Source organism: Musca vetustissima, unplaced genomic scaffold (assembly GCF_032173495.1).
Source record: "Musca vetustissima isolate MV318-11 ecotype Yass unplaced genomic scaffold, APGP_CSIRO_Mvet_v1 utg29198, whole genome shotgun sequence".
In the NCBI taxonomy this organism is placed as follows: Eukaryota; Metazoa; Arthropoda; class Insecta; order Diptera; family Muscidae; genus Musca; species Musca vetustissima.
In genome coordinates, this window is record NW_026885470.1 from 3,997 (window position 1) to 68,753 (window position 64,757).

Consider the following 64,757-nt stretch of genomic DNA (forward strand, 5'->3'; position numbering starts at 1 on the left):
CAAAGGAGATTACAAAATGTTCATAATAATAAAACTTGATTTTGCAATGGAAATTATTCGAATTAAAAATTTAATATTTTAAATTTCACTTGATTAAAGTACTCTTTATAAATATGGAATTATAACCGTTAATAATATAAATAAAAAATTTCGTTATCATATATTTAAATCAATACTCTCCGACATCGTATTCCTCTCTGATCTATGACGATTCTTAAGCGATTGTTGACATAACATTCAAAAATAATTTTGTTTTCAAATCACAACATTGTAATTTATTGTTCACAAATAGTTGATTTATTTCTCTTTAGATTTGTCGTCATTAATTATATTCGAGCATTAATTGTTTTTTAAACGGAATGAAATGTTTAAACTTAAAATCACACAAACAAATTGCAATAATTTATATAAAATTCAAATGTTTACTATTGTCAATGCACAAAAATACAAAACACAGTTTAGACATAAGTTAAGTCTAACCTTGTCACTAAAGTTTTCCCAGGGCAATTTCCTGGTCATTAGGCAATTTCAAATCACTTGCAGTTTTTTCTCTGATTACTTCACCAATTAAATAACCATAAAGATGTACATATGACATAAACACACACCTTTGCCCAGAAATCCTGTGCCACCAGTTATGAAGACCACTTTGTTGCGAAAGAAACTTTGAATATTGGAATTGATTTCCATTATGGATGATTTGTTAGATTTTTTTGCACTTTCAATTTTCTTCAATAAAATTCTTTATATTCGCTTTGTTATATAATCGATACACAAAAAACAACAACCGCTTGGAAAATCCAGAAATTAGTTTTCTTTCTTTTCGCTTGTTTTTCTTTTTCACTTTCAATGCACTTTGTGTGTTAGCAGCGCATGCTCGCGCGTTTTATTTACAATGACCAACCAAACGATGGCGAAATATTCCGTTCCGCGTTGTGCGCAGAAATAAAAACTTATTTTCAAACGTCAACGTCTTTTATAGATGGCCAACACACAAAGCAACGATTCGGCCAAATTGCAACTTGCCAATTGAAATTGAAACTAACAGCTCCAGCTCCAGCTAACCATCCGACAGAGCTTAGACGCTCTAAGATGTGACGTGTGTGTACGGATAGTTATTGTTGTTGGTGTGTGGGGGCTAGTTAGTTATTCTCTGTCGCCGATTTTTTGCCATCATCCTAGTGAATATATGTAGTAGTGGGAACTTACTTAGCATTGTTGTTGGAATTTTTACACAATTTTGCATTTAAAATATCCCATTGTGCTATTTTGGAGAAAAGTTGTTTGTCAAAACTTTAAGCTAAATTAATCGCTTTGAAGGTAAAAGTACAGTGGTTACGAAGGAGAAATATTTTAATCAAATTTATAAACTATCAATCCGAGATACAGAAAGGTATACAAAAATGGATATGCAATTTCGACATTTCGATTTCTCAGATGATACTCACAAAATTGTTAATATACACCTCTCTCTTTACACACCTCTCCATAAGGACCACGCCCCATTTTAAGGATTTTAGTGACTGTGGTTAAAATTTTCAGAGAGGCATTTCAGATTCACGGAGAATAGAGAATGTGACTGGAAAATATCAATATGAACTATTATAAGTGACACTGGGATCTTAAGAGGATAAACGATCTTCTGGTAACCAGTAAAAATGTGAATCAATGCAGATTTAAGCATAGATACAATATCATGGGACCGATCGATCTTTTATTTATTTATTTTTTTTATTATTTTGATGGAGGTTGTAAACTATCGAAATTTTGAATCGATTTATGGACATGCATTTACTTTTTTTCCATCATGAAAAATATAGAAAATTTAGCACCGAATTTCACTTTGGATTTCAATCGGATTAAAATAAAAAATCGCACACTCGATATTACATTTATTTGAATTTTCATTGGTTAGGAATACCTCCTGTATATACCCAAAATTTTGTAGTCAGGATATTCCTCAAATCATTAAAAATATCGATTTTTATGATCCCCTGGGGCTCTTCTTTTGATGCATTATTTGTGTTCTATAGCTACACACAGGTCCAAAATTTACCACATTTGGTGTCATTTAGCACACATTAATATTTATATTCATAAGTACCCACCTCAACAATCCAATTGAAATCATATTTCAAAATCCCATCTCGATCGGTTCACGCAAAATTCAAATTGTACCATATTTAGTGCACATAGGTGCAAATTTCCAAAACTACCTACATCCTCATTTATATAATCTAACAGTAATCTTTATTCCAAATTTCAGGATCGATTTACTTACCATTCAGTACACATTGGTACGAATTTTCAAAACTTCTTGCATACCGAAATTATACACCTCAACAGTGACCTTAATTAGACATTTCAGGATTCCTGCTCGATCGGTTTACCCAAAATTCAAAGTGTACCAAATTTAGTACCATTTATTACACATTAGTACGAATTTCTAAAACATTCTTAATACTTTGAAAAGTATAGGTAAGGCTTTTAAAATATTTCGGTCTGTGTACAAATATAGACACCTCAATTGAAAAATGCGGCTGGTAACCCTAAAAGCTAAAAAATATCGGTACTTAAAAATAGGACTTGGTCAAAACAAGGACCTAAATAAAACAATTTCGGCGAGAACTCGGAACGCCAAAATTCCGACACATTGTTTCGAAATGCAAGTAGTTACTTCAAAAGACCTAAAATATTGTTGTATCTGTTGAAACCTAGACCTCCGCAAACCATATACTGGACGTATAAGGGTTGCCCATATTCGACGGACCCATCTGGCAACGCCATAACTTTTGACAGAGATGTCACATCGCTCAATGACATACCGCGTTTGAAGCGTCAGTTCAATCAGATTTTTACCATGAACCAATACACGCCACGCGAGCGATCTGAAATAGTTGAAATTTACATTCAACAGAAGAAGTCAATTGTGAAAAATCAACGTGCTTTTAAAACATTAAAAAATGTGAGAAGTGCGCCTTCTAAGAACACCATTAAGCGTTTATACGAAAAATGTTCGACTGGTAAGGCTCTTTCTAATCCGAAGAGGCCATATAAAAGTCGACCAAGGCGATCGGCCGAGAATATCGCTGCCATACGAGCCAGTGTTGAGAGGTCCCCAAGAACATCCAAAAAACGACGTTCTCAGCAGTTGGGCATGGCTCGGTCCACTTTACAACGGATTATTCGCATTGATTTGCATTTGTACCCGTATAAAATTCATTTGACGCAAAGAATGTTGCCTGCGGACAAGCCTCGTCGATTGGAATGGGCCCAAAGAGTCATCGAAATGGCCGAAGATGACAAGCAATTTAGGAACAAAATTATCATGTCCGATGAAGCCCTTTTCACATTGAATGGGACCGTAAATAAGCAAAATAGCCCTTTTTACGCCACTGAAAATCCACAGGAGATTCAAAAAGAGCCTCTTCATGACGAAAAAGTCACAGTTTGGTGGTGCGTTAGTGCGAAAACGGTCATTGGGCCGTTTTTCTTCCAAAATGAAAATGGCCATGCTGTTACCATCAATTAGGAGCGTTATCGCAACATGATGACCAATTTTGTGATGCCAATTATTCGTCGAAAGCGTATGAGGCAGTTCTGGTTTCAACAAGACGGCGCTCCACCGCACACAAGTCGCATAACAATCGATTTTCTGAAGAATTTGTTTCCGGACCGTTTGATGTCGAAAAGTGGTGATTTGGACAGGCCACCGCGTTCGCCCGATTTGAAGCCGCCTGACTTCTTCTTGTGGGGATATTTGAAGTCTAAGGTTTACGTTAACAAGCCAAGGACCGTAGAAGAGCTCAAGGACAACATTCGTGAAGAAATAGCCGCTATTCCGGCCGAAATGTTGGCAAAAACGATGGAAAATGCAGCAAAAAGGGCACAATACGTCATCAACGCCAGAGGCGGCCATTTGAGAGATATCATATTCAAAAATTGATGTAAACAAATCTACTTGGAACAAATTAAATGATTAACATTGCCAACCGCCAAAATTTTATTTTTTTCTTTGTTTAAAAAAAACATGGGTCCGTCGAATATGGGCAACCCTGTACATCTGCCAGTATCATCGACTGACACTTTTTTACTTGTATATTTAGTATATTTTACATTATTTCTGATCGAATATTGAAATATACTCTCAAAAATATTCGATTTAATAATCAGATACCACTGTATTTGACGTTACATCTTCAGACATAACAAAGCCAGAAAACCGCACAGTGCTCTCAAAAAGGAAGAACAGTATTACCATATAAGAGTAACTGTATGAGGGCGTATTGGATTTTTTGAAAATTATAATTTTAAAACGACAACAAATTTAAAAAAGATAACAAATTAAAAAAAAAAATAATAAACATGGAAGATGAAAGTATTATATAATTTTTATCATCGAATGATTTGTTATAACAATAATTCTCATATTTGAGGTAAATATGAAAGTTTCAAATGTTGCTTACTTCCATTGTTTTACAATGTTAAATTAGCATTGAAAATATTTTTGTATACTTTAAAATTTAAATTTATTATACTTTAAATATATGAAAAATAATGTCCATTTAAATATATTTGTTTATGTATGCTTTGTTTAATGTGTATTAAAAAAATAAATATGGAAAAACTACTTCTGGCGACCATTGACCCTCTTAACTTACAATTAATTAAGATAGAACATTGACACTTTGCCCCCACACACGAGTGGATATTATTATCGAGAGCGAGACCAACCAAATTTGGTTTATAATGTGAAACAAAATACTTCCTTTAAATAATATTTCAGATTTGGAAAAAGCTATCAATTAATTGTGTAACTAAAAATGATTTTAAGAAATCTTCAGCGTCCATTCAAGCAAATTAAACCAGAGGTCAAGACTTATTTATATTATTTCACATTCTGGTCAATTTGTATAGTTTTTATATGTTATTCACTAAAGCTCCAATATTATTTCGAAAAGAAACAAAGACTTGGACACAGGATGATTTTTTTTACGGAGCTTTTACATTCCTATTCATATTAGTAATATCTATTAATGAAGATCCGAATATTTCTAATCAAAAATTATTTATTTTTGCTGGAGACACTTCCAAAATGTGGTATTTGGTCGCTTCTACAACGTATTCTGGCGACAAAATTCTTTGATTACTTTATGATGTGCGAGAACCAAATTAAGTCATTGGGTACCATGTTGGTCCGTACGGCATATGACCCGTTAATTCCCCGTTTTGATCGGCCAAAATGCCGTTGGTTTGTGTCATTATCAGAGAGCTCGCATTGTCATTATGAAGCGATCGACAAAATCGACAAAATGAATTTCTGTGTAAATCACAGTAATTTTAGAAACATAATTTCAAACTTGTATGCAGATGTGGGTTTAAGGTGTATAGATCACACCTGCCTGACTCTTGTTATCCTCACGAAAATTTTCCGACGGATATATTCCTAAACGGTCAATTTATATTTCTACAGTCATTGGTGCCAAGCAGATTGCAATTTTAATTATAACCTCAGCCTTATGGCTAATGAGGGAATATACACTTTGATACGGTGAAAATGTGCCTAATCGAAATATTGAGTTTAAATCTCATGTTTCTTTCAAATCCGTTTCAGTAAATTTGGAGTTGATTTACACATGTCCATCCGTCCGTCTGGCTGGTGCATACGAAAACTCTCTAAGGGAATAATCGATTTCATCCAAACTTTGTACATCTTAATGTTTCTTCCGAACTTAGTTTTAGTTCGATGATGGGGAATATCGGTCCACTCCTTCTGGTACCTCCTACACAAAATGGTCAAAATTGTGCTAAAAATTAATTTTATAATAACGTTTTTAACGAAACTTAGTGCACCCTATTATCTTTACCAAGTCTAGATTAATTAAGAAGATTGCACCCATGGGTCCATTCTACAGTTACGTCCCCCACAAAGGGTCAACATACTTAATATTTATGAATCCAATATCAGGCGAATGGAATGTCCGATTTGAACTACATTTTGCTCAACCTATTACCTTTACCAAGCCCAGATCAAGTTTGAAGATGGGACCCAATGGTCCACCCCCTCAGGTACCTCCCACACAAATGGTCTAAATTTTTCATATCTATGAATCCAATATCAGGTGAATGGAATGTCCGATTTAAACCAAACTTTGCAGAACCTATTATATTTACCAATTATAGAAGAGGGGTCAACTTCTCCCCACAAATGATCGAAATTTTCAATGTTTATAAATCCAATATCAGGCGATTGGAATGTCAGATTTGAACCAAACTTTGCACAACCTATTGTCTGAACCAAGAATAGATCAAGATTGAAGATGGGATCCAGTGGTCCATTCTTTTTGGTACCTCCCACACAAAGGGTCAAAATTTGACCCAAGCTATGCATAAACTGTTATCTTTACAAGGTCTAGATCAATTCCGAAGATGGGACCCATTTGTCAAATCCTTCTGGTACCTCCCACAAAAATGGTCAATATTTTCAATATTTATAAATTTAATATTAGGCGAATGTAATGCCAGATTTGAACCAAATTTTCCACAACATATTATCTTTACCAAGCCTAGATCAAGTCCGAAGGTGGGACCCGTCTGCCCTTTCCTTGGTACATTCTACAAACATATTATATATTTGATCAACATAAAATCCGAACTTTAATTAAACATATAACTTATATAAACGAATAATAAAACCTGTGTATAACACCGAAGACCTCCTCCGCAAACCTTAGGTGTCGGCAACACCGACTGACACTTTTTTATTTACCTGTTGAATTAGTTATTGGACTATCCTTCGATTTCAGGCGCCCAAACGAACGGAAATGCAGATCCTATGCTTAACCTGCCGCATATTTGAATCGATTTTATACACGCTTCGTATATTATTTAGCTTATTGATTTCAGTACCTTTACTTGCTGTGAAAGACTCCATGTTATGCCTCTTCTCTGAGAACTGACATTATTCATTATTTCTTTCAGTACACTAGTGAGCAGTAAGGGGTGCAGACCGTTTATCTCTCTTATTTTTTTCCATTTTTATACCCTTCACCACACTGTGGTACGGGGTATTATGTCTTTGTGCATATGTTTGTAACAGGCAAAAGGAATCGAGATAGACCCATGGTTCCTTTTGAGAATATGCATAGAATCACTTTCTAAGTCGATTAACGTATGTCCCTCTGTCCGTCCGTCTGTACATGTTAAATTGTGAACAAAGTACAGGTCGCATTTATTATTCGAATTGGATGAAATTTGGCACAGCTCATTCATTTGGCCAAAGGACGAACCTTATTGAAATTGGGAAAAATAGGTTCAGATTTAGATATAGCTCCCATATATAGTTTCGTCCGATTTCATGTAAATGGTGCCCCAAAGTCTCTATATATATTTCGATTTGCACGAAATTTGGCATAACGTACTGAATTGAGCCTAGAATGATGTCTGCCAAGTTTAGAGAAAATCGGTCCAGATTTAGATATAGCTCCCATATATATTTTCGTCCGTAATAATCGGTCAAGATGGTGTACCAAAGTCTCTATATATCCTTCGATTTTCTCGAAATTTGGCATAGCGTACTGAATTTAGTCCAGACTGATGTGTGCCAAGTTTCGTGAAAATCGGTTGAGATTTAGATATAACTCCCTTATATTATAGATTGATTTCAAGTAATTGACGCACCAAGGATCCAATATATGGTTGATAGGAACAAAACGTACTGAAATTAGTATAACCTAACCTGTGACAAGTTCCGTTGAAATCGGTTCATATTCGGATATAACTTCCATATATATTTTCGCCCGATTTTAAGTAAATTGGACATAAAACTCCTCATGTTAGTCAGATTGACATCATATTTTGCACAACGTACAAAATTGAACATAGAATTACGTAGTTGCGTTTTGTAGAAGTACAGACATAGCTCAACGAATGACCTATTGATATTTGTTTGAAGTCGATTCACAGTTAGATAAATATCACATATTTTATTTCATCCAATTTCATGTTAATAGTCCTGTTTAATATACCCATAGTGGTGAAGGGTATCATATAGTCGGCCCCGTCCGACTTTACTACTTTCCTTACTGGTTTTTCTATGCTTCCTGGTCCACATAGCTTCTATTTGGTCTGAAATCAGCTTGTTATTATTATTTTTGTGCTTCCATTGTGAATCTTCATCGCAGAAGATAAACAGCGTTTTTATATAAAATTAAACACAAGTGCACCGATGTAGACTAAATTTGGTAAAAAAAGTACTTCTTGACCAAAGCCGGTATGTTGGACGCAACATGTAGACGAAAGGTTAAACATTACGACTTTAGTGATTAATTTATATGAAATGGGAGGGAAGTATATACAAGAATCGATTACAACAAATTTCAATTCTTGGTGCTACAGTGGTTTTTGAGAAAAACATATATTTGGGTTTCCTGATATCGAATTTTCCCGGTATATCTTGACACAAAGTATTGGTCTTCATATTCATATTATACTCTAGGTTTGAAAATCCTAAGGAGACAATATTAGTGGTTCATCAAAGATCCAAAGTTTTTAGAGTAAGTTGAAATAGTTTCTGAAGATAATTATACCAACTGTCACTTATAATTTACTTTGCAAACTATTACCAATTCAAGCATTAGATATCTTTGTAATTGATACTCTATTTAAATCAAATCTTAATTGGATAAATCAAAACCAATTTTCATTCTTTTCTAATTTTGACAAATAAATTTATTAATTAATTAATAATTGATTTTTTTAAATACCAAAGGTGTTTATTTAATTATTTGGAATTATTTACTTAATTACAACACATATTTACATGTCTGATGGCTGTAAATTTTAAATAGGAAATATATAGGAAAATTTTAATAGGAAATATAAACTTAAAAAAGCTCAAGCTACTGATTCTAACACTTTTTGTTTTCAATTTTTTGTCATTTTATTCCCACCTAAATAAACACTCAATGATCAATAGAATTAGACGAATGACTCAAAACGGAATTCGATAGTTACTTTATTATCTTTTATTGTTTATTTATTAGTCAATAGGTGCTAAGTGATAAATTAGCATAACAAATGAAAACACCAATATGTATAGTGGAGTTCAGTTTAACATATTCAAGCAAAGCGATTGTTTTTGCTATCTGTTCAAATAAAATAAAACATTGTTATACTACAAAACCCAATCACGCCTAAAAATATGCTACACATTTTATCAATATTGGATTTGCATGTTGCTTAAACAACCTAATCGAAATGCGTTGTATTTTTAAGGTGCCATAATGAATAAATTGCAAATATCAAATATGATACGAATAGGGTTTCAAATATATTTAGCATAAATTTTGTTACTTATGATATATTCTGATTAACCAATTCAGGAAAAAATATTTTTTTTGCAAAAATTAATAAATGAAACCCTATTTGGTTTTCAAATAAGACTGGTAATATATCAGATCAATATAGGTCAGGAAATTTTGGAGAATTAGACTTAAAATCAAATAAAAAAATATACCTCTATATAGGGCTCATAAACTAATAATACAACCTAATTTCATACCCTCTCAGAGTAAGCAAAACGATATTCCGACTTATTTTCTTTACTAAGAATACGATAAACTGGCATTCGCAGGACAGGTTTTCCTACAAACTTTGAACCAAACAAGTTAAAACGAACGGCCGAACTTTTTATTTTCTTCACCATGAGGATGACATTCAAATATGTGAAGAAAAACTCATGTCATGATAGGACCTTGAATATGCGAAAAAATTGTTACATAAAAAAGGCTAGCGTTTATTAGTAAAGTCATTTTTAGTAAATAGATGTGGAGGGCTACACTCAAACTTGTTCAGTATTAATTATTAGTACAAGCCTATACTATACAATATGAACACAAAATGCATCCAAGTCGTTTGAAAAACGTGTCCAAAATACCCAATATAAGGCGGTACTGTTATATGGGGTCTGCCCTGAAACTTGGATCAATATTAATACTGTTTAAATCTCAATTAACTGATGTTTTATGGTTGTGATAATGTATGTAGATTTGCTCCTACTAAACTTGTAACTGCAAAATTTTCGAAGGAGACTCCATATTCTTAATAAGAGTAAAATTATATGTCGATATATATTGACGTTTTGCTATAGCCCCTTTTATGCTTTTCGGAAGTTCCTTGTAAAGACCCGTTCCATTTAAGGAGTGTTTATGCTTCTATGCGTATTTATCAACGTAGGTGCTGTATTTTGGCATCACGGGTTCTTGGTTGGTAAACAACTTCTTTGCAAAAAATGTTATTTTGACTTGACGCCTATCATTTTTGGCCACATAAAAGCCAGTCCCAGTATTTTGACTTGACGCCTATCATTTTTGGTCACATGAAATCCAGTCCCACTTTAGCCACATATTTTGCTAGGGCAAAGCTCTTTGGTAAATTTGGTGTTGTTCCGCACTTCTGCACTATGTAGTTTCTGAGACAAAAATTCATTTTTATACCCTAACTGAGTCGATCTAGACATGTGTGTCCGTCCGTCTGTCCATTATAATTTGTAAACACGATACAGGCCACAGTTATGGACCAATCTTCACGAAAATTTGCATGTAGGATGGGTTATGGCCAATAAAGACCCCTATTTTTATGCCCTTCACCACACTGTGGTACAGGGTATTATGTCTTTGTGCATATGTTTGTAACAGGCAAAAATAATCGAGATAGACCCATGGTTCCTTTTGAGAATATGTATAGAATCACTTTTTAAGTCGATTTATGCATGTCCGTCCGTCCGTCTGTCTGTCTGTCCATGTTAAATTGTAAACAAAGTACAGGTCGCATTTATGATCCGAATTGGATGCAATTTGGCATAGGCCACTTATTCGGCCCAAGGACGAACCCTATTGAAATTGGGAAAAATCGGTTCAGATTTAGATATAGCTCCCATATATATATATTTAACCGATTTAATGTAAACGGCCCCTATATATCTTTCGATTTGGACGAAATTTGGTACAGCCTAATCATTTAGGTCTAGAATGATGTCTGCCAAGTTTCGTGAAAATCGGTCCAGATTTAGATATAGCTCCCATATATATTTTCGTCCGTAATAATCGGTCAAGATGGTGTACCAAAGTCCCTATATATCCTTCGATTTTCTCGAAATTTGGCATAGCGTACTGAATTTAGTCCAGACTGATGTGTGCCAAGTTTCGTGAAAATCGGTCCTGATTTAGATATATCTCCCATATATAGTTTCGTCCGATTGAATGTTAATGGTGCACCAAAGTCCCTATATATCTTTCGATTTGCACGAAATATGGCATAACATACTTAATTGAGCCTAGAATGATGTCTGCCAAGTTTCATGAAAATCTGTCCTGATTTAGATATATCTCCCATATATAGTTTCGTCCGATTTTATGTAAATGGTGCCCCAAAGTCCCTATATATCTTCCGGTTTGCACGAAATTTGGTACAGCCTAATCATTTAGGTCTAGAATGATGTGTGTTAAGTTTCCTGAAAATCGGTCCAGATTTAGATATAGCCCCCATATATATTTTCGTCCGATTTTATGTAAATGGTGTACCAATGTCCCTATATATATTTCGATTTGCACGAAATTTGGCATAGCGTAATGAATTAGCTGTAGAATGATGTGTGTTAAGTTTCCTGAAAATCGGTCCAGATATAGCTCCCATATATATTTTCGTCCGATTTAATGTATATGGCGTACCAAAGTCCCTATATATCTTTCGATTTGCACGAAATTTGGCACAGTGTACTAAATTAAGTTTAGAATGATGTGTGTTAAGTTTTCAGAAAATCGGTCCAGATTTAGATATAGCTCCCATATATATTTTCGGCCCGGTAGTACAAAATGAAAACAATTCGCTATTGCAAACGAAAATTTACTGTGAAAAAAATTCATACGTCCCTGGTATATAGCATATATATCTATGGTTATAATTGATTTTCATAATTTTGTCCCTGGTCCTTTATAAATTCAACGTCTTTTAGGTTTCATCTTTTAAATATACCGAAAGTGGTGAAGGGTATCATATAGTCGGCCTCGTCCGACTTTACTACTTTCCTTACTGGTTTTTGGTAAAGGTCGGTTAGTATTTAGGGGATGAAATGGACCAAAAACTTTATTTTTGTCTGATTTTCTGGCCGCTCCAGAGGCCGCAATTATGGTCCAAACATTCACAAAGAGAACGGGATCGGGCCAATGAATAAGCATGCCTGTTTTGATAAAGATCTGTCAATATTTGACGGGTCAAATGGACCTTGACTTTTGTGTGAAAAATTACAAAATTTGTATTCTATAGCGTATATATTTAACCATGAAGGACATAGACCCGAGAAGTTGATAGTATATCCAAGAGGAGCGGTTAACATTTAAATTGATACCAATTATATTGTCGTATGATCTCGGATGTGGGAGTTACACTTAAGGTGTCTACGTATTCAGATATTATGTATTAACCCATTACCACACCAGAGGGTCCGTCCTCTGGCTGATCGCTTTGAAATTTCCATGAGATTCCAGTTATTGTCAAGGACAACGCCTATATGTTCTGTGATGTCAGATAATAATTTTGGAATGAAGTGGACCGAAAACTTAATTTGTTGTGTTTTCGAGTCGATCTATAGGCCAAAATTAAAAGCCGAACATCAAAACACAGCCCACGGGAATGGAATACGGACAAGTACCGAATATTAGAAATATTCGGAAAATATGTCAGTGTAAGGAAGAGGTTATGTTGACCTCTAATCGGGCAAGAGGGTGCAACTATCACGAAATATTGCCCAGGCTCGGAATAAAAATCCGCAGAAAGTTAAAGCCACGTGGTAGTTGTGTAGGGTATCGTATGTTCTGCCCCGTCCGACTATACTGCTTCGCTCACTGGTTTAAATCATATATTTGAATGAAATAATAACGGATATAAATTTACAAAAATTTGGAGCACTCAAAAATAAAACCATTTCAACATGGAAGTAAGCTAAATATGTACATAAATATATCTTCAATTATCGCTAATTATAAAAACCAGGAAATTTCTATTAATTTAGCTCGAGTTAATGATGCACGATTGTTCGCTATAATAGACCTCAGATTGTGTAAAAATTCATATGAATATCTCCTACACACTCTAATTGAGAAGCTGTAGAAGTTCCTTTGTCCCATATAAAGTGTGACTAAATTGAAAACTTAAAAAAAAATTTTCTGTAAAATCGTTTTTTTATGTGTATTTATACGATTAAGCCCAAATTTTCCGAAAGTGATTCTAAATCGAACAGGATCCACCATATCAAATTTTAAATCGATCTGATTCAAAAAGAATCCTTTGTACGGATGAAATACATATACGAAATCTGCATCCATTTCTGAATCGATTCCCCTCAAATTTAGCAGATTTGCGTGTTACAAACATCCGAACGAAATTTGGAAGGTCTAGATGCTTTCCAGAGATGCCTAAAAAATCCACCTTTTGGGTCCATAGTGTTCTTTCTGCGATCAACACGATAACTCTGAAAATTCAAAATTAAAATCATGTTCGAAAATGGAAAATATCGGTTCACTACTTTTGGTACTACCAACATAAAATAGCCGAAATGTTGATGTAATAAAGTTTTATAATAATATACGAACCGAACTTTGCACTAGCTGTATTATGTTGGTATATGGGGCTTATCGATTCACTCCTTATAGTAAGTCTCCCACAAGGGGACAATCATTTTGAAAATTTGCCAATCTTTCTTGTTTGGATTTAGTTCGGCTCAAGGTTAAATAAAATGCTGTATTATGATTTCTGATTTTTTATTTTTATTTTCCAATATTTCGACTGTCTTCGACAGTCATCTTCAGGGAAATACTAACAGATACAATTATTTAATAAGGTTTTCACAGAATAATATAACACAAATATTACGTTTTGAGAGAAGCTACAGGTTTGTTACACCGTCTATGCTAAACTAAACTCTAATTCGTCTGTGCTTATGAACTAAATTTCTATACATATGTGCACGGTGGTCCGTGTCAGTCTTGTAATTCATTCTCTTCTCTTGTGGTACATTTATTATATTAAGCATTTCTAAAGTAAATCGTCGTTTGTAATTGTTTTCTTGTGTCAAAATATCAACGTCTTTGAAATTTGGTGTATGCCCCGTGATTGTGCAATGTGCTGCAAGAGCCGTCTTTTGTTCTAATGGCTTGTCTGTATTTTGATCTGACTTATGACCAGAAAGTCTTGTCTTTAGCTTGGTTTTTGTTGTACCAACATATACCTTTTGGCATAAGTTGGTTTTGTCCCCGTTACATTTTATCTTATATACTACATTGCACTTGTCTTCTTTTTTATTTTCGATTTTGTCTTGCTATTGATATTATTTTTAGATTTTAGGGCTAGTTGATAATTGGTTTTGTCATAGATATTTGAATTGCTCAATCTCTCGGAAAGTCCTGGTACATATGTCATTGGCTTGTACGATTTTTCTTCTTTTTCAATTTTTGCTTTATTTTTCGACTTGCAGGATTGTAGTAGTTCGTCAATTGTTTTTAATGGGAAATCATTTTTCATTAATATGTATCGTATCTTTTCTTCATTTGCTTGGTGAAATTTAGTTCATAAGCACAGACGAATTAGAGTTTAGTTTAGCATAGACGGTGTAACAAACCTGTAGCTTCTCTCAAAACGTAATATTTGTGTTATATTATTCTGTGAAAACCTTATTAAATAATTATATCTTTTAGTATTCCCTGAAGATGACCGTCGAAGACAGTCGAAATATTGGAAAATAAAAATAAAAAATCAGAAATCATAATACAGCATTTTATTTAACCTTGAGCCGAACTAAATCCAAACAAGAAAAATAATACATCACAGGTTAACAAAAACAACAAAACAATTTGCCAATCTCATATGAAGCGAACGGAATATACGACTCATCCAAACTTTGCAAGTCATAATATTTAACCAAACCGAGAGTATTTCCGATGAAGGAACCCATCGATCTAATTTTTCTGGTACCTCCCCACAAAATGGCTAAAATTTGCTGAAAACTAATGTTTCTAATATTATGGGAACAAGTTATTCGGGTTTAATCACACTTTGTGCAAACTAATATTTTAGCCAAGCCTCATTCTTGTACCTCCCCATAAAGGGTCACATTTTTCAAAATTGTAAGTCTCATATGACCTCCCACACAAAATATCAAAAATTTTAAAATTTGAAGCAATCCACTATTTTTAACAAATCAGCATTTCTACGAATTGATGTAAACCTTATTTATCCAACTAGATTTAAGTCTATGAATGAAACCCTTGTTTAAATTTAGAATATTAGAATGTTATCGATCATTTAAGCATATTATCGATAACGTAGATATTCTGTAACCCAGAAAAGGGTATAAAAGAGCGACGAAAACACAATAACTCGCTTATTCCGCAATCTCCATTCAAACACGATACAGTGTTGTATCCATCTGATAAGGTTGCGCAGAATAGTAATAAAGTCGGTATTTTAAAAATAATCGGAGCGTTTATTTATTTATGAATCGCTACAAATTGCGAAGCATGGAATTGCAGTCCAACATAGCCAACGTTCCATCACTCAAAGAAAGGTCTTCTACATTGAAGCCCAACGAGAGGCTTATTTTAGTAACGCCCTACGAGAGGTGTGTTACATTGGCGCACAACGTTGGGCATGCTCCATTGGCAGTCAGACGGTCTTCTTTAAATTTATAAATCCAAAGGGACAAACTTGCGAATTGCAGTATGGAGTATCCGATTTGGCCCATTGATTGCATATCGTAATATAATTATAGGGTCTTTTCATTCTTGTTCTTCATTAATATTTTCTCATTTTATTTCTTTATATAAACTATAAAAACTTGTCATATTTCAAAATATTGAATACTTTACAAAATTATTTTTACATAACATTTTAATACATATTTAATATTAATTAGGATTAATTTATTAACATATTCCATTCGTCGTCATCGGAAAATTAAACATTTCAGTGCCCATAGCAGACCGATGCTGGCGATTGATTTAATTGTCAGATTAAGAAAATAAAATCTAAAAGAAAAATATGTTGATATAATTATTTAAAAAAAAATCAATGACAATATACCATTGTACTCAAAAACAAGTAATGAAGGGAAACAGTTCGATAGGGTCGAGTCAATTATATCCTTCACTACATGTAAAAGACATTTTCTTCTTCAAAATGTTACAGTCCAATGGTATTTTCGTAGAGTATTACATGTTCGATACCATATGTCTATAAATTATTCCAAATATTAACTACTTTACCTTTTTAATGTACCTATAGCTGTGGGTATTGTCTCCGGCCCCTCTTTGGCAATGAAAAGTCTCAAGCCTTCTGCATAGCTACGTAAATAATCATTCCATGACAATGAGACCATATCAAAATTAAACATTTTTCGATCCTCCGCAGACATTGATTGCCACAGCTGTCTGGTATTTGCTGTGGCAAATGTGAAATCCTTGTCAATGAAATAACTTAAGACTTGGGTTAAACGAAAAACTTTTTCGTTAATTTTTAATACACTGAAATTTAATTTTAAGTCATATTTATAAAATCGAATATAATGTAGATTAATATCGCACAAATTTACCTCATCTTTGAACCTTGAAATTTCAATATCATATCCATAATATAACCTGGAATTGTTTGATAAACAACTACTGCTAGACGATAGAGAAATTTATTTGGAATAAATTTTATCATTGGATACCATAACATTTTCGAATAGGGCATCTGGCGATTGTAGTCTAATAAAACTGTTATATATTGACCCCATGTGATCAGATTTGATTCCTCGGGTATGAAATTGTAAATTGTGGGGTCTTTGGTGGGTCTGTAAAAAATATAAAAAAAGATTAATGTTACTGTGGTTTTGATTTTTTTCAATATACCTTGATTTCTCAAAATTAGCTGTGTGCCACGCTGCAGCCAATAAGATATTTGCACAGTAATCCACCGGTACCAGTGGTGCCCTTCTACCATATTTTGTATTTATGACTCTTAGAACGCCCATTAAAGTACTATATGTTGCACCCGCAGCTCCTTGAATATTATCTATCCAACCGCCAAAGGGTTCTGCCATTGTTGCGATAACTGAAAAAAGGAATGGGAGAATTAGGAAATAAAGGAGAGATATATATTCACAGATAATATCATCAGGGGGCTTAAGGTATTCTTATAGAAGATCTCAAGTTATTATTATAGAAGAGCTTAAGACCTTCTTTATAGAAGAGTTCAGAATCTTCTAATTGAAGAGCTCAGAATTTTCTTATAGAAGAGGCCAATGGGTCAAATGAAGGGTGGATCGGTACAAGAGCTGAAGGTCTTCTTTAAAGAAGAGCTGAAGGTCTTCTTTATAGAAGAGCTGAAGGTCTTCTTTATAGAAGAGCTCAAGGTCTTCTTTATAGAAGAGCTCAAGGTCTTCTTTATAGAAGAGCTCAAGGTCTTCTTTATAGAAGAGCTGATGGTCTTCTTTGTAGAAGAGCTGAAGGTCTTCTTTATAGAAGAGCTGAAGGTCTTCTTTATAGAAGAGCTGATGGTCTTCTTTGTAGAAGAGCTGAAGGTCTTCTTTATAGAAGAGCTGAAGGTCTTCTTTATAGAAGAGCTTTTTTATAGAAGAGCTGAAGGTCTTCTTTATAGAAGAGCTGAAGGTCTTCTTTATAGAAGAGCTGAAGGTCTTCCTATAGAAGAGATGAAGGTCTTCCTATAGAAGAGCTGAAGGTCTTCCTATAGAAGAGCTGAAAGTCTTCCTATAGAAGAGCTGAAAGTTTTCCCATAGAAGAGCTGAAAGTTTTCCCATAGAAGAGCTGAAAGTCTTCCCATAGAAGAGCTGAAGGTCTTCCTATAGAAGAGCTGAAGGTCATCTTTGTAAAAGAACTGAAGGTCTTCTTTATAGAAGAGCTGAAGGTCTTCCTTATAGAAGAGCTGAAGGTCTTCCTTATAGAAGACCAGAAGGCATTCTTCTTCTCAAAGAAGGCCAGAAGGTATTCTTTTCATAGAAGACTAGAATGTCTTCTCCTAGAAAATTGGATGGTCTTCTTCTTATTGACCAGAAGGTATTATTCTCCTAGAATATTAGAAGTTCATCTTTTCATAGAAGACAAACAAAATTTGCTTTTTCATAGAAGGCCAGAGGTCTTCTCCTAGAAAATCGGAAGATGTTCTTATTATAAACCAGAACGTCTTCACCTAAAAGATAAGAAGGTCTTCTTCTCATAGAAGACCAGAAGGTCTGCTTCTTCATATAAGGTCTGAGGTATTCTCCTAGAAAATCGGAAGGTCGTCTTTTCATAGAAGACCAGAATGTATTCTTCTCATAGAAGACTGGAAGGTCTTTTTTCCTAGGAGATTAATAGGTTTTCTTCTCATAGAAGTGCAGAAGGTCTGCTTTTTCATAGAAGGCCAGTGGTCTTCTTCTAGAAAATCGGAAGGTCTTCTTCTTACAGACCAGAAGGTCTTCTCCTCATTGTAGACCAGATGGACTTATTTCAGAAGAGGGAGGTATTCTTATAGAAGACCAGAAAGTCATCTGCTTATAGAATATCAGAAGGTATGTTTATAGAAGATCTTTTGGTCGGTTATATAAATCTTCAAGGTCTTCTTCTTACAGACCAGAAGGTCTTCTCCTCATTGTAGACCAGATGGACTTATTTCAGAAGAGGGAGATATTCTTATAGAAGACCAGAAAGTCATCTGCTTATAGAATATCAGAAGGTATGTTTATAGAAGATCTTAAGGTCGGTTATATAAATCTGCAAGGTCTTCTTCTTCTTACAGACCAGAAGGTCTTCTCCTCATTGTAGACCAGATGGACTCATTTCAGAAGAGGGAGATATTCTTATAAAAGACCAGAAAGTCATCTGCTTATAGAATATCAGAAGGTATGTTTATAGAAGATCTTAAGGTCGGTTATATAAATCTGCAAGGTCTTCTAAGAGAAGAGCTGAATGAATTCTTATAGAAGACTCTCTTATAGAAGTCCTGGAGGTAGAATATTTTTTGATCATAGTTTACTTACTTACTCCCGGTCGAACGATACAAATTGGCAATGATTCCGCATGTGTTCTTATAAATTCTTCCGAAACAGCTTTTGTAAAGGTATATGTGTTGGGATATTTGTCGACAAATTTCTCAGACATCGAATCAAATGTTTCACTGCCTAATGATTGCTTTATATTCAAAAGATCTTGACTGCTGACAGTCAACTGCTCGCTAGAAAATCGCTCTTCGGCATGGGTTGTTACACTATTAACAAATGCTGTGGAGACATGGACAAAGGACTAAATAATAAAATTAATAAACGAAGTGATTTTTTTGAAATGAATCTTCAACTCACCACCAACTGCTTCATTTCCTTTGCCATCGCGATTAGATCCATTGTGGCCTGAACATTAATTTGCGTAGCAATGCTAAGCGTCTCATTAAAACGTATTGTCGCCGCACAGTGCAATATGACCTCAACATTTTCGATTAATGTTCGATGATCATCATTGGATATACCCAAGTTCTCCAGCATACAATCACCTTCGATAAGATGAATTTTATGCATAAAATTCGGACGTAATGTATGCAGTTTATCGAATAGCTGTTAGCGGGGTATTAACAATTATCAAATGCATGAATGAGCTGATAGATTAATTGTTGATTGAATTAAATACTTACCGGCGTTTTGCTAATCTCGTTAAAACGTTCAATTATAGCTTGACCAGCTTTGGGTCGTAGCAGAATATAAATGCGGTTGACATCGGTACAGCGTAAAATTTTTTCAAGCAGAACTGCAAAGAAATTTACATTTGTTAGTCAATGAGGATAGAATTGATTATAGAAAAATACAATTAAGCATATCGGTGTAGTCAGGCTGACCCCAAATCAACTATTAACCTATTTAACATTCACTAATTTGTAGTATACCTTCAATTGATATATATGTAGAGATTAGTAACATTTTTTCGATCGTGAATTTTTCAGACCAAGTGCATGTAAAAATGGAAAAGAACAATGAAAATATACAAAAATCGATTTCTTGTCTTTGAGGACCATATCTGAAATCTTTTGAGCGACATTTTTGTAGAACATTTATTTGTAAAAAAATCGAGTCTTGTAGTATTTAGTTAACATAAGGACGAAAAAGACACAAATGGATTCGAGATTGAAATAGGATATGTTTTGTAAAATACACAGCGAACAAAGCTTTTTCTTCAATTTGTCATTCTGAGTTCTTAATATACTTGCCAAAGGCATTCAACCCCAAAAGAAACTTCTCACCCCCAGACCATGAGCTATATTTAGTCGCATTTTTTATTGTGATATTCATTTAGAAATTCGAATGCATCACCATCGATATCGATTGCGAAGAGCTCAAAATATTTCTATAGTAAATGTCTGTGACTTAGGTAGTTTTATGGAAATAAAAATGGCACCTATCAAAATAATAGTTGACATTGTACCCTACTATAAGCTGGAACTTCATTCAAAACTACGGTCAATATCCGGATAAAAATAATCGCTGTTTTAAAACCAAAAGGAAAGAAAAGAATGTGTTCTTTACGGAAGGTCCGAAGGTCTTATTTACGGTATTTCCTTTTAGAAGGCCAGAAGAAAATATTCTTCTCACGGAAGACCAGAAGGTCTTCTCATAGAATACCCGAAGATATTCTTCTCACGGAAGACCAGAAGGTATTCTTCCCATGAAAGACCAGAAGGTATTCTACTCATAGAAGGCCATAAGTTCTTCTTTTTGTAGAAGACCAGAGAGTCTTCTTCTCATAGAAGACCAGAAGATATCTTTTCATGGAAGTCCAGAATTTATTCTTCTCATAGAAGACCTGAAGCTCTTCTTCTCCTAGAGGACCAGAATGTCTTTCTCTCACAGAAGGTTTTCTTCTCATAGAATACTGGAATATTTTCTGAACAGTTGCTGACTTCCACGAGTCGCCCTGATGGTCCCGTGTTGTCTGGGGCTACAAAAATTTGCAGAGGGTTGAAAATTCGAAAACTATAACGAACTTACTATAACTGTTTTCGATAGATTATCAATTAAAAGTGGTCTTTAACATATATTATTTTAATGTATATTTTATGTATTCCTACATCGAGATCAGATCCGTAGAGACTAATTTAAAACAAAAAAAACGAAAGATTTGGATAGATGTTTTAGAGGTCGTTTGAGGTCGATTTACAAATATCTGTCCATCTATCTGACCGACAGGTGCGCACCATAACTCTCGAAGGGAGTAAATGATTTTCTTAATATTTTTTCCAAACTTAGTTCAAGTTCAAAGATGGGGAATATCGGACAACTCCATTGTGGTACCTCTCCCACAAAATGGTCAAAATTGTACAAAAAAACAGTGAGCGGAGCAGTATAGTCGCACGGGGCCGACCTTATTATACCCTACACAACTTCCATGAACATCTAACTTTCTGCGGCACCACATTCTGAGCATGGGCAATATTTCGCGATGTTTGCACCCTCTTGACCCACTAGAGGTCAACAAAATTACTACCATTCAGTACAGTCCTTCTAATTACTTGTCCAGATTCCCTTAAACGTGGGTTGTTTTGTGATGTTCGGCTTTCAATTGTGGACTGTAGATCGACTCGAAAAAAAAACGTTTTCGGTCCACTTCATCCCAATATTATTATCTCATCATCACAAAAAATTATAGGCGTTGTCCTTGACCATACCTGGATACTAGTGAAAAATTTCAAAGTGATGAGCGCCCTTTAGTGTGGTACATACGACAATAAAATTGGTATCAATTTAAAGGTCAACCACTCCTATTGGGTATACTATCAACTTCCCGAGTCTATGTCCTTCAGGGGTAAATCTATATGCTATAGGATACAAATTTTGTAATTTTTCACACAAAAGTCAGGGTTCATTTGACCCGCTAAATATTGAACGATCTTTATCAAAACATGCATGCTCATTTGGTTCATTTCATCCCCTAAATATTAACCGATCTTTTCCAAAAACAATAGGGGTCTTCATTGGCCACAACCCATCCTAAATGCAAAATTTCGTGGAGATTGGTCCATAACTGTGGCCTGTATCGTTTTTACAAATTATAATGGACAGACGGACGGACGGGTTTTCTGGTCGCTCCAGAGGCCGCAAATATAACCCAAACATCGCGAATTTTTACATAGAGAAGGGGATCGGGCCAAAGAATAAGCGTGCCAGTTTTGATAAGGATCGGTTAATATTTAGCGGGTCAAATGGACCCTGACTTTTGTATGAAAAATTACAAAGTTTGTATTCTATAGCGTATAGATTTACCCTTGAAGGACATAGACTTGAAAAGTTGTTTGTATATCCAAGGGCAGTGGTTGACCTTTAAATTGATACCAATTATATGGTCGTATGTACTATGATGTGGGAGTTACACTACAGGTGTAACAGGTGCTTATGTATTCAGATATTATTTAGTAACCCTTTACCAAACTATAGGGTGGAAATATAGCGCTGATCGCTTTAAAATGTTCCATGACGTTCCAGTTATGGTCAAGGACCACACACAAATTTCGATCAGATAATTATATTGCGATGAAGTGGTCCGAAAACTTAATTTTTTGTGATTTTTTTTCGAGTTGATCTATAGGCTCCAATGGGAATAAGAAGTTCACAACACAAGGGAAGGGAATCTGGACACGTAATTAGAAGGGCTGTACTGAACATTAGTTATAATTGTCGGCCTCTAGCTGGTCCAGATGGTTCAAATATCGCGAAATATTGCCCAAGCTCAGAATATAGATGCACAGAAAGTTAGTTTTTCGTGGAAGTTGTGTAGGGTATCATAAGGTCGGCCCCGTCCAACTTACTGCTCCGCTTCTATTTTCTATTTTACAAAAATGGAAAGGTCCAAAGCTACATTTCAATTAAAATATAATCTATAATTTTCAGAATATTTATCGTTTTATACACTAACTTACCTTTGCCAAGAAATCCCGTTCCACCAGTCACAAATATTGTTTTATTTCGAAAAAATTGCTGAATATCGGTAGTCATTCTATTGCTATAGAACAATTATCTGTTTTGATTATTGTTATGTGGTTTGTTAACAGTAGCAGTAACAGTTGTAACAGTAGCTTGTACACCTTTAAATGTTAGACAATAAACTGAAAGACAAATGTGCTACTGTGGTATATTTATCACATTCTAAATACAGTAGAAGTTAGATAAATGCAATATTCGGTACTCAGTACACCACATTTGAACAGGCATCTTGTTCAGTGACTTATAATAAAATTTTATGGCGAATATTTTTGTTTTTGGTTTTGTCGAACTAAACGGCATAAACTTGGAAAGACTGGCATAAAATCGGAAAAAAATCGTGAGGTAGAGTTTTCATATTTTTAAGATTTTTGACATTTAGTCTGATTTGCGAATTTTTGTCTATTCTGAGCTCATTTCCTTCGGTGTTACTCGGAAATTATATTGTACATACATATAGCAACATAAGTTTTATAGGCATAGAATCGGCTAAAGGTATCCTTGATATTTTTCTTTTTTACGTAGCATACTGTAAGGAAATACTTCAATATTCAACATATTCCATTCAACGCTACTAATAATATTCAATACTGGAATTTCTCTGTAATGAAATATCACAAAATTAACCAATTTTTTCTAGAAAAAACTTGATTTATGCATAAAATTCATTTGCATTCAATGTAATATAAAATATTTGTTTTGAAAATTACTGAATTTTACAAAACTGTTTTAAAGAAAATATTTCTATATTTAAATACATTCCACATTCTACATTCTACAAGTTTTAATTAAAAAAAATAAATTGACTTAAACTGTAAATGTCATTGATGAAACCAAATTCAATATATTGGAAAGCAAACAATCATGGATTGGAAGCTACACAATTAATTTTTTGTTTAAGAATAAAAAACATGCATTCGACTGAATTGAATACATACAATTTTATTGACATAAGGCGTTAATGACCTACTCAAAACCCCCGTACACGAATATAATAATCAAATCGATTTTTCGACAAAAAATTTCTAGTATCGCATATCGACAAACTTTTTACCGTAGTGAATTATCTAAGAAAGTACGGATTATATAGGGTTATCCATTTCGTGGTTTCCAAAGTAAGCGTATATAAAATACGTATTTACTTATGTGGCTCTTGACAGTACGGTTATTCCATAACCGAGCATAAAAAAGATTTCCAAGCGCGGCCAATTTGAAAGACCATGTTCCGTAGTGTTGTCTTCTTCTTGATCGTTTCATCGAATGCGTGGCCTTTCCCTTCGGCTTGAACCATAAGCTGGTTCATTAAACAAAGATATTCACCACCGACGAAGATCGGACCATAGATCTTCCGGAGAATTATTCTCTCAAACACTTCAAGAGCTACCTCATCTGCTTGCACAAGTACCCATGCTTCAGATCCATATAACAGCACGGCTAGTATCAGCGTCTTGTAGAGTGTGAGTTTGATCTGGCGAAAGGAGGTCTTGCTTTTGAGTTGCTTATTCAGACCATAGTAGCATCTGTTGGCCAACTCTATTCTTCTCTAGATTACAAAGCTGATGTTATTAGTTTTGTTTACCGAGGTATATAAAATCGTTCAATACCTCGAAACTGTAGTTTTCAAGTTAAACAGTTAGTCCGAATCTACTGGACTCTTGCGCGTTGATACAATCAGCTTGGCCATCTCGCCATTTACTGCCATTCCCAGTTTGGCAGACTCATTCTAAAGTCGTTCAAAGGCGGCTGTTATCCCTCGCAATGTAATGGGTTGAGCATATCGATGTCATCTGTGCAGGTGAGTAACATATGCTGTTTGGTGTACTGAGTTCCATTTCTGCTCACATTTGCATCTCGAATGACCTTTGCCTGCAGGATCTTAAAAAGGTCTGAATCTACATTCGGTATTGAAGGGTTCCGAGAGGTCCTTTCCGACTTTAACTGCTGACCTTGTGTCAATTAAAGTTATCCTTCCTAGCCGTATTAATTTTGCAGGAATGCGGAACGCAGACATGGCTTTAAATACCTCTGAACGGATTGGGCTGTCAAATGCGGCTTTATAGTCGACGAATAGGTGGAATGTGTCAATGTATTTTTCTTGGGTCTTTTCCAGGATTTGGTGCAGTGTGAAAATCTGGTCTATGGTGGATTTGCAAGGTCTAAAGCCGCATTGGTATGGTCCGATGATGTCATTGACTATTGGCTTCAATCGTTCACACAGCAGGCTGCACAGCACTTTATATGCGATGGGAAGGAGACTAATTCCTCTATAGTTTACACATATCGCCTTATCTCCTTTTTTTACACGTGACACGGGATGCTGAGGTTCCAATCATTGGGCATGCATTCTTCTAGCCAAATTGTACTAATCAGCTGATGCATGCTCCTGACCAGCATCTGACCATCAGTCTTGAAAAGTTCGGCTGATAACCCATAGGCTCCTGCTGCTTTATTGTTCTTGAGCCGATTAATTGTTTTTATGACCTCATCATAATCATCATCAGCATCTCTTATTGGTTCCGGGTTATCTTCTTCATCGCCACTATTTGATACCAGAAGCTATTCAAAATGCTTCCTCCAGATCCTCAACACGCTGTCGGTATCTGTCATCAGCTTTCCTTCTTCATCTCTACAGGTGTTTTATTCGTTGGTAAAAATTCCGTAGGAGAGATTTTCCGAGTGTGGGCAACTAACCCGACGCCTCAACCCATTTTTATAGTTCTTATGTGTGAACTCGCGGGATTCCAAAGTAAGCGGGTATAAAATACATAAAATATATATAAACGGTTAAAGTAAGTGTACTAGTTTAATACGTTCAGACTCAACTACCCGAGCTTAATCAATCACGTCTGCTGATGGTACCACGGACATCTCCTCGCCAAGTTCCTTCATCGGAGTACAGATGCCATAGAGCAGTGGTTGTTGTTTTTTAAAATGTTATACTTTCAGTTGAGCTTGATGCTGCTCGTGTCAACACTTATTTGTATACCCTACACAACTATGGTGTCAGGCTTTGTGCAGCCCCAAGAATTTGTGTACCTTCAAGTATACCAATAGTCATATCTCGACTAGCTGAGTCGATCTAGACATGTGTGTCCGTTCGTCTATCCATTATAATTTGTAAACACGATACAAGTAACAGTGGACCAAACTTGACGAAATTTCTCAAGTAGGATGGGTTCTGGCCAATGAAGACCCTATGTTTTTGGTATAGATTGGTTAATATTTAGGGAAATCAGGTCAAATGGACCGGTCAAATGGGCCTTGACTTTTGTGTGAAAAATTACAAAATTTGTATTCTATAGCGTATATATTTACCCCTGAAAAACAAAGACCCGATAAGTTGATAGCATATCCAAGAGGAGTGGTTGGCCTTTAAATTCATACCAATTATACTGTCGGATGTACTCGGATGTGGGAGTTACACTTAAATATTTAAGGTCATATATTATTTAGTAACCCATTACCACACTAGAGGGCGGAAATATAGCGCTGATCGCTTTGACATTTTCCATGAGGATCCAGGTATGGTCAAGGACAACGCCTATGATCAACGGTGATGATAAGATAATAATTTTAGGATGAATTGGACCGAAAACTTATTTTTTGTGTTTTTTTTTTCTTTTTTTCTATAGGCCACAATTAAAAGCCGAATATCACAACACAACCCACGGTGAAAGGAATCTGTACTGAATATTAGTAATATTTGTTAACCTCTAGTCGATCAAGAGGGTGCAAATATCGCGAAATATTGCCCAAGCTCAGAATGTAGAACAATCGATGAATATCTTCCCTATTTTCCAGCTTAATTTGTGGTCGAAAATAGGCGATTTTCCAACAAACCATTTTCTTAGGTACGACATTTTGATCATTTTCGCGCGAAGTCATACCAGAGAAATATATGCCCTCTTTCTAATTTCGTTGAGATTCAGTGATCGGCAATCATGCCCGCCGTCGAAAAGAGGGACGTTTAATATTTATAGTTAATAAAATAAATATTAATGCATATTATTTTCATCTATTTTTTATTTAAAATTCTTATACATATAATTTATATTTCAAAGTATTTAACAAAGTAAGTATTTTGTTCTATCATTTCCCATGACCATTTGAATCTTATGATAATATTATGGATTTCAATGTCCATAACAGACCAATAAAAACGATTAAATGTACCACTATATTAAGTATATTAAACCTAAAATAAAAAAATAAAATAAAAAATGTAATTAATGAAATTTCGATTTGAAAAAATTATATTTTGAAATAGATATTATTAGAATAAATAATTCGATTTTCATATGTGTACGGCGCATATATCATATGGAGAAGGAGTGGACCGATATTCAAACTTGAACAAAATTTGGAAGAAATATTACGATGAGCAAAGTTTGGATGAAAACGGTTACTCCCTTCAAGAGTTATCGTGCGGTGCTGGGGTAGACGGCCACACAGAACAGACATTTGTAAATCGACTCCAAATTGTCTAAATCGGATTTGGGCCAAAGAAACTTGAGGTCTAAAACTAATATTTCGATGAGGCACATTTTTGCCTTAACAAAGTGTATATATCCTCATTAGCCATAAGTCTATAATTACATACCTATTTAATGTCCTTTTAGCTGAAGATATCGATTTCTCATTCTCCTTAGCAATATACAATCGTAATCCATTGGCATATCGCAGCAAATAGTCATTCCATTTCAAAGAGGCCATATCAAAATTGAATATTTTTTGATCTTCCAGAGATAATGATTTCCACAGATGTCTTGTATTCGTGGTCTCATAGGTGAAATCATTGTTTATAAAATGTTTCAATGCTGCTGTCAGGCGGGTTATCTTGCGATTCAAACGTACCATGCTATCAATCGCAAAGTTTTCGAATAAATGTGTATTATATAGAAACTCCATATAATATTTACCTTATTTTTGATCCTTGCAACTTTAAAAATACATCCATAACATAGGCAGCCACGGTGTGATACCAAAAAACCGCAATTTGATATAAAACTTGATTTGGTATTAATATCTCCATCGGGTACCATATCATTTTTGAATAGGGCATTTTTAAATAATAATTATGTATCGACCGGATATAATCTCCCCACTTGATTGTATTTGTTTCGTCGGGTACAAAATTATAAATTGTTGGTTCGCTGGTGCGTCTACAAGGAAATTTAACATTTTTTAGTAATGTTAATTAAAATTTTAAAAATATTTATTAATTACCTTGATTTATGGTTTGAAGCTGTATGCCATGTCGCTGCCATTATCATATTTGCACAATAATCCACCGGTACCAATGGTGCTTTTGTCTTATAGGCAACATTGATTATTCTCAAGACTCCGATTAAAAAGCTATATGTTGCACCGGCAGCTCCTTGAATAGTATCTATCCAACCGGGAATTGGTTCTTCGACAGTTGAAATGACTGCAGAAAACATTAAATATAATAAAAATAAATAATAAATACATTTCAGGGAAAAATGAACCGGTTTTCGGTTTCAATGCCTTATCTACATATCACTTGAAATATACTTAACAAACGTGTCAAATTTATTGAATCATACAAGTAGAAAACCGGATCTTTCTTCCTCGATTTTTTTACGTATTTGACATAACAGCTCTCATTAGCTTTAACATGATGGCAAAGCCCAGGCTTATATTGGTCCCTATTTTCATCATCCGTTGCGATGGAAAGGGACAGACGCAAGTCAGATGATTATGCACTGTATTATATCTGCTCTGAACGAGACATGAATTTGGCTGCGGATTTATGGTTAATAGGAGAATAAAATACCTCGTCTCCATACTCACTCCAGTAAATGAGCGAATTACTATAATCGAAGCGGAGTTTTTCTATATCGGTCTTTTTGCGATCATGCTCCGACGGAAGATAATGATGAGCAGGCCAAAGACATATTTTACGAGCGCCTAGAAACAGCATATGAACGCTGCCCTGGCCATGGCATTAAAATTCTGCTAGGAGATTTTAATGCAAAAATCGGAAGGGAAATATTTTTAGTTCCACCGATGGAAGAAGCAGCCTCCACGAAGAAGCATTCGGCAACGGCATGAGATTGATTGACTTCGCGGCAGCAAAAAGAATAGTAGTTAGCAGCACCTATATTTTTCAAGCATGTTGTGACAAACAAGGCCACCTATATTTTTCTATCATGTTGTGACAGACGGAAGGCATTAATCAAATGTTTTAGCAAATTCGATTAACACATCACGAGGAAAGCCTACTCCGTTCAACTTAATCCGCTCAACTTACCCACTTGCATTAACACCTTGTAGCAACCAAAGTTCGCACTCAAGTCTTTGAATGTAGAGAGAAGGGCAAGGGGAACACAAATGTAAAAAAATTGCTCGTACCGACAATTTTCTGGCAATTCGTTTTGTGTAATTTGTTGACATTTTATATTTATTTAAATGTGAAAAAACTATTGACACATGAAAAAAGAAATATTTTCGAAACCGAATTGCCTTGTATAGACGCATGAAGCAAGTTCAAAAGGGAACGATAATAATTGCCGCAAGTAAACTCGCCTAATATAAATCAGGACAAAGAAGAATATACAAGCACAATGGTAAAGAATTGCCCACCCTCTACAAACTGCAGCAAAAGCAACCATTGAGTACCAAAGACCACCACCAATAAATGATCCGGTACGATCAGCAGTGCCGTAATTCTACTGAGGTGAAAAACGCTGCGTATGGGGCAACCCTGCAAACAGTGGCAACATGCAATGCGAGAGAGAATTATCGGTAGAAAAGGAGAGGAGAAACGTATTTTTTGTAAAAAGAAGAAAGTACGAGAACGTGAGCGGGAGCAAATCGAGATGTACAGGAGTCAGAACGAAGTCCGGAAATTACCAACGAGTAAAACGCCAAACCGAAGGCTTTGGTGCAGGCATCCCTGTCGGGATGAAGGAAACCTGGTGACAGATACAGATATAGTGTTGCGGATCTGCAAGGAGCATTTTGAAAAGCTTCTGGTATAAAAATTGGCGGTGGAGAAAATACCGCAGAACCTAGACAAGATGAGGTCAGAATAGCAATCAATCGTCTGAAGAATAATAAAGCAGCAGGTGCCGATGGGCAACCAGCCGAACTATTCAAGACTTGTGATCAGTAGGACCGGTGGTCAGGAGCATGCACAAACTAAGGAGACGAGACTCTCGCCATACCTGGAAAAGACCCACGAAAAAAAACAGCGACACATTTCACCTATTCGTCGACTATAATACCGCAATCGGCGTTTAAAGCCATGTGTGCGTTTGGCATTCTGCAAAATTAATACGGCTATGCAGGATAACTTTAAATGGCACAAGATTCAATGCCGAACGAGGATTCATACAAGGTGACAGTTTGTCGTGTCACCTGTTTAACATCCTGTTGGAAAAGTTCATGCAGGAGGCAACGCATGATATTCGTCTACGCTAATGCATCGATATAATGTATCGAACATTGTGAGCGGTAACAGCCACCTTTGAACAAATTGAGATAGAGTCTGCCAAAATTGGTCTGGCAGTAAATCGCGAGAATACCAAGCATATGGTATCAACGCGCAAGACGTCCAGTAGGCCCGGACCAACTGTGGAACTTAAGAACTGCAAATTCGATGTAGTCAAAGATTTTGCATGATCTTTCAAATTGGAAGAGCTGTGCAAGAGATCGACGCGCCTGAAATTCTTTTTTAAACTCGACTTAAGGAACAAATGTTTTGTCAAAAGCCAGCTAAGTAAGTAAGACTATTGAAAGTCTCGCTAAATTTAAAATCGTGGGAAGGTGGCTTCTCATTTTATTTCAGAGTTAGGCATAATTCAATTTCAACATTTACTTACTTATTCCGGGGCGAAATATACAAAGCGGCAGTGAACTTTCTTCCTGCTTTATTAATCCTTCCGTGACTGCTTTGGTCTTTGTGCATATGTTTGTAACAGGCAAAAGGAAACGAGATAGACACATGGTTCCTTTTGAGAATATGCATAGAATCACTTTCTAAGTCGATTTATGCATGGTCCGTCCGTCCGTCTGTCCGTCTGTCTGTCTGTCTGTCCATGTTAAATTGTAAACAAAGTACAGGTCGCATTTATGATCCGAATTGAATGAAATTTGGTATAGGTCACTTATTCGGCCCAAGGACGAACCCTATTGAAATTGGGAAAAATCGGTTCAGATTTAGATATAGCTCCCATATATATATTTAACCGATTTAATGTAAACGGCCCCTATATATCTTTCGATTTGCACGAAATTTGGTACAGCTTAATCATTTAGGTCTAGAATGATGTCTGCCAAGTTTCGTGAAAATCGGTCCAGATTTAGATATAGCTCCCATATATAGTTTCGTCCGATTTCATGTATATGGTGCCCCAAAGTTCCTATATATCTTTTGATTTGCACGAAATTTGGTATAACGTACTGAATTAAGCCTAGAGTGATGTCTGCCAAGTTTGGAGAAAATCGGTCCAGATTTAGATATAGCTCCCATATATAGTTTCGTCCGATTTCATGTAAAAGGTGCCCCAAAGTCCCTATATACCTTTCGATTTGCGCGAAATTTGGCATAACGTACTGAATTGAGCTTAGAATGATGTCTAACAAGTTTGGAGAAAATCGGTCCAGATTTAGATTTAGCTCCCATATATAGTTTCGTACGATTTCATGTAAATGGTGCCCCAAAGTCCGTATATATCTTTTGATTTGCACGAAATTTGGCATAACGTACTGAATCAAGCCTAGAGTGATGTCTGCCAAGTTTGGAGAAAATCGGTCCAGATTTAGATATAGCTCCCATATATAGTTTCGTCCGATTTCATGTAAATGGTGCCTCAAAGTCCCTATATAACTTTCGATTTGCACGAAATTTGGCATAACGTACTGAATTAAGCCTAGAGTGATGTCTGCCAAGTTTGGAGAAAATCGGTCCAAATTTAGATATAGCTCCCATATATAGTTTCGTCCGATTTCATGTAAATGGTGCCTCAAAGTCCCTATATAACTTTCGATTTGCACGAAATTTGGCATAACGCACTGAATTGAGCCTAGAATGATGTCTACCAAGTTTCGAGAAAATCGGCCCAGATTTAGATATAGCTCCCACATATAGTTTCGTACGATTTCATGTAAATGGTGCCCCAAAGTCCCTATATAACTTTCGATTTGCACGAAATTTGTCATAACGTACTGAATTGAGCCTAAAATGATGCTAAGTTTCGTGAAAATCGGTCCAGATTTAGATATAGCTCCCTTTTATTATAGATTGATTTTAAGTAATTGACGTACTAAGGAACCAATAGAAACAAAACGTTCTGAAATTAGTATAACCTAACCTGTGACAAGTTTGTTTGAAATCGCTTAATATTTGGATAGAGCTTCCATATATATTTTCGACCGATTTCAAGTAAATTGGGCATCAGACTCCTCATGTTAGTCAGATTGACATCAAATTGTGCACAACGCACAAAATTGAGCATACAATTACGTAGTTGCGTTTTCTAGAAGTACAGACATAGCCCAACGGACTTATTTATATTTGTTTGAAGTCGATTAACATACTTTATGGATAGATCTAGGTAGATTCACATTTAGATAAATATTACTTTTTTTCATCCAATTACATGTTAATAGTCCTGTTTAATATACCCATAGTGGTGAAGGGTATCATATAGTCGGCCCCGTCCGACTTTACTACTTTCCTTACTGGTTTTCCTATAAGATTTGATGTCAAAGAATCAAATGTATCGCTCTTCAACGATTTTTTAATATTCAACAAATCTTCACTGTTGACACACAAATGTTCGGAATTAAAACGTTCCTCAGTATGTATGGTATCGCAATGGACGAAAGCTGTAGAGACATGAACAAAGGACTAAAACGAAAATGATTTATAAATTCTAAGCAATATAACAATTAAAAATTAATTCACAATTTTCATAAAAATTATTATGTAAAACTTTTGGCAATATTAGATTACCTTTAATTTTTGCATCTCCTTAGCCATCCGGATTACATCCATAGTGGCTTGAACATTAATCTGCGTTGCAACACTAAGATTTTCGCTAAAATTTACTGTTGCCGCACAATGCAATATCACTTCGACATTTTCAATTAATTCGCGATAATCATCATTGGAAATACCTAAATTTTCCAAAGAACAATCACCTTCAATAACACGAATCTGATCCAAAATGTTTGAACGCAGTGTATGAAGTTTATCAAATAACTGTAACAGAAAATTGTTAATATTCAGAATGTAAAATTTCAAATTTAGTATCTACCGGGGATTTTAATATGTTATTGAAACGATCGGTTATCTCCTGCCCAGCTTTGCGCCGTAACAACACATAAATACACTTAACCTCGGTGCAGCTTAATATTTTTTCAAGTAGTACTGCAAAATAAGTAAAATTGAATGAAAAATTATAAAACAAATTTTAAATCAAGTATTATAGTAGAAAGGTAATGATTTATGATAGCCTTACCGAAATTCTTGCAATTTTCAACTAGGACGATACCATATGAGAATCCAAAATCACAGAATAGTAGAAAACAGACTGACATAAAGGTTAAAAAGAGCTGATTTCTTCAAAATAACAATTTTCGTAATTTTCCCAAAAATGTACTGGGCTGTTTGTTCCTCAAAATACATTACCGAGAACCAGTTCGATGTTAGAAATATATGTTTATTCGTATCGAGAAAAAAATACAATATTTGTTACATTTCACTGACGTCCTTGGTCGGGACGTTTAAAACGTGTCACATTCAAATATTAGAGTTACAGCCCAAACATCTTGGTGGAGCTTTAAAACTTATGGCTTAGGCGGGTTTTATTTTTATACACTCCACCATAGTATGGAAGGTAGGTGTTTTTTAGCGCATGACCAAATTCGCTGCATTTTAGTATTTCGAGCTCTTATTGGGTAGAAAATCTCCGTTTGCACCGTTTATTGCATAATCGCTTGGTGCCAAGTTCGGATTGTATGGCGGATGCATTAAAATTTCTCAACCAAGCTCCCGACGTTTCTGGCGAGTCACTGTAGATGTGTGTGGCCTAGCGTTCTGGTCGTTTCTGGCTATCTTCAAACGGTCCAGTTATCTTCAAAGTTCAAAGTTGTTGGCAGTAGAGATCAGAATTTTACGTTTGGCTATATGGAAGTAATATATAATCCCCTTCCAGTCCCACCAAATGCATAGCATGTCCTGGTTTGGCCACCGCTTTTTGCCCAAGATCGTTTTCGCACATGGTTATCGCATGTGATCCATTTCTCATCTCCAGTCACCATCCCTTAAGAAATGGGTCTATCTCATTCCGTTTGGCTTCGTAAATGGAAATTCGTTCCATCCTATTTTTTTCTGTTAATTGGTGTGGCACCCAAACATCGAGCTTCTTTCTGAATCCAGCTTTTTGTAAATGATTTAAAACAATTTTATGGGCGTTGTAACGAATGACAATATTCCGGTCGACTTCGATCATTCCTCCCATTTTATCGACTTTTTATACCCTACACAACTATGTTCTCAGGGTATTATAGCTTTGTGCAGCCCCAAGAGTTTGTAACGCCGCGAAATATGGCGCCCCATTAAGTATACCGATCGTCATATCTCGACTAGCTGAGTCGATCTAGACATGTGTGTCCGTCCGTCCGTCTGTCCGCCTGTCCATTATAATTTGTAAACACGATATAGGTCACAGTTATGGACCAATCTTCACGAAATTTTCATGTACAATGGGTTCTCGCCAATGAAGACCCCTATTGTTTTTGGAAAAGATCGGTTAATATTTAGGGGATGAAATGGACCAAAAACTTTATTTTTGTCGGTTTTTCTGGTCGCTCCAGAGGCCGCAATTATGGCCCAAACACCGCGAACATAACATTTCACTTGTAATTCGAGTATGTAATTTGTAATTCACAACGTTGCATTTGTAATTTTAAATTTTTCGTATGAAATTCAAAAAATTCCATTTGAAATTTAAAAAAATTCATTTGTAATTCGAATATTTCCATTTGAATTTCGTAGAGTTTCATTTGAAATTCAAAGAAATGCATTTGAAATTCAAAGAATCCAATTTAAAATTCATAATATTTCACTTGTAATTCATAAAATTTCAGTTGTAATTCATAACAATTCATTTCAACTTCATACATATTCCTTGTGTGCTACCAATAATATTTTTTTAGAATGAAGTGGACCGAAAACTTAATTTTTGTGTTTTTTTTTTTTGAGTCGATCTATAGGCCACATTTGAGAGCCGAACATCACAGCACAACTCACGGTAAAGGTCATCTGGACAAGTAATTAAAGAAGCTGTACTGAATATTAATAATATTTGTTGGTCTCTAGTCGGGCAAAATGGTGCAAATATCGCGAAATATTGCCCAAACTCAAAACATAGAACAACAGAAAGTTAGATTTTCGTGGAAGTTGTGTAGGGTATCATATGGTCGGCCCCGTCCGACTATACTGCTCCGCTCACTGGTTCATAATGGATTTCTTTTTCCCCAACCTAATATTAGCCCAAGTTTCCGGCTCCATTAACCCAGCGAATTTTATCATAGAAGTAGCTATAGTTTGGCATATTGGTTTCCCGGTGAATAAAAAATTCTTTAACAATTATTCAATATAAAATTTATGTTTCGGTCAAGCCGAACTTAACGACGTTTTACTTGTTTTTTGAACTTTAAAACATATTTTTCGTGGGCTCCTATTTCTTTTATTTCATTGGAGGCCATATCGGGTTTGTACGGAGCAAGACCAATGAATTCCTCGTTTTGACTGTGTTGAAAAGGCTATTGTGTCGATGGCTGTGGGCTTGCGTTACTCGTTCTTCGAATTCCTCTGATTACTTCAGATCCAAATATTTGTGGTATACCAATCAGAAATTACCGATCTATATTGCTCAAGCGGAACAGGTCGCCACATAGATCTAGGATCATTTCGAATGTATTCTTGTGGTAGTGATGCACAAGGACAACTCAATCTCACAGTATGTCATATGATGATTTTGTTTTACCAGTTCATCTACGGAGTAAACCAAATTTTCTCTTCTATTACATGCTTCATCACCATAAAACAATTTATTTTCACTCATATCGTATAAAATTTTAATTTTTAACTGTATTGATTGTGTTTATGCTACAATATACGAAATTCGATCTATTGACCCCGATTGGCAATCCATCCAAAACATTCCACATAGTTCTTTTTATCCGGCCAAGTAAAAGTTAAAATTTAAATGCGAATTACCTCTACCAAGGAATCCTGAGCCACCAGTAATAAAAATTGTTTTATTACGAAAAAATCTTTGGATGTCTGTACTCATTGTTTCTATATTGATTATTTTATTTAATTATTTATTTATTATGTTCGCTTTTTTTGCCACACAATTTATTTTTTATATTTTATATATATATATATATATTTCTTCTTATTTATTTAAATATATATTTTTTTTGGTCTGTTATTGGGAGCATTTACACCTTTGAAGATTGAAAACGCAACTGACATACAAAAGCAAGTTTACCGTTTATTTATTATTAAAAAAAAAAAATAAATAAATATTAATCGTTGCTGTTGTTGTTTTTTTCTTGATTCAGCTAAAAAAGTGTCAATGTGGTTAACATGTCAATATATTTAAATATTTCAATAAAAAACTTCATATTATGGTAATTTCGATGCAGACTTTGTAAATATAGTCTGCCAATTTTTTTTTTTTAATTTATATACATAAATTGCAAATAAGAAAAAACAAGAAGCTTTTGTTTATTTAAATCTCTATGGATTACACTATGAAACAAACCAGTAAGGAAAGTTCAAAAGTCGGACAGCGCCGACTATATGATACCCTTTACCACTTTGGATACATACAAGAGATACTCATATGTACAATATCCTTTAGATAGAATAGACATATCATCTTTGGAGGACCATTGAAATGAAATCTAACTAAATTAACTGCCTGAAATTGTAGATATTTGAACTAAAATAAAACCACCCATACCGATACAATCTGAAATCTACGAAAAAATTTAATGTCAATCATCGAGCAAAATATTATAAGATCTATATATAAATGGACGTCTTTGAGACACCCTGGCATCCACCATTTGGTATGCTGCAAAACTATGCGCTATCCAAAATTTACAGGGTTGCCCATATTCGACGGACCCATGTGGCAACGCCATAACTTTTGACAGAGATGTTACATCGCTTAATGGCATACCGCGTTTGAAGCGTCAGTCCATGCAGAGTTTAACCATGAACCAATACACGCCACGCGAGCGCTCTGAAATAGTTGAAATTTACATTCAACAGAAGAAGTCAATTGTGAAAACTGAACGTGCTTTAAAACATTAAAAAATGTGAGAAGTGCGCCTTTTAATTTTCGACTGGTAAGGTTGTTTCTAATCCGAAGAGGCCATATAAAAGTCGACCAAGGCGATCGGCCGAGAATATCGCTGCCGTACGAGCCAGTGTTGAGACGTCCCCAAGAACATCCCAAAAACGCCGTTCTCAGCAATTGGACATGGCTCGATCCACTTTACAACGTATTATTCGCATTGATTTGCATTTGCAAAGAATGTTGCCTGCGCACAAGCCTCGTCGATTGGAATGGGCCCAAAGAGTCATCAAAATGGCCGAAGATGACGAGCAATTTTGGAACAAAATTATCATGCCCGGTGAAGCCCATTTGATATTGGGACCAGGGATGGTCCGTGTGGTGAATTTTTAGGTTTTCGACTGTCAAAAAGGTGTAAATGTCGAAAACGTCATATACCTGTATAAAATTTAATAAATGTAGTAAACATCATTTATTTCAATATTATTACCATATACTGTTATTTTCAAGAATATATATTATTTTTACATATATCTGACTATTCCTTACTAGAACTGATAAAAAATTCTGAACTTTTTGGAGACGAAAATTTTGAAATTCGATATAGATTTTGAGTAAAGCTTACGTAATTTCCAAATTGATTAATGGAAATAGCTATTTTGTCAAAAACCTAATGGTTTTGGGTGGGTTTCCGACGTTTCTGACGTATGTATATACGTCGGAAATGTATGTCATTTACGTCACTATTTCTGACGGACCATCTCTGATTGGGACCGAAAATAAGCAAAATTTCCGTGTTTACGGCACTGAAAATCCTCAGGAGATTCAAGTAGTGCCTCTTCAAGACGAAAAAGTCACAGTTTGGTGCGGCGTTAGTGCGAAAACGGTCATTGGGCCGTTTTTCTTCCAAAATGAAAATGGCCATGCTGTTACCATCAATCAGGAGCGTTATCGCGACATGATGACCAATTTTGTGATGCCAATTATTCGTCGAAAGCGTATGAGGCAGTTTTGGTTTCAACAAGACGGCGCTCCACCGCACACAAGTCGCATAACAATCGATTTTCTGAAGAATTTGTTTCCGGGCCGTTTGCTGTCGAAAAATGGTGATTTGTACTGGCCACCGCATTCGCCCGATTTGACCCCGCCTGATTTCTTCTTGTGGGGATATTTGAAGTCAAAGGTTTAGGTTAACAAGCCAAGGACCGTATAAGAGCTCAAGGACAACATTCGTTAAGAAATAACCGCTATTCCGGCCGAAATGTTGGCAAAAACGATGGAAAGTGCAGCAAAAAGGGCACAATACGTCATCAACGCCAGAGGCGGTCATTTGAGAGATATCACATTCAAAAATTGATGTAAACAACTCTACTTGGAACAAATTAAATGATTAACATTGCCAACCGCCAAATTTTTATTTTTTTCTTTGATTAAAAAAAAAACATGGGTCCGTCGAATATGGGCAAACCTGTATCTCGACACTAAATCCAATACACGTTATTCTAGGTTCGATTTGGTACGTTGTGCACTAATTCGTCCTAAGCGGACAAACTTTAGTTATTTGGTACATCATTTTGATGAAATCGAATGAAGCTAACTAGAACGTCTTCAATCCTCCTCCTTTTGCATAAAATCGGACTATAGTATGTATGTGAGCTATATTTAAATCTGAACCGATTTCAACCAAACTTAGCATACATCAATTTAGACCTAATTCAATACTCTCTGCAAAATGTTGCCTCAATCGTACCAATATTAGGAGTTTGATGCACCAATTCATTCTAGACTAAATTCAATACACGCTGCAAAATTTCGTGAATATAGAACATTGACTCCTCAGTGCGCCATTTACATAAAATCGGACGAAAATATATATGAGAGCTATATCTAAATCTGAACCGATTTCAACAAAACATCGCATACATCAATCTGGACCTAATTCAGCACTCTGTGCAAAATGTGTCTCAATCGGACAAATATTGGGAGTTTGGTGCACCATTTACCTAAAATCGGACGAAACTATATATGGAAGCTATATCTAAATCTGAACCGATTTCAACCAAACTTATCTTACATCAATCTACACCTTTTTCACATGTTATTCAAAACATATCAAATGTAATTCGAGAATTCCATTTGTAATTCACAACAAATAATTTGCAATTCGAGAATTACATTTGCAATTCATAACATATCAGTTGTAATTCGAGAATTTCATTTGTAATTAACAGAATACCTTTCGAAATGCATAGAATTCCATTTGAAATTCCAAGTATTGCATTCGAAATTCATAAAATTCCATTAGAAATTAATAAAATTCCATTTGAAATTTAAATAATTCTATTTTAAATTCTTAACATTTGATTTGAAATACATAACATTTCATTTGTTTTTCATAACATTTAATTTTAAATTCGAAAAATATTATTGGTAACACAAAAGGAATATGTATGAATTTGAAATGAATTGTTACGAATTACAACTGAAACATTTTGAATTATAAGTGAATTGTTATAAATTTCAAGTTGAATTATTTTAATTTTTAAAGGATTTCTTTGAATTTCAAATGAAACTCTACAAATTTCATATGGAAATATACCAATTACAAATGAATTTTTTTTTTAATTTCAAATGGAGTTTTTTGAATTTCATATGAACAGTTTAAAATTACAAATGAAAAGTTGTGAATTACGAGTTAAATACTCGAATTTTCGAATTACAAATGAAATTCTCGAATTGCAATTGAAAGGTTTTGATTAACATTTGAAAAAGATGTAGACCTAATTCAATACTCTGTGCAAAATTTTGTATCAATCGGACCAATATTGGGAGTTTGGTGCACTATTTACCTAAAATCGGACGAAACTACATATGGGAGCTATATCTAAATCTGAACCGATTTTCTCCAATTTCAATAGGGTGCGTCCTTGGGCCAAATAAGTGACATGTACCAATATTCATTCAAGTCGGATCATAAATGCGACCTGCACTTTGTTCACAAAAATACATGGACGGACAGACGACCATCCATAAATCGACTCAGAAAGTGATTCTATGCATATTCTCAAAAGGAACCATGTATATATCTCGTTTCCTTTTGCCTGCTACAAACATATGCACAAAGACATAATACCCTGTACCACAGAGTGATGATGGCTATAAAAGGTGCAGTTCAAAATCTGGGATGAAACCGCTTGGCCTATATATTAGGAATCCAGATCGACAAATTCCTCATATGCCTAGTATTTGATCCAATTTTTGTACCAATTTTAATCAAACGCCTAAAAAGTGTGTTGCCCAATGTTACTACTATGTAAAATAGGAAACTATTAAAGGACCTAGTTATACCCTACACAACTATGTTGTCAGGGTATTAAGTATACCGATCGTCATATCTCGACTAGCTGAGTCGATCTAGACATGTGTGTCCGTCCATTATAATTTTTAAACACGGTACAGGCCACAGTTATGGACCAATCTTCACGAAATTTTGCAAGTAGGATGGTTTCTGGTCAATGAAGATCCTTATTGTTTTTGGTAAAGATCGGTTAATATTTAGGGGATGAAATGGGCCAAATACAACATTTTTTTCAGTTTTTCTGGTCGATCCAGAGGCCGCAATTATGGCGCGAACATCGTGAAATTTTACATGGAGAAGGGGATCGGACCAAAGAATAATCATGCCTGTAATCGGCCAAATTCTAGCGGGTCAAATGGACCCTGACTTTTGTGTGACAAATTACAAAATTTGGATTATATGCCGTATATATTTACTCCTAGTTGACATAGACCCGAGAAGTTGATAGTATATCCAAGAGGAGTGGCTGTCCTTTAAATTAATACCAATTGTATGGATGTATGTACTCTGATGTGGGAGTTATACGTAATTTGGTAAAAGTGACTATGTGCATAGTATTACTATTATTCCATTAGAGGACGGAAATATCGCGCTGATCGCTTTGAAATTGTACATGAATTTTCGATTATGGTCAAGGACGACGCCAATAGTTTTCGGTGAAGTTAAGATTTCATTCAGGGGGCAATGAACCGAAAACTTTAATTTTCTAGTAGCTCTAGAGGCAATTATTATATGCAGAACATCACATATTTTACAAGGTGAAGAGGATCTGACCAAATACTTAGGGCGGCTGTTTAGATGATGATCGGTCAACTTTTCGAGGGTCAAATCAACCAAAACCAAAAGAGGCCAATTTTTTTTATTTTATGGCGTAAAAACTCACTTCAAGAAAAAACATTTTGGAAAATATGCGAGACTTAGAAAGTGGAGTTTTTGATCTATAATCGGTAAAAAGGTGCAAATATCACGAAATATTGCCCAGGCTCAGAATGTAGAACCGCCGAAAATTTGCTTTTCGTGGTAGTTGTGTAGGGTATCATATGGTCGGCCACGTCCGTTTGATATTATTGTTGCAATAATTACATTGTTTGCGGGGTATTTCTCACCACAGTGTGATTTAATATATTACATAAATTACGTATGATAAATATAGGGGTTTTTGCATAAAAGTTATCTCATATGCATTTGGTGATAAATCAAACGATTTACGTAATAATTGATACATTGTATCATTTTGAAAAATAATTGCAACTAATTTTTTATCAGTCGGTTAATATATGACTTAATATCAGTCCTTCCGTATAGAAAATTTATTATAACGATTGTGAATCGAGTAATAATCATTAACCCTGATTTGAGCTTTGTGAAGATATTATCGGCAGGCAAAAAAAAAAAAAAAAAAAAAACAACAACAATTCAGAAGTCCTATATGTAGTTTTCAAAATGCTTTGAACAGTAATTTAGTTTGTCAGCTCTTCTTGCCAGTCGTCAGCATGTTCAAATACTTTGAACAGAATTTTATGTCACCGAAGATTTGATCGTTGGAGTGTTGTAAGACAAGAGTCTAAAATCCCACATGCAACCCTGATGAGACTGTTGGTGTTGAGATTTTATGACCCACACGATGGAAAACTCTCCACAGATCAAATTCTATTATTAGAACAAAAAGTTTATTGATAAGTATTTTGTGTTTGAGAATAGGCTCGACAAGAGTTGTTTAAGTAGAACCTAAGGATAAATATTTTAAAATAAAATCAGTGCTTTACAACCACTCGCAAAGAACGGTCCGGGTCACCGTGTCTACTTATTTGTTAGAGTACATACGAGCTGCGGCTGTCTGCACCGTGTCGTGTCTTAATTTATTATACAGATGAGCTGCGGCTGTCTGTATATTTTTAATATGTAGTATTCAGAGTTTGTAAAATATTTCAGCAAATCTGTGTTTTATTTGAATACTCTCAGAATTTACGCCCTCTAGTATGAATTTGGTGTGTGGTGATCATAATACGTAGAGCCCCTTAGCTATTTAGATATACCACCCATATTTGATTATATATATCAACATAATTGGTACTGTCAAATTCTCCGATCTATGCCCTTCAAAAGTAGGTATATATGTCATATAATGCAAACTTTGTCATTTTTCACATAAAAGTCTGGGTAAAAATATTGACCGATCCTAATGAAAAAATCTTGTAATTTCGCTTTCGAGCAAAGAAGTTCTCTATTATTTTTGGACCACATGGACCAATTTTATTTTGTCTGTTTTCTGGTCATAATTATAACATCTTTGGTAGCTGAGGGTCATTTATATTACACTAGTGACCAAAACTAAAGTAACTAAAAATGCAAGGTTAATAAATACAGCATAACTGTTTCACAAATAAAGATATCGTGTTGGGGTTTTCAGTTTAAATAAAAAAACAAGTATTGATACAACTTCATTATGAAATAAATAATAAATAATGAAATTGTCCCAGTTTTATCTTGGAGAAAACTACAGTAGAAATATGAGCTCTAAAATTGTAGTTAGTTTTATAATTACTATGATTTGGTTTCTATAAACATTGCGATTCTTATTGATAATTTGGATTTTATTGCATTGCAATATCCTGTAGATAGAACAGACATATAATTTTTAGAGGACCATTGGAATGGAGTCGAGTGCAAATAAATGTGTGATCTACGTAGATATTTGAACCATTTTTAAAAAAACCCATACACATACCATACTGAAATCTATGAAAAATTGCAAGTCAATCGGATTCTTTTTTTGTATCATTTGTATAAAATCGAGCAAAATAATCTATGTGGAAATATGTATGAATCTGGAACTAATTGAGCAGCAGTGGCATATACAATTAGGTATGCTGCAGTACAGTATCCACTCCTCGGTGCACCATTTACATAAAATTAGACGAAAATATATATGGAAGCTATATCTAAATCTGATCAGATTTCAACAAAACTTCGCATACGTCTATCTTGACTCAACTCCGTATAGAGCAATATTTCGTCTCAATCGGGCAATTCTTAAGAGTTTGGTGCACCATTTAGATCAAATCGGACGAAACTATATATAATAGCTATATCTATATCTGAACCAATTTCAACAAAACATAACAAACATTTAAACCGGACATAATTTAGTACGGTGTGCCAAATTGCCTCTCAATCGGAAAATATATGGGGTTTGGGAGCTATATTTAAATCTGAACCGATTTCAACAAACTTGGCATACATCATTCTGGACCCAATTCAGTACGCTATGCCAAATTTTGTTTCAATCGGACAAATAATGTGAGTTTGCTGCATTATTCACATAAAATCGGATGAAACTATATATGGAAGCTATATCTAAATCTGAAGCGATTTTAACAAAACTTCGCAAGCATCAGTCTGGACATAATTCAGTACGCAGCAAAATTTTATCTCATTCGGACCAATATTGACAGTATGGTGTTCCATTTAAATAAAATCGTACGAAACTATATATTTGACCTATACCTGAATCTAATATAGCTAATCGAATAATAAATGCGACCTGTACTTTGTTCACAAAAATACAAGAACAGACGGACGGACATGCATAAATCGACACCGAAAGTGATTCTATGCATACTCTCAAAAGGAATATCTATCACTTTTATTTTGCCTGTTACAAACATATGCACAGACATAATACCCTGTACCACTGTGTGGTGAGGTGTATAAAAACTATGAATGAAATTATGAAAATATTTATTAATTTTGTTCTTTGTACTTGGAGTCTCCGCTATTTATGTTTATAAATCCCAAATCCTTCAAAATTTTCTTAAATACGTCGTTAAATTCGTTCGGGCCACAATTTTTATACAGTCCACCTTGTGTTGGACATTCGAAATACCTAAAATCAATCGGAGCCTTCAGAAAAAACTCATGTTGGATTTTATATTCGAACCCAAAAAACATGCTCCAAATCCCTACAAAATATTTAGTAATGGGGAAAGCTACAGCAACATGTAGGCTACCCAGAAACTTGGGACAATATTTATAATTGCAAGCATGTAAAAATAATGTCAATGTCTATGTAAAAGTTCAGAGCTCTAAAATATAGTGATCTATATTGTCACTTCAGACGTATGAACGCCCTTAGCAAGTATAGAAGGACAAATCCGCCATAGGTCAAGTTGTTGAGTTATGCCTTGACACATTTTTGTTCTGGTAACTCTAAACTTCATGAAGAATATGTTTTTATCTCTGTTTGCGGCTATTGCAGTTGATATTTCTTCAGTAAAACGAACTGTGTCTTTTCCAGTCCTTGTGTGCCTTTCGGTCCCTATTTTCTTGAAGTATAAACTAAAAACAGATAGGATATCAATATTCGTATGTTTTAATCTCTTTTTCCACTTTTAAACAATCCTTCCTCTAATAAATATTACTTCAAAAATACATGAAAAAATAGGTCATGATTATTTTAATATTCCACACCTTCGGACCGCCCAACTTTCTTCCTAATCCCCGACTGTCATTTCCATTGTACGAAAACAAAACATTTTATTTATAATCAATAAAAACATTTGATAATAACTTACAACATGTTAAAATAACAAACTAAAATAATTATATAATTTCATATAACATACACGATAATTAAATAACACATTTTTACGAATCGCCCAACCCTCTATTTTGTTCTGCTTATAAATTTAATCCAAAAGCCATCTTTGGGTGCCAATTGGAAACCGGCCGGATTCAATTTCATGGGAATGCAACTCTTTTTGGCTGGTTCAAATTTGAATTCTCTTAACAAATAATAAATCAGAACTTTCGTTTCCAACAAAGCAAAACGGGAGCCTAAAATAAAAAAATGTATTAAAAATCATATTTAACACTTGATAAAAATATGGTCTTACCAATACAATTCCTGGGACCCACACCAAATGGCAAATATGCAAACGGATGGATTTTATCCTTATTCTCTTCACTGAATCTCTCGGGATCGAATTTTTCGGGATTTTCAAAGTACTTCGGATCACGATGGAAACCAACAACGGGTATCCAAATACCATCACCTTTTTTCAATTCCAACTTTGTGCCATCATCCAAATCGTAGGTAATATCCTTATTACAGATACGATCTATGGCAATGGCACCGGGCCATTTGCGTTGACATTCTTGCACCACCATATCCATATAACGCATACCCATAAGAGCCTCATAGCTAAGTTGTTTACCCTCCAGTTGTTGTTCTACCTCTTGAATTTCTTCATAGAGCTTTTCTTGTACATCGGGATTTTCCATTAACTCATGGGATGTTAAACATGTCAAAGCGGCGGATGTTTCAAATCCAGCGAAAAAGAAAAGGAAACATTGTCCCACAATATCAACATCAGTCCATTCACGATTTGTGGGCTTAAAATTATCATGAGATTTCAACATGCCCCGAGATTCCATCAACATATTGATCATATCGGGACGTATAATATTGTGTTCCTGGCGATATTTCATGGCATCCAAGACGAGGCGCATAAAATAGTCGGTGTCTTTTTTGTCGAATAAATCAATGTCCAATAACTAGAAATTCGGAAAAAAGAGGTTAATATTTTTTGTATGTATGTCAAATATCACCCTTACCTTCATAATTTTCTTAAAATTGGGATACATCAAAAATTTTAAATTCTGCACAAATGTAAAGTTTGTGACTTTTTTGCCCATTTTATAAAATTCATTATCCATATCCTTATACGAATCGACTTGTAGTCCAAAGGCCGTCGAGGCAATAATATCATTTGTGAAGCGTGTTATAAAATCTTTGACCTCCAATTCTAACCCCTGTTCGGTAAAAACTGTTGGCTGTTTCTTCACATGAGCCAAGGTATGTTGGGCCACTTCATTCATCAGCTGGAACATTGAACGCATTTTACTACCCGTAAATGCAGGACTCAACGTACTACGCATATCCTTCCACTTCGAATCTTTCATCATGAACAGCGAAGCGGCGAACAAGTTTTTTCCTTCCTCTTCACCAAATATCGAACGATGATTAACGAAATGATCGAAATCCTTAATGGCAATTTGCTTCACCAAATCGGGATCACGTACCAGGAACATGGGCTGGCGTTGATCGAAGATGCCATAAATTCTGTAAATATTAAAAAAAATTAAAGAATATTTTTTCCAAGGACTAAATAAAGGTGTGAATTTAAAAAAAAAATATTTTTTCAAGGACTAAATGAAGGGGTGGATTTCAAGGCGCGGATTTTTTAAAGAATAGTTTTTCAAGGACTAAATGAAGGGTTGGATTTTTAAAGAATACATTTTCAAGGACTATATGAAGGCGTGGATTTTTAAAGAATTCTTTTTCAACGACTATTACAAGGCGGGGATTTTTAAAGAATTCTTTTTCAACGACTATTACAAGGCGGGGATTTTTAAAGAAATATTTGAAAAAGAAATCCATTATGAAAATGTCGATAAAATCGGAAAAATTATCGAAGTTGACCGGCTGCTAGCAGCCGTAATATCGCCCAGGACCTAAAATCTACCAAAAAACGGTTTTTAACCGTTTACACAAAACTGCATTCAAAAAGAAGCTCGATGTTTGGGTGCCACATCATTTAACAAAAAAAAAAAAAAAAACAGTGAGCGGAGCAGTATAGTCGGACGAGGCCGACCATTTGATACCTTACACAACTTCCACGAAAATCTAACTTTCTGTGGTACTACATTCTGACCTTGGGCAATACTTCGCGATATTTGCACCCTCTTGACGACTAGAGGTCAACAAATATAATTATTACCAATATTCAGTACATGCTTTCTAATTACTTGTCCTGATTTCCATCACCGCGGCCTATTGATCGACTCGAAAAAACACAAAAGATTAAGTTTTCTGTCCACTTCATCCCAAAATTATTATCTGATCATCACCGAAAATTATAGGCGTTGTCCTTTACCATACCTGGATCCTCAGAGAAATTTTCAAAGCGATCCGCGCTATATTTTCGCCCTATAATGTGGAAATGGTTTACTAAATAATATATGAATACGTAAGCACCTGTAAATATTGAAGTGTAACTCCTATATCCGAGAACATACGACCTTTAAATTGATACCAATTAAAAGGTCAACCACTCCTCTTGTATATACTATCAACCTCTTGGGTCTACATCCTTCAGGGGAAAATATATACGCTATAGAATAACATTTTTGTCATTTTTTCACACAAAAATCGGGGTCCATTTGACCCGCTTATTCGTTGGCCCAATCCCCTTCTTCATGTAAAAATTCGCAAAGTTTTGGGCCATAATTGCGGCCTCTAGAGCGACCAGAAAAACCGACAAAAATTAAGAATTTGGTCCATTTCATCTCCTAAATATTAACCGATCTTTACCAAAAACAATAGGGGTCTTCATTGAGCCGAACCCATCCTACATGCAAAATTTCTTGAAGATTGGTCCATAACTGTGGCCTGTATCGTGTTTACAAATTATAATGGACAGAGGGACGGACGGACACACATGTCTAGATCGACTCAGCTAGTCGAGATATGACGATTGGTACACTTAAAAGTGGGTCTAGGACCAATATTTCGCGGCGTTACAAACTCTTGGGGCTGCACAAAGCTATAATACCCTGACAACATAGTTGTGTAGGGTATAAAAAGGATAGATCGAATTTCCTGCGAATCTGCGAAGCCTTGGCCAAACAGAATGAGATAGACCAATTTCTTAAACTATAACCCTGTGCGAAAACAATCGTGGTCAAAGAGTAGTGAAACACCTAAGACGGTGGCCAAACCAGAACTAACGGACAGGAAGGTTCTGCTATGCATTTGGTGGGACTGGAATTGGATTATTTATTATGAGTTGCTTCCATATGGTCAAACACTAAATTCCCGATGTTGACAGTAGAGATCAGAATTGGCCAACAGTAGAGGTGTCGTGTTCCACCAGGACGCTAGGCCACACACATCTATAGTGACTTGCCAGAAACTTCGGTAGCTTGGATGGAAAATTTTAACGCATCCGCCATACAATCCGTACTGGCACCAAGCGATTATCATATTTTTCTTGTATTGCAAAATTTCTTTAGTGAAAAAAATGATATCTAGGAAGGATTTGTAAATAGAGAGCAGGACTTCCACGAGAGAGGCATTATGAAGTTATCTTTAAAATGGTAACAAATCATACAACTAAACGATGCATTTTTGGCCCAAATCGGACATTCCGAAGCATGTTAAATAAAGTCATATAGTTCATATAAAAATAATGGATATCTTTTCCCCAACCTAATATAATACTAAAACTATTTCCACTGCGGAATGTATTTTTGACGGCGATAAACACCAGATAAAACTATTTTGTTTAATTATAACGTTCACACCCACTTTTTTCAAGCTTTCATTTTATTTGTTTTAACGATTTTAATAAAATGCGATTTATTTAATTCAATAAAATTTCATGGAAAAAGCTTTTGCTAGATAGAGAATGGTACAGCTTTTAAACAAACATCATGAAAACAAAAGTCAATAATAATAATTAAATATAATAAATAATTAAAAAACGTAACCTCTTCAAGCTTCACAAAATTACGTCATTAATAATTAGTAGTTATATCAAAATTTTGAAAAATAAATATACAATCGAATAGAAATATGATATGTAAGAAGTACGAAAAATACAAAATAATGTACCTTCGTTGTTGAAGATAAAGTATTAAAACATGGAACTAGACTCAAAGCCATAGCTATGGGTTTTTTTTTTAATTTTGATATTGTATTCCTATATATATCTGTATGTCCATGTTAAATTGTAAACAAAGTAGAGGTCGCATTTATGATCCGAATTGGATGAAATTTGGCACAGCTCATTTGTTTGGCCCAGATTTAAACATATATATTTTTGTCCGATTTAAGGTAAATGGTGCGCCAAAGTCCCTATATATCTTTCGATTTGCACGAAATTTGGCACAACGTACTAAATTAAGTCTAGAATAATATGTGCAAAGTTTCGTGAAAATCGGTTCAGATTTAGATATAGCTTCGTCCGATTTTAGGTAAATAGTCCACTAAAGTCCCTGGAAATCTTTTGATTTGCACGAATTTTGGGATAGTGTACACAATTAAGTCTAGAATGATGTGTGAAAAGTTTTGAGAAAGTCGGTTCAGATTTAGATATAGCTCCCATATATAGCTTCGCCCGATTTTAGGTAAATAGTCCACTAAAGTCCTTGGAAGTCTTTTGACTTGAACGAAATTTGGCACAGCGTAATGAATAAGGTCTAGAATGATGTTTTCCAAGTTCCGTGAAAATTGGTTCACATTTAGATATAGCTCCCATATATATCTTCGTCCGATTTAAGGTTAATTGTGTACCTAAGTCCCTACATATCTTTCGATTTGCACGAAATTGGGCACAGCGTACTAAATTAAGTATAGAATGATGTGTGCAAAGTTTCATGAAAATCGGTTCAGATTTAGATATAGCTTCCATATATAGCTTCGCCCGATTTTTGGTAAATAGTCCACTAAAGTCCCTGGAAATCTTTAGGGTACTGAATTAAGTCTAGAATGACGTTGCTAAGCTTCTTGAAAAGATCCATAGCTAGGCCGATTTACACAACGTACTGATGTTATATAAATTAGTCTCTGGCAAGTTTCGCTGTAATCGGTTCATATATAGCTTTATAACAAAACGCGTCGTCTGTTAGGATACATATTTGGAATATACCCAAAGAGGTGAAGGGTATCATATAGTCGGCCCAGTCCGACTTTACTACTTTCCTTACTGGTTTGGATATAGCTCCAACATAATGGTACCATAGTATGACTTTGATCCGACCGCTCTTAACATTTTTATTTACTATATAATTAAATAACTATTAGTTTTGATATTCTTAACTGTTATTACAAACAAATTTGCCAATCATTCTGAGTAGACACAATAGATGTTGTTTTCCTTGCGTATATATTTTTATATATATACCCACATATTTATATTGAAATAATGTAAACACTTCAGGTAAATGTGCAGTTAATAACAATTAAACACTTTTTTTTTATTTAGCGAGAAATTGAAAAAATTATATTAGAAAATGCAATAGATAAAGAGTGCACAACCCTGCACAATTTGAAAATCAGTACTATAGAAAAACCAGTAAGGAAAGTAGTAAAGTTAGACAGATGCATCCCAAAATACATGGCATTTTTGAAGGACCATTAACATGAAATGGGATGAGTTTTGTATGTTGTGCACAATTGTATGTCAACCTGACAAACACGAGGAGTTTAATGCAGCATTTTCTTCAAATTGGACGAAAATATATATGGGAGCTATATCTAAATCTGAACCGATTTTCACGAAACTTGGCACACATCACTATAGGCTCAATTCAGTACGCTATGCCAAATTTCGTGCAAATCAAATGATATGTAGGGACTTAGGTGCACCATTTACATTAAATCGGACGAAAATATATATGCGAGGTATATCTAAATCTGAACCGATTTTCACGAAACTTGGCACACTTCACTATAGGCTTACTTCAGTACGATATGCCAAATTTCGGCATATTAAAAGATATATAGGGACTTTGTTGCACCATTTACATAAAATCGGACGAAAATATATATGGGAGCTATATCTAAATCTGAACCGAAACTTGGCACACATCACTACAGGCTTAATTCAGTACGCTGTGCCAAATTTCGTGCAAATCGAATGATATATAGGGCCTTAGGTGTACCATTAACATTAAATATGACGAAGATATATATGGGAGCTATATCTAAATCTGAACCGATGTTTCCCAATTTCAATAGGGTTCGTCCTTGGGCCAAACAAGTGACCTATGCCAATTTTCAATGCAATTCGGATCATAAATGTGACCTGTACTTTGTTTACAATTTAACATGGATCGACTTAGAGAGTGATTCTATGCATATTCTTAAAAGGAACCATGTGTCTATCTCGTCTCCTTTTGCCTGTTACAAACATATACACAAAGACATAATACCATGTACCACAGTGTGGTGAAGGGTATAAAAACTTTGATATAAAATCGGTCATTTACATTCTTTATATAAATATTTAGATGTGTACACTAATACATACCATTGTTCAATAGACCTAATCAAATTATTTTTGTTAATTTAATTATCTTTGTTTTGGTGGTGCTTTAAACGATAAAAAAGAAACAATAACAAAATACAACAAGCGTACTTCTGATGTTATACATAGATATACGCGACACAAATGCAAACTGTAATCTTGGTATATATGCATGAATAGATAAAGATAAAAAAATAAATTTAATTCAACAATGTCCTCACGAATGGTAACATATTAGGTTGGGGAAAAGCAAATCCATTATTTTTGTATGAACTATAGGACTTTATTTAACATGCTTCGGAATGTCCGATTTGGGCCAAATATGCACCGTTTTGTTGTTGCCATTTTAAAGGTAACTTTATGTCTCATAGAAGTCCTGCTCTCTATTTGCAAAAAAAAAAAACTCTAGTACAGTAGATATCGGATATAAGCACATCTCATATAAGTAAGATTATCAAAAACACCGAGCTTATACTTTCTTATATCCGATAATTCCATATAAAGAAAAACGCTTATAAGAAAGAAATCTCCGGTTTTTTTGAGTTTCTTATATCCGATATCTACTGTAGTCGATTTTCTCAATCCTCCCTAGATACCAATTTTTTATCAATTAAAGACATTTTGCAATGTATGGCGGATGCATTAAAACCTTCCAACCACGAGCTGAATCTTTAACATCAGAAAATCCTGAACGGAATCTACGAAACCAAAATTGCACATTAGTGCCTGTTTACAATATCGGAACAATAAACACCATTCACAATTTTCACCCTAGCAATGAGCATAAATCTGAAATTGCTTGATCGATACTTTACAGAAATCTATCAGTGCAGCCATCTGCCGGAAAAATAATGAATTTCTTTTTCCCCTATCTAATATATTTTGGAATTTAGAATGTACTGCTACAGTAACTAGAAATACTTTTTTTTATAATTTTAATACACTAAACTTTATCAAAATTGGTGGAAATCGGTTCACGTATTTAAATTTTCTAACATTTTTTATATATGATGCAACAATGAAACTAACAGGAGTAATGTTTAAAAATTCAAATCTAGATATGCTCGGTCATATACCTTATACGTAAATTAACAATCAATAAATATATAAACGTGTATACCAACTTGTTCAGTGGATCTAATCGAAATTGTTGTTACATTTATTATCTTTGTTCTGTTTTCTTGGTGCTTTATCCGATAAATGCACAAAAGAAATTATGATAAGGGCACTTCTGGGGAATTTCCTATACATACAAGGGGCAAGTATAACCTGTAATCTGTGTAAATATAAATGTTTTTATACCCTACACAACTATGTTGTCAGGGTATTATAGCTTTGTGCAGCCCCAAAAGCGATCGTCATATCTCGACTAGCTGAGTCAATCTAGACATGTGTGTCCGTCCGTCTGTTCATTATAATTTGTAAACACGATACAGGCCACAGTTATGGAGCAATCTTCACGAAATTTTGTATGTAGGATGGGTTCTGGCCAATGACGACCCCTATTGTTTTTGGTAAAGATCGGTTAATATGTCGGGGATGAAATGGACCAAAAGCTTTATTTTTATCCGATTTTCTGGTCGCTTAGAGGCCGCTGTTCATAAATATTTACACAGTGTAAAGATCATAAAATATTTAAGTGTCTACCATAAATATATTTAGATAGATAAGTGCGTGTAAGTGATAATGCTTATTTGCGTGGCTGGAGTGCATCAATAATAAAGGCAATGCCCAACTGATAATGCACTCAGCAAGGGACTAACACGCGGTTCTAATGATAAGTACACAGAATAAGACAGCCTAAGATTTCTGTGACGGTATAGCTCTTAAGTGATTTTTTTAATAAAATCAGAATCGAATTAACATCTATTCCCAACACAACACAGCCGCAATTATGACCCAATATATAGCGCGTCAAATGGACCCTGACTTTTGTGTTAAAAATGACAAAATTTGTATTCTATAGCGTATATTTTTACCCTGAAGGACATAGGCCCACATCTTATTTTTACCCTTCCCCTCTTTGATATATTCTACATATGTATCCTTACAGACGTCGTTTTTCGAATCAACATTGACATGAAATTGAACGAATTTAAATATGTAATATTTATTTATACGTGAACCAACTAAAATCAATCCGTACATATGCGATTCTGAAACTTATGCTAAATTTCATTTCATTCGGGCAGATTTAGAATCGTTTGCGTACAATGAGACAAATTTGTGTAAATCGATTTATAGTAAAATTGATACACCCTCTGTGCAAAATTTAATATCAATCAGACCCGTTCGATATATATATATATATATGGAATCTACGTCTGCATCTGCACCAATTTCAACTAAACGTCTAGTCTCAATTTGATGTGTTGTGCCAAATTTCGTGTTAATCGGACAAACATTAGGAGTTTGGTGCACCATATACCTAAAATCGGACGAAAATATATACGGGAGCTAAATCTAAATCTAAACCGATTTTCATGAAACTTAACACAAATCATTCTAATCTTAATTTAGTACGCTATACTAAATTTCGTGCAAATCGAAAGATATAGAAGGACTTTGGTGCACCATTTACATTAAATCGGACGAAAATATGTATGGGAGCCATATCTAAATAGCCTCAGAAAGTAATTGTATGCATAATCTCAGAATGAACCATGTGTATATCTCGTTTCCTTTTACCTGTTACAAACATATGCACAAAGACATAACACATAAGACAAAGTCGGGTACACTATAAAATGCGGGAGACTTTCATGAGGACTATATCGAAACATGGAAACATTTGTAAACTTTATATGCCAAATTACAGCAATTTATTTTTGCTAATGGAGTTTTAGTCGCTTTGAGCCCTATTTTCGTCTATACGTGGAAAAATTATATACTGTTCTGTACATCTAGAAAAAATATATTTTTCAAGCACTTAGACTACACCTTTTTCCGAGAATTCCATTTGTAATTCACAATATATAATTTGCAATTCGAGAATTCCATTTGCAATTCACAACATATCAGCTGTAATTCGAGAATTTCATTTTTAATTCCTAGAATACCTTTCGAAATTCATAGAATTCCATTTGAAATTCATAAACTTCCATTTGAAATTCCAAGTATTTGCGTTTGAAATTCATAAAATTCCACATGGAATTAACAAAATTCCACTTGAGATTCAAATAATTCCATTTGAAAATCATAATATTTGATTTGAAATATATAACATTCCATTTGTTTTTCATAACATTTAATTTTAAATTCGAAAAATATTATTGGTAACACAAAAGGAATATGTATGAATTTGAAATGAATTGTTATGAATTACAACTGAAATTTTATGAATTACAAGTGAAATGATATGAATTTCAAATTGGATTCTTTGAATTTCAAATGGATTTCTTTGAATTTCAAATGAAACTCTACGAAATTCAAATTGAAATATTCGAATTACGAATGAAATTTTTTAAATTTCAAATGTAATTTTTTGAATTCCATACGAAAAGTTTAAAATTACAAATGAAATGTTGTGAATTACAAATTACATAATCGAATTACAAGTGAAATGTTATGAATTGCAAATTGAATTTTCGAATTACAAATGAAATACTCGAATTGCAATTGAAATGTTTTGAATAACATTTGAAAAAGGTGTATACTGCAGATTCTATCCCCAAAACCTTGTGAAATTATTCATAAAAAAATGATGCAATAATTTAACTAATAAGAATAATGCCTATACAATTGAATGAAATCGTTACCGATATATGTTATCTCCCAAACCCTTAACAATACTAATAATCTATGTAAACCGTCGAAAGTTGTATAAAAGCCCTCGTACAGTCTTCCTGTGCACATAATAAAATATTTATTTTTTTTTTTCAACCAATAACAGTTATATCTTTTCAAATTGCCTGTCCAATTAGTGCTGCTTGGGTATTGATTTATTATTATAATTTTACAATTCAATGAACCTATCTAACTCATAACTGTGAAACACATGCCTAATTTCAGAATAAATTATATTGTAGGTGCTTCCATATATATTTTTAAATCAAACAGTAATTTGCTCATTTACATAGAACTGATTAAAGTGGATTAATATTTAATTAACTAATAAGAAATGTAATTTCATTCGGTGAAGTGTGCCAGGTGCCAATTCAAACACTCATTTTTTATAATTTTCTAACTGATTAAATTATATTTTTTTAAAATACTCCTATAAAAATCTATTAATATATCAAACAAAAAACAACAACTACAGCATCAACGAAATTATTCAATTGTCTCCAAACTAGATTCGGCGGTGCAAAGCGACATACATGGAACTCAAAAACACATTACGATTATTAACGGTTGTTTGTATTTTTATTAGTTGTCTTGAAATTGTTTTTAATAAATTTGTTATTGAATATACGTATTGCTGCGTAGTATGTTTGTTTGTGTGTGTGTACACAAACAGATGTGTGGACATGGGCCACTGTCTTGCAAACATTTTAAGATGTGCTTAGAAATAATCTAATATGCGATAGCAGAACAAACATTGTACGTACGTACATTATTACAAAGTTCATGATCAAGGTCGTTAATTTGTTTACAAGTAAATATTTATATGTATGTATATGATGTGTGAAATGTAATTGACAATAGTTTAAGTTGGGTATCGCAACGTTTTCCATACAAAAAAAAACAATTTTCAATTTGCGGAGATTAGTTTAAAACGCAAGTGATTTTTTATTTCTTTGCCACTACTAAGTTTGAATTTTATGTGAGGCACACTTAATCTTTATGAGATAAGAAATTTTTAATGGTGTTTTAATAAAATTTAATACATCTGAAGACCACATGTGGTCTTACCCCAATGGTGATTATACAAATAATCTATCCCATGGGACATTAAAGCGAAATTTGATTTCCTTGGGACACCACCAGGAGATCAATGATTATAGATCAGAATTTCTCAGAGACAATAAAATTATATTCTCTTCTGTAGAAGATCGGACATTCATTCTATGCACAGCCCATCTTCTGTTCTTCAGAAGAAATATTCTGTTGATGACCTTCTATTAGAATACATTCTTTCATGTTATTCTATTCTATAGAAATAAGGTCGTATATTTTACAGAATACCGGTCTCGATTCCATAGAAGACCAGCACTTTTCTATTCTATAAAAATCGGACTCTTCTATTGAAGATCAATTCTTGTATAGTAATGATTGAAGAACAGCTATTATATTCTGTTGAAGATCAATCTTTTATTTCATACTGTTCTACAGAAGACAATTCATACTTTTATGTAGAAAATCAGCCCTTCTATTCTATAAAAGACCAACTCTTCTAAAAAGAGCGTTTCTTATATACCATACAAGATTATATTCCAAAAAAGCCCACCTCTTCAATACCATAGAAGATCGGCCCTATATGCTACAGAAGACGTGTCATCTATTCTATAGAAAATATTTCTTGCATTTCACATAGCAAATTGGTTTTACATGTCATAGAAGACTTGTCTACAATTCCAGAAAAAAATCGGGTTTCTTTAAATGGAAGATCGGTATTTTATACCACTGAAATCTGTCATATATTTTAGAGAATATCTGTCTATTCCATAAAAGATCGCACTTTCATCCTTTAGGATCCATCTTGTTTTCTATAAAAGATCGCTCTATTGTCTTCTTGGAAATTTTTTTTGAATTTTTTTTCTTTAAAAAATCCACACATTGAATTTTTTTTCTTTAAAAAATCCACACATTGAAATTTTTTTCTTTAAAAAATCCACACATTGAAATTTTTTTCTTTAAAAAATCCACACATTGAAATTTTTGTCTTTAAAAAATCCACACATTGAAATTTTTTTCTTTAAAAAATCCACGCCTGTTTTGGGTACTTGAAAATTTTTCTTTAAAAAATCCACGCCTATTTTGGGTACTTGAAAATTTTTCTTTAAAAAATCCACGCCTATTTTGGGTACTTGAAAATTTTTCTTTAAAAAATCCACGCCTGTTTTGGGTACTTGAAAATTTTTCTTTAAAAAATCCACGCCTATTTTGGGTACTTGAAAATTTTTCTTTAAAAAATCCACGCCTGTTTTGGGTATTTGAAAATTTTTCTTTAAAAAATCCACGCCTGTTTTGGGTATTTGAAAATTTTTCTTTAAAAAATCCACGCCTGTTTTGGGTACTTGAAAATTTTTCTTTAAAAAATCCACGCCTGTTTTGGGTACTTGAAAATTTTTCTTTAAAAAATCCACGCCTATTTTGGGTACTTGAAAATTTTTCTTTAAAAAATCCACGCCTATTTTGGGTACTTGAAAATTTTTCTTTAAAAAATCCACGCCTGTTTTGGGTACTTGAAATTTTTCTTTAAAAAATCCACGCCTGTTTTGGGTACTTGAAAATTTTTCTTTAAAAAATCCACGCCTGTTTTGGGTACTTGAAAATTTTTCTTTAAAAAATCCACGCCTGTTTTGGGTACTTGAAAATTTTTCTTTAAAAAATCCACGCCTGTTTTGGGTACTTGAAAATTTTTCTTTAAAAAATCCACGCCTGTTTTGGGTACTTGAAAATTTTTCTTTAAAAAATCCACGCCTGTTTTGGGTACTTGAAAATTTTTCTTTAAAAAATCCACGCCTGTTTTGGGTACTTGAAAATTTTTCTTTAAAAAATCCACGCCTGTTTTGGGTACTTGAAAATTTTTCTTTAAAAAATCCACGCCTGTTTTGGGTACTTGAAAATTTTTCTTTAAAAAATCCACGCCTGTTTTGGGTACTTGAAAATTTTTCATTAAAAAATCCACGCCTGTTTTGGGTACTTGAAAATTTTTCTTTAAAAAATCCACGCCTGTTTTGGGTACTTGAAAATTTTTCTTTAAAAAATCCACGCCTGTTTTGGGTACTTGAAAATTTTTCTTTAAAAAATCCACGCCTGTTTTGGGTACTTGAAAATTTTTCTTTAAAAAATCCACGCCTGTTTTGGGTACTTGAAAATTTTTCTTTAAAAAATCCACGCCTGTTTTGGGTACTTGAAAATTTTTCTTTAAAAAATCCACGCCTGTTTTGGGTACTTGAAAATTTTTCTTTAAAAAATCCACGCCTGTTTTGGGTACTTGAACATTTTTCTTTAAAAAATCCACGCCTGTTTTGGGTACTTGAAAATTTTTCTTTAAAAAATCCACGCCTGTTTTGGGTACTTGAAAATTTTTCTTTAAAAAATCCACGCCTGTTTTGGGTACTTGAAAATTTTTCTTTAAAAAATCCACGCCTGTTTTGGGTACTTGAAAATTTTTCTTTAAAAAATCCACGCCTGTTTTGGGTACTTGAAAAATTTTCTTTAAAAAATCCACGCCTGTTTTGGGTACTTGAAATTTTTTCTTTAAAAAATCCACGCCTGTTTTGGGTACTTGAAAATTTTTCTTTAAAAAATCCACGCCTGTTTTGGGTACTTGAAATTTTTTCTTTAAAAAATCCACGCCTGTTTTGGGTACTTGAAAATTTTTCTTTAAAAAATCCACGCCTGTTTTGGGTACTTGAAAATTTTTCTTTAAAAAATCCACGCCTGTTTTGGGTACTTGAAAATTTTTCTTTAAAAAATCCACGCCTGTTTTGGGTACTTGAAAATTTTTCTTTAAAAAATCCACGCCTGTTTTGGGTACTTGAAAATTTTTCTTTAAAAAATCCACGCCTGTTTTGGGTACTTGAAAATTTTTCTTTAAAAAATCCACGCCTGTTTTGGGTACTTGAAAATTTTTCTTTAAAAAATCCACGCCTGTTTTGGGTACTTGAAAATTTTTCTTTAAAAAATCCACGCCTGTTTTGGGTACTTGAAAATTTTTCTTTAAAAAATCCACGCCTGTTTTGGGTACTTGAAAATTTTTCTTTAAAAAATCCACGCCTATTTTGGGTACTTGAAAATTTTTCTTTAAAAAATCCACGCCTGTTTTGGGTACTTGAAAATTTTTCTTTAAAAAATCCACGCCTGTTTTGGGTACTTGAAAATTTTTCTTTAAAAAATCCACGCCTGTTTTGGGTACTTGAAAAAATATTCTTTAAAAAATCCACGCCTGTTTTGGGTACTTGAAAAAATTTTCTTTAAAAAATCCACACCTGTTTTGGGTACTTGAAAATTTTTCTTTAAAAAATCCACGCCTGTTTTGGGTTCTTGAAAATTTTTCTTTAAAAAATCCACGCCTGTTTTGGGTACTTGAAAAAATATTCTTTAAAAAATCCACGCCTGTTTTGGGTACTTGAAAAGTTTTCTTTAAAAAATCCACGCCTGTTTTGGGTACTTGAAAAAATATTCTTTAAAAAATCCACGTTTGTTTTGGGTACTTGAAAAAATATTCTTTAAAAAATCCACGTTTGTTTTGGGTACTTGCAAAAATATTCTTTAAAAAATCCACGCCTGTTTTAGGTACTTGAAATTTTTTCTTAAAAAAATCTTCGCCAGTTTTGGGTATAATCCAAATCCAATCCACGCCTTTTTTGGGTACTTGAAAAAATAGTCTTTTAAAAATCCACACCTCTGTGGATGCTTGAAAAAATATTCTTTAAAAAATCCACGCCTGTTTTGGGTTCTACAAAAAAATATTCTATAAAAATGTTTTAAATTTATTAAAACCACTATTTTGTATTTTTCAAAACTTTTGGATTTTTTGTTTTGATTTTCAATACTGTTTTACCCCACTTACTTTCCATCGTATTTATTGTAGATTTCAATGAATATATCAAACATTGATTTGCGACGTAACACCATTTCCATAAAATTGCCAAACATTGGAACGGGTTTGGCATAGGGAATACCACGCTTCTCAAAGAAGTCATAATTCGCGGTGGACCAACGATAGATCAGATACACAACCACCGATAATAATATTGCGAATTCGACCCACATTGTTGTTCTTTATTTTATTTTTTTTTTTTCACAATTTTTTCGCTATAATTGCTATTGTTTTGTTATTTATCACATTCGTGGTAGCGATCACTTGCCCGTTGTCTCTCAAACTGAAACTGGGAATTGTGTGCGGAGATTATTTATTCACAAGCTATACAAGTTTGCTGGGTAGCTAGCCAGCTAGATCTCTGTTAAGCGTGTTTTTTTGTTTTGATAATAGCCAGTTGAATTTAATCAGCTTGGGGCGAGTGCTAACCGTTGTCGTCGTCTCGTGAATTGAATGCAGCGCTCTCCTCGTACTCATGAAATGCGTTTATCTTTAGTGGGCGCCAAAGCAGTGCACAAAAGCCAAAAGCTTTTTGTACCGATTTCATGTTCTTTCTTTTGTTTTTTAATTATTTATCAATTTCGCTAAAGTTGTAACTAAATAATAATTACCCCTTGTTGAGAATAGATAAGTTGAAAAAAATACAATTGATTTTTTTATTTCTATAAGGGAGTGCAAATGTTTCACAGTGGGAAAAAATACCGATCTAGCGCGCAGAAAATCAAAAAATGAAGTTGAAGGAAACTTTATAACATTAATGCAGTTTTAAAGTAGAGTGTTGAGAGTACTTAAGTCCGTATAAAATAATCCGAATTAATAAGCTAGAACGGAATAGCGGTACATTTAAAATGTTAAAAATTGCATTTTTTAGCTATAAAATTGCGATGGTCGTGTTCATTCTGTGAATATATTATTATACAATTTTGTCCATTTTTGATATATAGTATTGGTATTTAATTAAATGGTATAGTTATATAACCCATAAGTTATTTTAATTTAGGTGTTTCGGGATAAAAAATACCAATTTTGTGTAGGAAGCTTTTTTAAGGTTTTGTTCAAATAAAATTAAAAATTTGTGAATTTTTTTGATATAATTCATCAAATATGACTTGGAATAGATCACAGCATAGCAGATAAGAAAAAAAAGCAAGTTCAAAATGTCCATCCTAAGGTTCAAGAGTACTGGGTGTTAGTATGCAAATGAGGGATTTATGTAAGCTGCCCCAAACGTTGATTTTAAACTCATGCACTGAATATACATTTATTCCAAATGTGTTTCTAAATGAAAATTGAAATTACAACGAAATCGGTCTTCTAAAAGAAAGACTCGAAAGAGTCTTCTAAAATACCGCAGGTAAAGGGTCCATTTTATGAACCCTGGAAAAATATCATTGGTGTAACATTCATATATACACTGTTTTACCTATATTTATGATTTTCGTGAAGGTGGAGTTTATGGACTTTTATTATACCTGTTATGGGGTTTCCAATGACTGACATGACTTCGGATGACTTTATGACTTTGTCATACGAACTTCGTTAGGGACGGATACAGGTATCAGTTACCTATGAATGCAAAAATACATATTATTTATAGATTTTTCTACCTATGAATGAAAAATCCGCATTTAACAAATGTTCATTCATAGATTTTTCTCATGCTGTTATAAACAAGTGAATAGCGATTTATTTTAGTTCTTAAACAAGTGAATTGGAAAAATTTCAATTTTGTACAGAGAGCTCTTAGAAGTTTGGCTAAAATCTAAAAATGGTTCTGATGTAAAAGAATATATATTAAATAGACTTGGAGTTAATGCTACCGATTATGCAAACTCTAAAGGGATTTGTCGAACAGTTACCACGCTATGTACGCGATTTAAAAGGTACTGCTTTATGATAGCCTTACCGAAATTCTTGCAATTTTTAACTAGGACGATACCATAGGAGAATCCAAAATCACAGAATAATAGAAAACAGACTTACATAAAAAAAGAGCTGATTTCTTCAAAATAACAATTTTCGTAATTTCCCAAAAAAAAAAAAAATACTTGGCTGTTTGTTCCTCGAATACATTACCCAGAACCAGTTCGATGTTAGAAATATATGTTTATTCGTATCGAGAAAAAAAATACAATATTTGTTACATTTCACTGACGTCCTTGGTCGGGAAGTTTAAAGCGTGTCACATTCAAATATTGGAGTTACAGCCCAAACATCTTAGTGGAGCTTTAAAACTTATGGCTTAGGCGGGTTTTATTTTTATACACTCCACCATAGTATGGAAGGTAGGTGTTTTTAGGGCATGACCAAATTCGCTGCATTTTAGTATTTCGAGTTCTTATTGGGTAGCACATCTCTCTACTAAAAATTATAAGTATAGGTCCATTTTTTCGAGTAGCCCCCATATAAGGGTAACCATCCCAATTTTCGAATTCAACCAAATTCGCGTTCATTTTTTTTGCATCTCTCTACTAAAAATTATAAATATAGGTCGGATAGCTCCCATATAGCTATACACTCCAAGAGAAACGTGTCAAAATTGGGAACCAATTGGATTATTAGTTTGAGAATCACCGCCACTTGATGCTGACACAATAAATCGCCTATATCTTCAAGACTTCTTGAGATTTTCACGTGAAATTTTGTAGGGGCATTCTTGAATTAGTGTAGGATCAAATTAAATCAAAAAACAAAATTATATTTTTTGAAACCGAGAATCCATATAAATATATTAGGTTGGGGAAAATATATCCATTATTTTTATATGAACTATAGAACTTTATTAAAAATGCTTCGGAATGTCCGATTTTGGGCCAAATATGCAACGTTTATTGTATAATCGCTTGGTGCCAAGTTCGGATTGTATGGCGAATGCATTAAAACTTCTCAACCAAGCTCCCGACATTTCTGGCAAGTCACTGTAGATGTGTGTGGCCTAGCGTTCTGGCCGTTTCTGGCTATCTTCAAACGGTCCAGTTATCTTCAAACGGTCCAGTTGTTGACAGTAGAGATCGGAATTTTGCGTTTGGCTATATGGAAGTAATATATAATCCCATTCCAGTCCCACCAAATGCATAGTCTGCATGGCCGTTAATCCTGGTTTGGGCACCGCTTTTTGCACAAGATCGTTTTCGCACATGATTATCGTATGTGATCCATTTCTCATCTCCAGTCATCATCCGTTTAAGAAATGGATCTATCTCATTCCGTTTTAGAAAGGCTTCGCAAATGGATATTCGATCCATCCTATTTTTTCTGTTAATTGGTGTGGCACCCAAACATCGAACTTCTTTTTGAATCCAGCTTTTTATAAATGGTTTAAAACAATTTTATGAGCGATGTTACGAATGCCAACATGCCGGTCGACTGCGATCATTCCTCCGATTTTATCGACTTTTTATACCCTACACAACTATGTTGTCAGGGTAACATAGCTTTGTGCAGCCCCAAGAGTTTGTAACGCCGCGAAATAGTGGTTCTAGACCCACCTTTAAGTATACCGAACGTCATATCTCGACTAGCTGAGTGGATCTAGACATGTGTGTCCGTCCGTCCGTCTGTCCATTATTATTTGTAAACACGATACAGGCCTCAGTTATGGACCAATCTTCACGAAATTTTGCATGTAGGATGGATTCTACCCAATGAAGACCCCTATTGTTTTGAAAAAGATCGGTTAATATTTAGGGTATGAAATGGACCAAAAACTTTATTTTTGTCGGCTTTTCTGGTTGCTCCGGAGACCGCAGTTATGGCAAAAACACCGCAAATTTTTGCATGGAGAAGGAGATCGGGCCAAAGAATAAGCATGCCTATTTTGATAAGATCGGTTAATATTTAGCAGGTCAAAAGGACCCTGAAATTTGTGTGAAAAATGACAAAATTTGTATTCTATAGCGTATAGATTTACTCCTGAAGGATCTAGACCCGAGAAGTTGACAACATATTCGCGAGGAGTGGTTGGCCATCAAATTGATACCAATTACTTTGTCGTATGTACTCGGATGTGGGGGTTACACTTAAATGTTTACAGGTACTTACGTTATCAGATACTATTTAGTAACCCATTACCACACTAGAGGTCGGAAATATAGCGCTGATCGCTTTGAAATTTTCCATGAGGATCCAGGTATGGTCAAGGACAACGCCTTTAATTTCGACGATGATCAGATAATAATATTGGAATGAAGTGGACCGA

The 64,757-nt window shown here is 34.4% G+C and overlaps 3 protein-coding genes across 3 annotated transcripts; all 3 read right to left on the reverse strand.

Moving 5' to 3' along the window:
- Nucleotides 1–16,316: 16,316 nt before the first annotated feature.
- Nucleotides 16,317–23,062, reverse strand: LOC133332739 (fatty acyl-CoA reductase wat-like; the record flags this gene model as incomplete). The annotated part of the gene is made up of 7 exons (XM_061541116.1): nucleotides 22,987–23,062; nucleotides 19,714–19,826; nucleotides 19,388–19,636; nucleotides 19,070–19,331; nucleotides 16,944–17,145; nucleotides 16,643–16,885; nucleotides 16,317–16,574 (listed from the first exon to the last, which is right to left on the reverse strand). Coding segments are annotated over exons 1-7 (1,403 nt in total), but the record flags the coding sequence as incomplete, so codon positions are not given.
- A 4,098-nt stretch (nucleotides 23,063–27,160) lies between these two features.
- On the reverse strand, nucleotides 27,161–36,378 carry LOC133332741 (fatty acyl-CoA reductase wat-like). Its single transcript, XM_061541118.1, has 9 exons — nucleotides 36,303–36,378; nucleotides 33,334–33,446; nucleotides 33,030–33,278; nucleotides 32,757–32,924; nucleotides 30,895–30,970; nucleotides 28,274–28,475; nucleotides 28,153–28,209; nucleotides 27,648–27,905; nucleotides 27,161–27,242 (listed from the first exon to the last, which is right to left on the reverse strand). The coding sequence occupies exons 1-9, from the start codon at nucleotides 36,376–36,378 to the stop codon at nucleotides 27,161–27,163; spliced, it is 1,281 nt and encodes a 426-aa protein (XP_061397102.1).
- A 9,038-nt stretch (nucleotides 36,379–45,416) lies between these two features.
- On the reverse strand, nucleotides 45,417–60,732 carry LOC133332740 (probable cytochrome P450 9f2). The gene is made up of 4 exons (XM_061541117.1): nucleotides 60,530–60,732; nucleotides 46,370–46,877; nucleotides 45,649–46,309; nucleotides 45,417–45,589 (listed from the first exon to the last, which is right to left on the reverse strand). The coding sequence occupies exons 1-4, from the start codon at nucleotides 60,730–60,732 to the stop codon at nucleotides 45,420–45,422; spliced, it is 1,542 nt and encodes a 513-aa protein (XP_061397101.1). The 3' UTR covers nucleotides 45,417–45,419.
- Nucleotides 60,733–64,757: the final 4,025 nt, after the last annotated feature.

Bases quoted from the DNA above. Each gene is read 5' to 3' on its own strand.
- LOC133332741 (XM_061541118.1), bottom strand. From the start codon at position 36,378: ATGAGTACAGACATCCAAAGATTTTTTCGTAATAAAACAATTTTTATT. The intron at 33,447-36,302 runs GTAATTCGCATT...CTTATTTTGCAG, and splicing joins CTCAGGATTCCTTGGTAGAG to TACTACTTGAAAAAATATTA. The intron at 32,925-33,029 runs GTAATCTAATAT...TTTTCGTTTTAG, and splicing joins AGGAGATGCAAAAATTAAAG to TCCTTTGTTCATGTCTCTAC.
- LOC133332740 (XM_061541117.1), bottom strand. From the start codon at position 60,732: ATGTGGGTCGAATTCGCAATATTATTATCGGTGGTTGTGTATCTGATC. The intron at 46,878-60,529 runs GTAAGTGGGGTA...TAATATTTACAG, and splicing joins TACAATAAATACGATGGAAA to AATTTATGGCATCTTCGATC. The intron at 46,310-46,369 runs GTAAGGGTGATA...CCGAATTTCTAG, and splicing joins ATTTTAAGAAAATTATGAAG to TTATTGGACATTGATTTATT.